At 40.3% G+C, this 60,948-nt stretch overlaps 2 protein-coding genes across 4 annotated transcripts; both read left to right on the top strand.

Annotated features, from left to right (window-relative positions):
- The first annotated feature begins 216 nt into the window (after positions 1-216).
- On the top strand, positions 217-3,033 carry Hspa2 (heat shock protein family A (Hsp70) member 2). The gene is made up of 2 exons (XM_046461823.2): positions 217-314; positions 654-3,033. Exon 2 carries the CDS (start codon positions 659-661, stop codon positions 2,561-2,563), a length of 1,905 nt encoding a protein of 634 aa, XP_046317779.1. The 5' UTR covers positions 217-314; positions 654-658; the 3' UTR covers positions 2,564-3,033.
- A 133-nt stretch (positions 3,034-3,166) lies between these two features.
- Positions 3,167-36,627, top strand: Ppp1r36 (protein phosphatase 1 regulatory subunit 36). 3 transcript variants are annotated; one of them, XM_046461904.2, is made up of 11 exons: positions 3,167-9,195; positions 9,822-9,886; positions 17,004-17,090; positions 17,916-18,013; positions 18,111-18,177; positions 20,332-20,430; positions 25,615-25,749; positions 34,959-35,001; positions 35,307-35,485; positions 35,567-35,714; positions 36,255-36,627. In XM_046461904.2, the coding sequence occupies exons 1-11, from the start codon at positions 8,878-8,880 to the stop codon at positions 36,312-36,314; spliced, it is 1,299 nt and encodes a 432-aa protein (XP_046317860.1). In that variant the 5' UTR covers positions 3,167-8,877; the 3' UTR covers positions 36,315-36,627. The 3 variants fall into 3 exon arrangements, with proteins under 3 accessions (XP_046317860.1, XP_046317859.1, XP_046317861.1); XM_046461903.2 differs by having other exon boundaries at positions 35,567-35,758; XM_046461905.2 differs by lacking the exons at positions 17,004-17,090; positions 17,916-18,013; positions 18,111-18,177 and having other exon boundaries at positions 35,567-35,758.
- The last annotated feature ends 24,321 nt before the right edge of the window (positions 36,628-60,948 follow it).

Here is a 60,948-nt window from a genome sequence, read left to right as displayed (position 1 = left end):
GAATTCCCCTTCTTCCTCGGGCTAGGTCAGTCTGGACACCTGGCACTAAAAGCACTTGCGGCCTCGGGACCAATAAATAATCCCCACACCCCGCTCCCCTTCCGCACCTCCTCCCGGCGCCACGCCTCAACCCTTCCTTCCCCGCCCTTACTGAGGAGTCCGCGCTGCTCACTGGCCGCGTGCCCTGCCAATCCTGTGCGCATCGACGAATCCCGCTTCTGGAAAGCCAAGACCGCGGAAAAAGCGCGTACACCTGGCGGGGGCGGGGGGCCGGGGGGCCAGGGCACGAGCCTAACGCCCCCAAGCAGCTGGAGGTACTGGGAGGAGCCTCATTTGCATAACGGCCGTCCTTGGGTCTTCTAGCGAGGGTCGGGGTCCCGCCCCTCACCCAACTAGACATCTGTTGGGCTTCGGGTCGGTCACTCCGACCCAGGCAAGCCTGTGGCTGGGCTGGAAGAGTTTGTGCGGGCGGTCCCGGGAGCGGATTGGCTCTGGGAGTTTCCAGAAGGCGGCTATAAGAGCGGGGAACCCGGAGGGGGGAGCAGGGAGGCTGGTTGCGCTCGCGGAGAAGCAGTGCGAGGTGACCGTTAGTTGACGCCGCGGACTGCCTCTCCCTGGTTTTCTCGTCCTAACATCGCTCGTTTATCTTTCAGTCAGGATGTCCGCCCGCGGCCCGGCTATCGGCATCGACCTGGGCACCACCTACTCATGCGTGGGGGTCTTCCAACACGGCAAAGTGGAAATCATCGCCAATGACCAGGGCAACCGCACCACCCCCAGCTACGTGGCCTTCACGGACACCGAGCGCCTCATCGGCGACGCCGCCAAAAACCAAGTGGCCATGAACCCCACTAACACCATCTTCGACGCCAAGAGGCTGATCGGTCGCAAGTTCGAGGACGCCACGGTGCAGTCGGACATGAAACACTGGCCGTTCCGGGTGGTGAGCGAGGGAGGGAAGCCCAAGGTGCAGGTGGAGTACAAGGGGGAGATGAAGACCTTCTTCCCCGAGGAGATCTCCTCCATGGTCCTCACTAAGATGAAGGAGATCGCAGAAGCCTACCTGGGGGGCAAGGTGCAGAGCGCGGTCATCACGGTCCCCGCCTATTTCAACGACTCGCAGCGCCAGGCCACTAAGGACGCGGGCACTATCACGGGCCTCAACGTGCTGCGCATCATCAACGAGCCCACGGCGGCTGCCATAGCTTACGGCCTGGACAAGAAAGGCTGCGCAGGTGGTGAGAAGAACGTGCTCATCTTTGACCTGGGCGGCGGCACCTTCGACGTGTCCATCCTGACCATCGAGGATGGCATTTTTGAGGTGAAGTCCACGGCCGGTGACACCCACCTGGGCGGCGAGGACTTCGACAACCGTATGGTCAGCCACCTGGCAGAAGAGTTCAAGCGCAAGCACAAGAAGGACATTGGGTCCAACAAGCGCGCGGTGCGGCGGCTGCGCACCGCCTGCGAGCGCGCCAAGCGCACGCTGAGCTCGTCCACACAGGCGAGCATCGAGATCGACTCGCTGTACGAGGGCGTGGATTTCTACACGTCCATCACCCGCGCCCGCTTCGAGGAGCTCAACGCGGACCTCTTCCGCGGGACCTTGGAGCCGGTAGAGAAGGCGCTGCGCGACGCCAAACTGGACAAGGGCCAGATCCAGGAGATTGTGCTGGTGGGTGGTTCTACCCGTATCCCCAAGATCCAGAAGCTGCTGCAAGATTTCTTCAATGGCAAAGAGTTGAACAAGAGCATCAACCCCGACGAGGCGGTGGCCTACGGCGCCGCAGTGCAGGCGGCCATCCTCATCGGAGACAAGTCGGAGAACGTGCAGGACCTGCTACTACTAGACGTGACTCCGTTGTCGCTGGGCATCGAGACGGCTGGCGGCGTCATGACCCCACTCATCAAAAGGAACACCACGATCCCCACCAAGCAGACGCAGACCTTCACCACCTACTCAGACAACCAGAGCAGCGTGCTGGTGCAAGTGTACGAAGGCGAACGGGCCATGACCAAGGACAACAACCTGCTAGGCAAGTTCGACCTGACTGGGATTCCCCCGGCACCCCGTGGGGTCCCCCAGATCGAGGTCACCTTCGACATTGATGCCAACGGCATCCTCAACGTCACCGCTGCTGACAAGAGCACTGGTAAGGAAAACAAAATCACCATTACTAACGACAAGGGTCGTCTGAGCAAGGATGACATTGACCGGATGGTTCAAGAGGCGGAGCGGTACAAGTCGGAAGATGAAGCTAATCGCGACCGGGTGGCAGCCAAAAATGCGGTGGAGTCCTATACCTACAACATCAAGCAGACGGTGGAAGACGAGAAACTGAGGGGCAAGATTAGCGAGCAGGACAAAAACAAGATCCTCGACAAGTGTCAGGAGGTGATCAACTGGCTTGACCGAAACCAGATGGCAGAAAAAGACGAGTATGAACACAAGCAGAAAGAGCTTGAAAGAGTATGCAACCCCATCATCAGCAAACTTTACCAAGGCGGTCCTGGCGGCGGTTCTGGAGCGTCCGGGGGACCTACTATTGAGGAAGTGGACTAAGGCTTGCACTTAAATCAGCGTAAATCTCTTTTCCTTTCTCTTTTTTCCCCCTTTTGTTTTGGTTTCTTTGAAATGTCCTTGTGCCAAGTATGAAATCTATTGTTGAAAGTCTTTAGCCTGGTGTATGCATATGAAAGGAAAGGTACAACAACTTAGTTTAACTATAAAAGGTTAGTTCTAAAGTTTAATTTTGAGGAAAAAAAGATTTGCGGTTTCTCTTTAATGCATTTGTGTCATTGCTGATTTGAGCATTTTTTGGTTTACTTTAGTTTGTGCATGGATATTTGTTTGAGATGGGAAACCTGGCCTTTGCACACCTGTCCTATGGAAGCTTAGTAACAAAATACATAAATGCTTAAAACTGTTTATTTTTATGTACTACTTTAAGACTAAGCATCACAGTGATCTTAAGGACAGGTATATTTTGCAAATAAATGCAAATTTCAAGTAAAGCTGAAATTGATCTCAAACTTATTGTCTTGGAGTTTTTCAATTTTACCTCCTTCCCATGTTTTATTCATGTTGGTTTTTAAAATGTTAGTGTGATGTGAAATTTATCTAATCCAATATTCTCTAATTCTCAGATGAAGTTCCCGCCTTGAATTATCAACAACTTAAGGGGAGAAGAATCTGGGTAAACTTTTCTTCTCCCTTTTTAACCTGACTGGGGTCTTCTAGTATACCCAGGCTCCTAAGACCTGGTTTAAGTGTTCTACTGAAAATCCACTTGACTATTCCAGGAAAATACAAGCTATATTTTGGGGTTAAGTATAAAAATGATTGATTTTTTTTAACCTAGTGGAGGCAGAAGTTATCTTCTCATTATAGTCAAAGGTAGTATAAAAAAAAGTTGTATTTTGTGACATACAGGTGCCTGTAAGTCACTTTAAAGCTTGCCTGCTTTAGAGTTTAAAAGTGACTTAACATTAAGTACAGATCAAGTCAAATTTGTTTTAACTTTAATTTTCTAGCAAAACAGCTCAACTTCTGAGTTTGTGGAAAATTCTATAAGAACATGTTTCCAGCAGTTGTAACTATTGGGAGATAGGGGAAGATGATCTATAGGCCCCTCTCCCATTTGAAGCTCATAATGTTTTTGCAGTACTTGCCTCACAAATCACTATAATAAACTTTTTTTTAATATTTATTTTTTAGTTATAGGTGGACACAATATATTTTATTTGTATGTGGTGCTGGGGATCAAACCCAGTGCCTCACACATGGTAAGCGAGCACTCTACCTCCAAGCCACAGCCTCAACACATAAACTTCTTTTTTAAAAGGCAAACTACAAGATAGTACTGTATATTGTTAATATACAACATGACCATTTATCTTTCTGATTTGAGATTGTTACAAATAGAATATTTCAAACCCTTTGGAAATCCACATCCTTGGGAGAAGGTGGTTTTTATTATTTTTTTAAATGGAATGACACTTCTGCTTTATTCTCATTTATTTCCTTTAAAGGGAATTTAGGAGAAATTCAGTAAACTTTATTGGAAAAAATTCATAGTTTTAACCCAATGTTTTCACTGTATAAATGTCCTTTTATCTCTTTCCAAGTGAAAAGATTTTCCTCATGTTGTTCAAAGATAATTGGATTATAAAATTATATAAATTATGAATTATAAAAACTTTATTTTCAATCTAGCAGCAGACCCTTTGGGGCCATAAAGAGACTAATTTTTGGAATAATAGTATGAGTAATAATTTAGGGCTTCTCACACAATAGTTGACCCTTACATACAGATAAGTTTTACTTTAGTCTCACTTGGGTCAGGGGAGAGAGAAGAAGATAAATAGGCAATTGTGAAATTACTTCAGAATACTTCTTAAGAAATTTAAAGGTGATTATTAGAAAAGCTGATGGTAACTTGGGTTTATTAGTGTTAGTGTTATAGTGGTGGAAAGTTTTTGGCAATGGGTGTTTCTTTGTCTACACATAGCATCACATAAATGTTTGACAAACTAGTACTGACAGAATCAGGTAAACAGTGGCTTTAAAGTGACTTTTTCTTTTTCTTTTTTTTTTTTTTTTTTTTTTTTGTGGTGTTGGGGATTGAATCCAGGACCTTGTGCATGCAAGGCAAGCATTCTACCAATTGAGCTATATCCCCAGCCCTAAAATGACTTTTTTACGTGAGTTTTACCAAGTTAATATTCATACTATTGCCCTTTTCCAGTTCTTTGCTGAAAGTGTTGATCTTTTGTTCTGACTTCAAAAAATAATATCTTTAAGTGCAATTTGGTATTAGTATGACTATTTTAAACCTCATCATAGAAATTAGTTTCTAAAGTCTTAAACTGACCTTTGGTAGTCCTTGATCATATGGCCTGGCCTCCTGCAACCAGCTATTGTCCTAACCTTAATGTATTAGATGCTTTATTTTCTGTTGTTTTAAAAAATAATTTATACACTTTTAGCTGCCTTGAGTGTTTTTAAATTTAATTCTTCTCAAATTTACCTGAATTCAAATATTACTAAGATAAAGGCACCAAAGTGGCCATTTAGTGTTTCCCAGGAGTTAGTTGAAACTGGTAACCCAAGAACTCTGGGAACTCCTTAGAAGATGTAAGGCCAGCCATAGTCAAATAACAGTGGAAAAAGTACTTGATGTTAGGATAGGGCTAAATTACAGTTTAAGGAATCATTAACATCACTTGAACTCAAAAGTAGTAAAACTGTGACTACTGATCACGATTAAAGCAAATGTACTATATATAGATGCTAAGAGATTGGAAAGATATATTTCTCCAGGCACTTACATTCTTATCTGAATGTATGATTAAAGGTTGTCCCTGTTTTAAGGTGATAAATCTAGACATCTATTACAATAAGACACGACAGATTATTTACAGAATTTGAGGTGTGTGACATTTCAAAAACAATCTCACTTTGTTTTGTACAGTAACTAGTCAATGGAAAGGCATTAAAACTTGTACATTAGGAGATACTAATGCTATTGACATCTTTAAACTTACATGCATAAATAGGATATTTAATACACCACCTGTTCAGTATGTCAGAGATTTTAAATGATAATTTAATTATTGGTATTATGTATTAACCAGGAATACAGTGGCTCTTTCTGGATAAAATCAAAGGTCTTTTTATGAAGCTAAATGGGGCCTATAAGACATTGCTACTTTAAATTGAATATAGTTTATAAACATTGTGTTGAGAGGTGGTCTTGGTGGCACATGCCTGTCATCCCATAATGACTGGGAGGCTGAGACGGGAGGATGGTAAGTTTAAAGCCAGCCTCAGCAAAAGGCAAGGCACAAAGCAATTCAGTGAGGACATGTCTCTAAATAACATACAAAATAGGGCTGGGGATGTGGTTCAGTGGTACTCAAGAGTACCCATGAGTTCAATCCCCAGTACAAAAAAAAATTTGTTGAGAGACATATTCCCTTGATTTTTGAATACTAGAATTTTTTTTTAAATCATATGCCACAAGACAATTGCTAAGAGAATTTATATATAGCTTACAATATGTGAGTAAACTGTTTTGAATTAATTACAGAATTAGAAATTAGAGGCAGAATTTTGTTCCTTGGAGAAAAATTATTGATCTTCAGAAAGAGTGCAGTTTTTTAAAAAATATTTTTAGTTGTACATGGACACAATATATTTTTTTTATGTAGTGCTAATAACTGAAACTAGTGCCTCACATGTGTTAGGCAAGTGCTCTACCACTGCACCATACAACCCCAGACCAGTTTTTATTTTTTTAAATATTTTTTTTTAGTTGTAGTTAACACAATATCTTTATTTTAACCTAAGGCCTTGAACGTGCTAGACAAGTACTCTACTGCTGAGCCACAGCCCCAGCCCCAGTTTTTATTTTTGATATGACTCTTGGAATGGAAATATTTTAGGGGTTTTGCATTTTTGAAATTGTATAGTGTGATACTTAATGTTATATTTCCCTTAGAACAAATCAAGAAGTCATAGGCCCTTTCCTTGACCCCTTTCATTGTAGATCAGGTTGTTTGTGAATTGATGAGTAGGGAAATAAGCAACCTATTCAGAATTTGATATTGCCATTTTCTTTTATGGAAAATTAATTTTTAAGGTAGAATTATAACTAAGTCTGCCCTTATGACTTTTTCATAGTATAAGCATACACTGTATTCAGTTAATATCTTGAGCCTAAAGTTTGAGACCAACAGCTTACTTCTGTGTTATATGCTCTTAGTTATACTTTGAGGAGTATAACTTTTTCCCTTAATTAGGCAAAAAAAAAAAAATGTCTTGTAGGGCACTTGGAATTATTAGCTATTTATAAGTCATCTTTATATTCCTACTTTAAAGGTCACAAATTGTTTTTCTTTAAATAAATACATTTCTAGGGTAGGTTGTAAATTTCTAGTGCTATTTTAAAAATAAAAACCTAAAAAGAATTCTTAAGTAAAGTGATAGAGAATTCTAAGATGGTCCATCAGAGTTACTGAAGTTTCTCTTTAAACATTGTTTTTCTAGAACATTCGAAATAACTTGTGTAGATATTTTGAGTTCTCAATAACTTATTTTTTAGCATTCAAATTATGCATAGATTTAAATGCCTTTTGTACTAGAAATAATTTTTCTTTTTTTATTAATTTATCTTAATTTGGTATATATGACAACAGAATGCATTTTGATTCATTGTACACAATTGCAGCACAACTTTTCATTTCTCTGGTTGTACATGATGTAGCATCACACCATATGTGCAGTCAAAATGTACCTAGGGTAATGACGACCATCTCATTGTACCCTCTTTCCTGCCCTCCCTCCCCTTTGCCCAATCAAAGTTCCTCCATTTTCCCCATGCCTCCCCCCTCCCCATTATGGATCACCATCCACTTATCATAGAGACCATTCTGTCTTTGTTTTGGGGGGATTGGCTTACTTTGCTTAGCATGATATTCTCCAACTCTACCCATTTACCTGAAAATACCATAATTTTATTCTCTGTCAATAACATTTTTTACCTTAGTTTTGTATATTACACTGCCTGAGTTACACTATGGTATGGTATATAAGATCTTTGGTTTTTCATTAAAACTTCATACATTTGGGGGAGCAATTTGAAGAGTTTAATGACCACACTCTGAGTATGATTGTGAAATGACTGAATTCCATCCAGATTCCATCCAGATTTCTTTCTCAGACTTTCCGGGGAGCTTTTCTTCATTTTTTTCTCCCTGTTTTCCCCACCTCAAGTTATGTACATTGTTTGAAAAAAAGACTTTTGGCATCTGGAATATTTCTCTTGTCCTTTCAAGGTAGTCATCTGGTAGTAAGCAAGCCTATCCTCAGTGTCAAAACAGCACTGCCAATGTATACATGGGTTTCCATATATCTGAGCCAACCTGAACAGCTACCAGAATGGATCTAGATGATTACGATTTTATAGTTTATCCTGATATAATCAGTAATTGTCACCAAGTAGTGAGATGGGAGGGTAGGGGTAGGAATCGGCAGGGTATCTCTAGCCACAATTTTAAAGTTTATGGGAGCATAAAAATCCTAACTACTGAGTATCTTTTATGCTATTTAAACTATAGCAAACTATTAGGTATTCCTAATCATGTTGCATTGCTTGCTTCTGTGTTGGAAGGGGAAAATATCAACCAAAATCTGCATACCAATTCAATTGCAAAAGGAAATTACAAGATATGTGATTTGAAAAGTGAAAAATATATGTAAAAATAGCAACTTAATTACACATTTACACCGAGCACGTTTTCTGAGTTGAGCAACACTAATTTTGAGTACTTAATTAAGGCTGGTGCTTTACACACACAACTATGAAAATCTTCATAACTCCTGATTTGGGTATTTTCAGAAGCAGGATGGGAGCTGTTTTACCCTAGGTTCCACAACTGGTGAAGAGGCAGAAATGTTCTGAAAATCTCTGGTGTCCCATTCACTAGGCCACACTACTTCTTCCCTCCCAACACCTCAAAATCAACGTAGGTCCAACCTACTTAATGTAGAAAGGTGGGAACAGACAGTTCTTCCCTATAGGAGGGAATTTAGTTGCTGCTTTGAAACAACGCAGAAGTGTACTATCACCGCGGGAATGCCCTCAAGTCCTGCGCAGCTTTACTACGGGGTCAGACAGTAAACCGATCCAGCGAAGATTGCGAGGTGCTAACGGAGCACCGGGTGGGGCTTTAGGGACCTGGAGAGAAGCGCGAGTCCCGCCGACACGCGGCGGAAGCAGCTCCCGACCCCGCCCCGCGTCCGGTGAGCCAGCGCCCGCGACGGGTAGCCTGGGCGACGCTGTGAGGCGGCCAGGGTGCGGCCAGGGTGCAGCCATGTACCGGCTGCCCGAGTCTAAGAGGAAGCGGTGGGACAAGCAGGCCCCTTCCCGGCAGGACGTACAAACCGCCTGTGTCCTCCCCTCTCCCGGGGCTGGTGAAGGCGGCCCTGCTCTCCCGGATCGGCAATCGGCGCCGCGGGCGACGGTGGCAGGCTCGGCGGGTGCCCGGGACAACAACCTACCGGCACCCGCACGCCCTCGTCCTTTGCTGCGCTCCGTGACCTCCTCCACAGGCGGGTCGCCGCCTTCCTCCGGGACCGGTAGTTCTCAAAAACATACCGGCATATTTGCCCACAAAAACAGACCTAGAGAGGTACATTGAGCAGTAGGTAGGAATTGAATTCTGGCTCCACACGCAGATGTTTAGATGCTCGTGAAAGCCCCCCTCACCACCTCTGATTGGAGGGTTGCAAAGTAGCCCAACAGCTGGGGAGCGTCGGGGGTGGGGGCAGAGAAGCAGCCCTGTTCTGGATAGGACCCGGGGCAAGGAGGGGCTGGTGGGTTGCTCTCTACCACTACCTGAAAGGGTTTTGGAGATTGCCTCGGAACGGAGGGCGAAGGGTTTTGAGCAGGCTGCTGTTTTGTGTCCAGCTCAGGTCAAAGGTTGTGGCCATGCTCGGCATCAATTTATTTTGTCCCAAATATTTTTGTCCGATGAATCTTGAGTTATGTGCAGTTTAAATTTTCTTTCTTCCTCCCTTTCCTTTCCTGAGCCGTCCCTTCTTTCCTCTTCCTACTTTCTTCCCTCCCTCCCTCCCTTCCTACTGAAACCAAACCAAAAAGCAATCAAAAACGATAAGTTAAAAATACACTTTTAAGATTCTACATCTTTATTGACTAGAGTTTAAAAAAGACGTGTGAGTTATTAAAGGTTTATGTAACATGTGGTTTGAAAATTGAACTTTTAATTATTTTTGCTTCAATCATTTCATTTTGCAGCAATCAGGATTACAGTTAGGGATGTGGTACTGGAAAGATGAAACCAAAACTCTTGAATTCAGAAGGTAAATTTTAATAAAACTTTATTAGCAGTTTTATAAAATTACATATGTGTGGGATAAAAAATAAGCAATGTAGAAAAGTATAGAGATTCTGGAAGCTAAGAAATACACAGGAATATATATCTTCCCTACTGCTAGAAAAATAAATATTTAACCAGTGTGTTCCCTTTATAGTATTATTTAGCATTATTCTACAAAAAGGATATTTTATATTACTAGTTGGAATTATTGCCTAATTCTATCTCATTCTTTTGACCACAATTTCAAATATGTAACATTACAATTTGTATTGAAAAAAAAGTATAGAGAATAAAATAAATATCTGGTGAAGTCCCACTATCTGGAGATTATCATTTTACTGAACAGCCTTGCAGACATCACTTTCTGTTAATTAACCCTTACCAGCTGCTTCCCATGTACCAGCCTTTCTACTAATCAGTCCACAAACCCTTTGAAACAGCTGCTATCCAGTTTACAGATAAAGAAACTGAGGTTTCAAAGGGCTAAGTGATTTGAAAATTAAGTAACTTGGTCCAATAGCATAGCTCATAAGTGACTAAGAAGATTTAAATGTATGCATGTTTGGCTCCAGAGTCCATATTCTTAATACTGTGTAAAATTGCCTTTGTAAGTTATAGAAATAGTTTTACATGAGTGGGATCATATTACACCTCCTGCAATGATGGTACATTTTATAAGGAAATATAATTAGATTAGAAAAACTAATCTAAAATCCTGAATCTAGCTGGGAGTGGTGGCACATATCTGTAATCCCAGTGGCTCAGGAAGCTCGGGTAGGAGGATCACGAGTTCAAAGCCAGCCTCAGCAATTTAACAAGGCACTAAGCAACTCAGTGAGACCCTGTCTCAAATTAAAATACAAAAAAGGTCTGGGGATGTTGCTCAGTGGTTAAGTACCCTGCTATCAATAGAAAAAATAAATACTGACTCTAAAACTATATAACTAAACTGATAATACTAGCCACTACTTGTGTATCTAGTGCATATTTTTCTAATTCTTATAAATAGCTATGTGAAGTGAGCATTAATATTCTCATTTTATGGGGGCTGGGTTGTGGCTCAGCAGTAGAGTGCTCGCCTAGCACATGAGAGACCCTGGGTTCCATCCTCAGCACCACATAAAAATAAATAAAGGTATTGTGTCCAAACAACTACAACTAAAAAATAAATATTTTTAAAAATTTTTAAAAATATTCTCATTTTATTGGTGAAGAAACAGAGGGTCAGTGAGATTAAGCAAAGTCATATAGACATTGAGTAGCACAACTGATAGTTTGAACCAAAATTAGTCTGATGCCAAAGCCCTTTCCACTTACAAGCTCTCTCCCTCTATTAGACTGTAAGCCCCTCAGCAGCAGAAAATGCCTTACTCATCTTCATGTCCCAGGAACTTTACAGAATGGGTGCTCAACAAATGTTTATTGAGATGTTCAGTTAACCAGCTGGATTCAAGTGGAGGAATACTAGAGGTAGGGGACCAATCAGAAGGCCATTGATTGCAGGATTAGAGATAGTTATAGTAAGTAGCAGAATTAACTCCATGCAGTTAAAAACAGAAGGGTGAAGGACAAAGAAATATTTAAGAGGTGGAATTGACAGAATGTTTGGATAAAATTGATAGAATATAAGTGGCTGGATATAAAAGGAGAGGGGAAGTAGGTGTCTTTATTGACTCCCAGGTGTCTGAGTGGAGAAAGTGAGTGGCTAGGCTTGCCCTTCACTCAAATACAGATTAAAAGACACAAATGTGTGTTTGAGTTTGCTCTGACATGTTCACATGAATATGACTCTTCAGCTGTTGGACAAATGGGGCTGGAGGCCAGGAAGAACTTTGCTAAGTATATATAGTTACATTATAAATATAATGACATGGAGGTCAAACAAATAATTAAAAGGCTTCACATTTTATTAGCATCAAAATTAAGTTTCATAGAATATATTTGTTCCAGGATTAAGGAATCTTTTATGTCCAAAGTAGTAATTTTAGTTTTGCTTTTTTTTCCCTCAGAAATGTCATAGAAGATTCTGTTTGGCAGCTTCTAAAGCATTACACTTGGTGACTGTGAGACAGACAGCTGTGGTATTAAATGAAAGACTAGTCACAGGAATCAAAATAGAATGTGGGTCTAAAATTTTCCTATATTTGCCTTCATCTACATATAGATACATACAGATATACATATCTATTCTTCATACCATATGTATATCACTATGTATCTATATGTAGATATAGACATATATAGGTGCTGGGGATCAAACCTAGCATGCTAGGCAGGTACTCTACACTGAACTACATCCCCAGCCCTCTTCATGTATATTTAAGGACTATCTTAGGTAGTGACATAGTGCTTCAGGAGGCTGAGGCAGGAAAATCCCAGATTTGAGGCCAGCCTGGGCAATTTAGCAAGAACTTGTCTCAAAATTTAAAAAATTATGTGGCCTACGCACATACATTCTGGGACAGTTTGAGGAGGTGTAGAAAGGAACATGATGAAGAATAGATAGGGACAGCCCTTTTGTAAGATGTAAATTACAAAAGAGCTGTAAGGAGATGTAACTCAGTGGTAGAGGGCTTGTCTAGCACATGTGAAGTCCTGGGTTTGATCTTCAATAATGAAAAATAAAATAAATATAAATAAAGGCCATCTTAGCCCTCTTTAATGAAAATTGTACCATACTTACTGAACTTCTGTATAAATGAAGTTAATTGGCAGTATTTTTAAAAAATATTTACTCTTTTTAGTTGTAGTTGGACATCATACCTTTATTTATTTATTATTAAGGGATGCTGAGGATCGAACCCAGGGCCTCACACATGCTAGGTGAGCACTCTACTGCTGAGCTACAATCCCAGCCCAGTTAGCAGTACTTTTCAAACTAATCTTCAGTGCTAATCCAGGTAGCACTATTTCATATTTGAGCCTACTAATAAACTTACAGATAATCAGTTTCATAGTTTTTCATATTTATAAATTATTCATATTCACAAGCTAAAGTTTCTTTTGTTACCAAATTGTTATTAAAATATGACTTGATTTGATTTCCCCTAGTTTTAGAGATGGTATGACTTAAAATATTGGTTGTAATTAATTGTCTATTTTAAAAAAGCTAGAGAGGTTTATAATTGTACCCAACACAAAGAAGTAATAATTGTTTAAGGTGATAGATACACCAGTTACCTTGATTTGATCATGATATTATATAAATGTATTGAAATATCACAGTGTACCCCAGTTACTATATGTTGATTAAATGTATTAAAAAATAATATCTAAGTCACATGGTATAATATTGTCCCAAAAAGGCTAGATACAAAGTGTAAATACTGCTGGGCACAGTGGAACATGCCTATAATCCCAGTGATTTGGGAGGCTGAGGCAGGAGCCTCAAGCGAGTTCTAGGCCGGCCTCACCATCTTAGTGAGACCCTGTCTCAAAATGAAAAAGGGCTGGGGATGCAACTCAGTAGTTAAATGCCCCTGGGTTCAATCCCCAGTACCAAAAATAAATAAATACCCCCCAAACACCAAAGCCCCCCAATGAAAAAGTAAATGGTTGAATGAATGGTTATATGTGTGTAAAACTTTTTAAAACAAAAGGAATTGCCATGATAGAAGTAAAAAAATAGCAGTTACCTTTAGGGGTATTATCAGCTGGCACATAGTGGGGGACAGTACAAGGGAACCTGCCCATGTACTGGAAATGGTTTTTATGTGTTGGTGGTAGTTACGTGGGTATATACATATTAAAAACTTGATCACGCTTTATACTTAGGATTTTTTAAAAATTTTTTATTGTTGGTTGTTCAAAACATTACATAGTTCTTGATATATCATATTTCACACTTTGATTCAAGTGGGTTATGAACTCCCATTTTTACCCCGTATACAAATTGCAGAATCACATCAGTTACACATCCATTGATTTACATATTGCCATACTAGTGTCTGTTGTATTCTGCTGCCTTTCCTATCCTCTACTATCCCCCCTCCCCTCCCCTCCCCTCTTCTCTCTCTACCCCCTCTACTGTCATTCATTTCTCCCCCTTGTATTATTTTCCCCTTTCCCCTCACTTCCTCTTGTATGAAATTTTGTATAACCCTGAGGATCTCCTTCCATTTCCATGCAATTTCCCTTCTCTCTCCCTTTCCCTCCCACCTCTCATCCCAGTTTAATGTTAATCTTGTTCTCATGCTCTTCGTCCCTACTCTGTTCTTAGTTACACTCCTTATATCAAAGAAGACATTTGGCATTTGTTTTTTAGGGATTGGCTAGCTTCACTTAGCATAATCTGCTCTAATGCCATCCATTTCCCTGCAAATTCTATGATTTTGTCATTTTTTAATGCAGAGTAATACTCCATTGTGTATAAATGCCACATTTTTTTTTATCCATTCATCTATTGAAGGGCATCTAGGTTGGTTCCACAGTCTTGCTATTGTGAATTGTGCTGCTATGAACATCGATGTAGCAGTATCCCTGTAGCATGCTCTTTTTAGGTCTTTAGGGAATAGACCTAGAAGGGGAATAGCTGGGTCAAATGGTGGTTCCATTCCCAGCTTACCAAGAAATCTCCATACTGCTTTCCAAATTGGCTGCACCAATTTGCAGTCCCACCAGCAATGTACAAGTGTACCCTTTTCCCCACATCCTCGCCAGCACTTGTTGTTTGACTTCATAATGGCTGCCAATCTTACTGGTATACTTAGGATTTATTTGCTTTAGTACTTATAAGTTACAACTCAATTTAAAACAAAAATTAAATACCCCAAGTAGAGATTATGTGGCCTACACACATACATTCTGGGACAGTTTGAGGATATGTAGAAAGGAATATGATGAAGAATAGATAGGGACAGCCCTTTTGTGGTGAAGCTGTTTCAAGTTTTAGTAACTCAGTTTGGCAAACCTTAGGTTACCTTAAGTGTCCTGCTATTAGGGACAGTAGTACTAAGGTGGAGGAAAATAGACCTTTGTATATTTTATGGCCAGAGTTAGTGTTTGGGTTCAGTGGAAATATAGGTGCTGATTTCTTATTAAAGTCTGAACATATCTGAGTGGGCAGTGGTTGGAGTAGAAGCTGCAGAGGTGGCAGGCTTGTCCAGGAACCCTTACTGAGTACATGGGCTGCATTTCTGCTCTAGAAAGCTCCTCCCATGGGAACACTGAGGAGCAAGATTCCAATTAGGTGGATAATCTTAGAGGGAGGGGGTAGGACCTAGATGAATTCTAACAGAATAGAGAGATTAGGACAGTAGGTGAGTCAGTAAGCATGTAGAGGGGTTGAAAGATTTAGTTATACAGGTAATAAATATACCTTCTTATTATTAAACTATTCAAATAATGCAGAAACATACAGATGTGGAAGACAGATTTCTTTACCACTATCTCGTCTCTGCCCCAGCCCTCCACCCCTCATTGGAATAGCCACCATTAACAATTGGTATTCTTAAACTTATTTATTTTTCTTGCCTTTCCCCCACCCTAATAACTCAGTACACCCTCCCCCATGATCCCAATCCTTGGAGACCAATGATAAGAGGAACATCAGAAAGAATAAAAAGCGTGGAAATCATCCATTGGCCAGCATGGTGCCAGTGTCTTCAAAAAGGAAAGGAAAAGAAAGGTGGAAAAATACAAGTAATCCATTCTCTTGAGGTGACATCATGTACTTACTTTTTGGAGCTGACATATGATACAACAGGACATTAGGAGGTTGGCCAAACTGCTGGGGAGGTATTCCTCCAAAATAATTCCTTGCTGAGATTTGATAAGGAGGCAATAAGGATCTATATGATTGATATTCATCTTTAGAGAATGACTAAAACTGGGGGAAAAGTACTTCCATTACTCTATCTACATTTCAGCTTAATAGAGGCACATACAACTTTGGGCAGAGATAAAGCTACTGGTTGGGTTATCAATGCCATATTGTTTCCAAGCAGAAAAGCAATTCATAACCCACACTGGGCCACCAAACCAATGTATGTAGCAAACACCACAGTTGTGGAAAATATATTCTCTCTAAGGTAGGAACCATATCCTACTGATCTTTGAAAGACTTCTATTTTCCTGTTAGCATTTGCTGATATTCTGAGAGCGTGCATTGGCTGTAATCAGATACCATCTCATGTTCACTGTCAGCAATTGCTGACAAAAGTCTCAGGGGCCTCAGTATAAATTTGTTGTTTTTTGAGGTCTCTTGTTAATTAGATCCATTACTGCCTAATAAGTCTTATACTGCCTGTAAGGAAACCCTGAGTCAAGTAAAGGGTTCTGAAAACTTCCTGGAGACAGGCAAGTTCTTGAGAGGGGTTCAAAATTACCAAGATGACTTCTTGGGGGCAGGATTGCCTGGTGGCTAAGCCCATAGCTCTGTGGCTAGAGAACCTGGGTGCCCATCCTGGCTTTGCCATTTATTATGTGATCTCAATCAAGTTACTTAATCTCTTTCTAAGCTTCAGTTTTTCCCAGATATAAAAATGGTGTTAATATTATTTTTCTCATAGAGTTGCTATGAGGATTAAATGAGATTGTGCTGCCTGGCATGGGCACATGCCTGTAATCCCAGCGACTAGGGAGGCTGTGGCAATAGGATCAAGTTCAAAGCCAGCCTCAGCAACTTAACAAGGTCCTAAGCAACTTAGCAAGACCTTGTCTCAAAATTAAAAATAAAAAGGACTGGGGATGTAGCTCAGTGGTAAAGTGCTACTGGGTTCAATCTCCAGTACCAAAAATAAATAAATAAATAAGATTGTTCCTAAAAGCATCTGGCCCATAACAAGTACTCGATAAATTTTTAAAATCCCTCCAAACTTAGTGAGGTTTCTGCTTCTTGAGAAGTTACTACAAGATTTTTAGATAGAAATTTTTGTGTATGGTAGTATTGTGGAGGCTGCTGAGGCTGAGAGCCTAATGTAAAATCTGAAGTTTTAATCATTCTGTGTATAAATACATAAACGGAACACTGTTGTGCCCAAAAATATTTGGCCTCTGCTCATAATATATGCCATCCTAAGGTTGTATGAGTTATGATCATGATGTGATTAGTTTTTCCCTGGGAAAACATCAAGTTACTAATCATCTCATTTCTATTGCAGTTTTATATCTTCAGTAGAACTCAAGGAAAAAGGAAAGAAAGGCAAAGCCGTTCACTTTGCTGAAATTGATGGCCCCGCTTCAGAAAGGTGGTTTCACTTCTCATCCATGTCAGTTCTGCCAATGGTGCCTCTCAGTGGAATCATTTAAGTCTTTACAAACTCTAAGTTCCATTATCTCAGGCTGAAATGCAGTACCAATAAAGGAAAAATGAGGCACTACCTCAGAATTATAGTGGGAGTTACAAATCATCCCTATAAATGTATCTGAAATAACTTGGCTGTTAGTACATTTCAATTTTTTAGTTTTCTTTTAATCTGAATATTGTAACTATCCAGAAATAGATGATTGAAATGATCTCTTTTGGATGGAATATATGTGTGTGTGTGTGTGTGTGTGTACCGTACATATGATATTAGGGGTTGAACAGGGCCTTGCACATGCTGGGCAACTAACTCTACCACTGCATCACATCCCCAGCCCTATGTGTACATTTCATATCAGACAGTGTATATTCCTTTTACATCTAGCATAATAAATATAATGTTTAATAAGACACATCCCCAAATGATATTTCATTAAATGAAACCCATGCATAACTCTGAGGATCTCCTTACTTTATAGTAAATGATTCACACACTGCAAGATAGAGTAGATACAACTAAAACCTTTTAAAACACTGGGGGCTGGGCATGGTGGTGCACACTTGTAATCCCAGTGGCTCAAGAGCTGAGGTAAGAGGATTGCAAGTTGAAGGCCAGCCTTAGCAACTTAGTGAGACCCTGTTTCAAAATAAAAAAGGCTGGGGATATGGCTAAGTGGTTAAATGCCCTTGGGTTCAATCCCTGGTACCAAAAAATAAACGAACAAACAACAACAAAAAAACACTACTACATGCTGTTGTTCCAAAACAGGTTGACAGATAAAAGGCTCTCTTCAAGAGAGGATAAGTCAGCGAAAGCCTTAGAGAAACGAGGTCAGCAGGGCAACGTTACACTGGATGATGTTAAGTGTGAGTAGCTGTTCCCTCCTTCTTACACACTACCTGGTATGAACCTCTAAGGCAGCACTTTGTCTCTCTTTCAATTACCCATCTTCTCTCCTTTCAGTTGTTGCTTTGCTTTTGCTACAAGATACTGAGATGCAGAAGATCTGTTCTTTTACAACGTTTATGAGGTGTGTAATGCTTGCAAGACATTGTCTTTTCCCCTTTACTTTGCAGTAATTTCATCTGATAAGTGCTGATAGATCTGATTTTTAGAGAAACAGCAGGAAGCAGTTTCTATGTAAACCATCAACTCATCACTCAGTCACAAAGACTGAAATCAAAAAGTCTGGCAGAGGAATCCAAAAGTCACAGGAGCCCACAGGAAACCCCAACAAAGTCCCAAGGCAAGGAGTACAGAGTGCATGTTGCCAGAGTTCCATGCAGACTGCACTATATTTATATACCATTCACAGAATGTACCCATTTACTGTAGAATGTTTCTTGATTTTTCTAAACATCAGTTCCCTTAGCTACAAAATTAAGAATAGTGTCTCCTTTCTATGGCTGTCTGTGCCTGGGCTTCTCTTGGCATCTGCACATATGACTGGTCTATTAGAGTCGGGCACCCAATGCTATAGGCACTTCTCCTACATCCCCTCAGATTTCCAGTGCAGGTTGCTTGTGATGAATACCTGAGACTCTTCCCTCAGGTCTTGCTCCACTTCAGGGGCCCACTTGGCCCGAGCACTGACCTTGGCAAGCAGGACAACTCCTTAGAGTTGTTTTCTATATGATATTTTCTATACAACCTCCCAGAGCCCCTGCAGAACTGAATTATACTAGTTCACGGTGATAACACCCCATTCACTGGCTTCCTTCCTTTTCCTATTTCATTTCCACTCTCCATAGGATGTTTCCTAAGATCACGTCCTGCATTATCTGCTTACTCTCAGTTCTTTGCTTCAGGATCTTTTTCTGGGGAAACCCAAAGTTAGATAAGTAGTTATTAATATCTTGACAAAAAAATCTGTAATAGTCACCTTCATCCTGCTCTAAAGGTGCAGTTAAAAGAAAGCATGTCAGAGTAAGAATGTCCTTTGGGGGCTAGAAAGAAGGTAGTAAAAGTCTGATAAAAATATAAAGAAAACAATACCTTCTAATTGAAAAATGAGATAGCATTGTAAATCTGTGCATTCTTTTTGGAGAGCAAAACATGAAAATTTAATATGCTTGTGTACTGTGTTCTAACAATTTCACTTCTGTCTATAATATTTTAAAAAGACATCAATATCCTTCAACAGAAGACTAGTTAAGTAATTTAAGAGAGAATATTCAGCTGTTTAAAAGAATAAGGGACATCTATACATAGCATCATTGAAAGAGGTCCACACTACACATGTAAGTGACAAAAGCAAGTGGCAATAAATCATGTCTATAGAAAAAAAACACTTTAAGGCATATATTTATACATATGTATACATATTGGTGGGGGAGGATGTTATATGTAAACACCTATGCTTTAGAAGGTTTAGGAAGAATTCATTCCAAAGACTTAATAGCGGTCACCACGAGGGAGTAGGATAGAAGAGAGAATATTTTACTTTATACATTTCTGTACATTTTAAAAAAATATTTTAGTTCCCCACTTGAATCAAATGTATGAAATATGATATGTCAAGAGCATTGTAATGTTTTGAACAATAATAAAAAATATTTTAGTTGTACTTGGACACAATATCTTTATTTATTTTTATGTGGTGCTGAGGATCGAACCCAGTGCCTCACTCGTGTGAGGCAGGCTCTCTACCACTGAGCTACAGCCTCAGCCCCAATTTCTGTACATTTTTTAAACAATGGATATATATTACTTGTATGGTAAGAACTTCTTAAAAATTTAATTAATAAGCACAACTGTAAGAATTTAGTAGTCAGGCACAATGGAGCCTGTAATCCCAGGGACTTGGGAGGTAGAGGCAGGAGGATTGCAAGTTTGAGGCCAGTGTCAGCAAATTAGTGAGACCTGTCTCAAAATAAAAAATAAAAAAAAGGACTGGGAATGTAGCTGAATGGAAGAGCATCCCTGGGTTCAATTCCCAGTACAAAAGAAACAAAAAGAATTTAGTGTCTGACTTTCCAAAAATAAATCTTTTTTTTTATATAAAAAGTGAATTTCTTAACTTTCAGTAGTGTAATAGAATCTTAAATGGTAAGTAAATTAGTTGTGTGATAGGCATGTTAACATGTATTTCTACTCATGTCCTATGCCCAGATTTTTTATGAAAAACCTCATATTTGAAATAGGTTAGTGTTGATTTCTTTCTGTTTTCTAAATTTCTTCATAGAAATAAGACTCTTGACAATTTCCTCATGGCATTATTGTACTATTTATCTCATTACTTGGAAAAAAACTCGCTGGAAAAGAAGCCCCAAAGCTATATGGTGTAAGTAAGTTCTGTAAGTGCTTTTTATCATAGCCAGTTTAAAAGTAACTTTTATCTAAGGTGAAGAGATAATGGAATTTTAAAAATCTTTTGGGTGTACATGGGAGAATTTTTCCTGTTTTTAAAGCTCATTGAATAATGGGTATTCCGTACAACAAAATATTCCAACTAATAAAGAATAACAGTACCCAATAATGAGATTTAATGAAAGCCACATTAGTAATTTAAAAAATTTTAGTAACCATATTTTTAAAAGATGCAGGTTAAATTAGTTTTAAAAGTTATTTTATTTAACCCTATGAATGGAAAATATTATAACAAGTAGTCAATACTAGGAAGTGATTAATGAGATATTTTACTTTTTTTATGAAATAAGTCTTTGAAGCCTGGTGTCTTTTATACTTACAATATATCTCAATTGAAACTAGCCACATTAAATGCTCAACAGCCACATGTAGTTAGTAGCTACCATATCCAGTAGTGCAGAAATAGATTTATTTTGTTATGCTTTATATGCTAACAAAAGTTCTTGCTAAAGGGTTTGTAAGCATCTAATAAAAAAGTTAAGATTTTTTTTTTTTTTAAATAACAGATTTGGCCAAAATGACATCACAGGAAAAAACCCCAAACTTTCTTAGGCTACTTGTAAAGAACTTAATTGCTTTACACAGAGGTGGCTTAGAGATATACACCCAGGAGCAAGCTCTGGGAACTTGGAGTCCACAGCAGAACAATGCCTTGCAGACTTGGCCATGACCTTTCACAAGCATGGAACTTTCCAAGTGCCCAGCTGCCCTCCTCGTACATGTGGAACCAACCCAGTGACTTAGCTGTTAGGAATGTTGAATAGAGCCATTAACTTGCTACAGAGTATTTTGAAATGCAAAACTCCTGTATATAATCAAGCAGTTTGAAAAACATTTTATGGATAGAGAAATAGTTTCTGGATAGCAGTTTTGTAAAGGATCAAATAAATAATTCAAACACTGCTGCTACCGTAAAGCTATCATAATGTGCAATGTGGGTGTTGTTTCAGGGCAACCTTTCACAGTAAGACAGCCAGAGCATGCAGTGTTTCTATGGTAGCAAGCAAAAGGGCTAAAGCAAGTGTGAGCTTCGAAGGTACAAGGATTCTTACTATTCCCAAGTAGAAACTTATTAGACTTTGGTGGTATTTTGGCTTATTTTGTATGGTCTTTTCTAATTTTGAGGCTTATTGCTAATCTAGCAAATAAATTTGTTTTATATCTTAATTAACAGGTAACAGAAAAGAAAGATTCCTTAGTTATTTTTAAAATGCATGAAAACTCTTTAGAACATGGAGGTGTAAGACTGTTTCTTAGAAGGAATCAATTACAGAAATGAGCAAAAGCAAAGCCTTAAAATGATTGATTCTGGGGTTTGATTCTAAAAAAGCATTATAACCTTTCATTTTCAGGCTTTCCAGTAGTCAGTCCATTTACTTATTATTTAGAATTAAACATAGATTGCAATGTGATATCAGCACAGAAAAAAAATTGATTTCAGTCCAACTAGCATAGGGATAATGATAGTGCCTAATTCACAGTGTTGCACAGAAATAAACGAGATAGTGTCTTCTCTTAACCCAGTGGTCACACTTGGGAAGAAAGCTTGCATCCTGTGAGAGGAGGGCAGAAAGAAATGGAGAAAGATGTCAAAGATGCATTGTGTGTGTGGGGGGGGATTAAATGAACTCTAGAGAGGGCAAAGGGGAAAAGGGGAGGGTGTGGAAGGGAGTGGGCAGAGGGGTAGGAAAGATGGTGGAATGCGATGGTCATCATTACCCTAAGTACATGTATGAAGACACGAAGATTGTGACTCTACTTTTGTGTACAACCAGAGATATGAAAAATTGTGCTGTATATGGGTAATATGAATTGTATGTCTTTGGTTGTCATATATAACAAATTAAAATTTAAAAAATTTTTTAAAAATACAGCAAAGTAAATTGTGTAGCCAAGGGCAGGGGGAGATGCATTTAGATGATACTAGATGGTTAAAAGCCCTAATTCCAGAAAAAGAAAGCTATTCCCCATTTAAAGATGAAAACATTAAGGCTCAGAGAGGTGAAGTAATTTGTTGAAATGACATACCTACTAAGTAGTAGAGATGAGGCTAGAACCCAGGTCTAACTCAAAAGCCTGTGCTTAACCACACCCAGCACCTTCTATTGATCAACTATGGGTCTGTTTCCAGAGTTCATCCATTCAGAATCAAGATTTATAGCTCTGAACAAGACACAATTTTGCCTGAGTTTATAAACACTGTACCATAAACATTTTTCAAGTTATGATCTCCTTTATGATTTTTAATGGTGGCACAACTTTCCATAAAGTAAATGACTTGACTTTAGCTATTACGGGGTAATTTATTACAGTGGTTAAGGTTGCATATTTTGGTGCCTGGGTTAAATCTCATAGGTTTAATATGATCATTTCTGTGGCTCTTTAAATTTTTTTTTTTTTTTTTTTTTTTTTTTTTTTTTTTTGGTATAGGGGATTGAACTCAGGGGCACTCGACCACTGAGCCACATCCCCAACCCTTTTTTATATTTTATTTAGAGAAGGGTCTCACTGAGTTGCTTGATGCCTCGCTTTTGCTGGCTTTGAACTCGCTATCCTCCTGCCTCAGCCTCCTGAGCCACTGGGATTACAGATGTACACCACCACACTCCAGTTGAAATTCTTTTCAGATGTTTATTTCACAGCATTATGCTGATTTTTCTCTTACTGAAGCATCAATTTCAGCAAAATTTTTCTCTTACTGAAGCATCAATTTCAGCAAAATTTGTCATTCTTGTCATTTACTTTTTTTTTTTTTTTTAATAGTTCTGGGAATGGAACCCAGGGCCATGCTAGTCAAATGCTCTACCATTAAGCTGCACCCTGGCATTTTTAAAGAATATACTTGTTATTTCAGGTGAACTATTAATTTAGTGTTTATGGCTGTTTAAGGCAGTGCTTCAGAATGAAGTAAAAAGGCTGAAACATTATAGGGAATGGTTTTTCAGATATAGAATTTTTCTTTTTCTTTTCTTTCTTTCTTTTCTTTTCTTTTTTTTTTTTTTTTTTTTTTTGTACCAGGGATTGAACCCACGAGCACTTACCCACTGAACCAAATCCCCAGCCTTTTATTTTGAGGCAGGGTCTCACAAGGTTGCCCACAGCCTTGCTAAATTGCTGAGAGTAGCTTTGAACCTGAGATCCTGCTGCCTAAGCTTCCCAAACTGCTGGGATTACAGCAAAATAAGGCTATTAGCTTCTGGCAGCTTTGACAAAGGAAGGTTGAAGGTGCAGGAAGCAGGGAGACAGGCACTGTGATGTGGCCATTGGGGCTCATGTGGAGGGGTGTGTTTGGGTTACATGGCATTTGGACACTTAATATTGGAGCCTACTGGAAAAAGATACATTCATACATTGCTGGTGGGAATGCAGATTGGTGCAAAAATTATGAAAAGCAATATGGAGATTCCTCAGAAAACTTGGAATGAACACCATTTGACCCAGCTATCCCACTTCTTGGTTTATACCCAAAGGACTTAAAATCAGCTTATATAGTGATGCAGCCACATCATGTTTATAGCAGCTCAATTCACAATAGCTAAACTATGGAACCACCCAGATGCCCTTCAACAGATGAATAGATTTAAAAAAATGGAATATTACTCATCCTTAATAAAGATTGAAATTATGGCATTTGCAGGTAAATGGATGGAGCTTAATTCTAAGCAAAATAAGCTAGTCCCAAAAAACCAAGAGCCAAATGCTTTCTCTGATATGTGGATGCTAATCCATGATGGGGAGCAGCTAGAGAAGAATATAGTTACTTTAGGTAAAGGGGAGTGAAGAGAGAGGAGCGGGTATGGGGTTAGAAAGGATAATAGAACAAATCAGGCATTATTACCCTATGTTTGTATATAACTATATGACCAGTGTGATTCTACATCATGTACAATCAGAAGAATGAGAAATTATACTCCATTATATATGATGTATCAAAGTGCATTCTACTGTCATATATAACTAATTAAAACAAATTAAAAATAAAATTTAGGGCTGGGGATGTGGCTTAAGTGATAACGCGCTCTCCTGGCATGCGCCGGGCGCTGGGTTCGATCCTCAGCACCACATAAAAATAAAAATAAAGATGTTGTATCCACCGAAAAACTGAAAAATAAATATTAAAAAATTCTCTCTCTCTCTTAAAAAATAAAATAAAATTTAAAAAGTTGGAGCCCACTTTATCTATTCAAGAAACTCATTTTATTCTAGTGATTTCCAAGCCTTTTATCATGTGTAATAATGTTTTGTGCTCTGAAACAGCCATATTATCCTTAAAGTCACCATTTCCCCTCACAGCATATATTCATCTAGTCATTGTAGTGGTTAACCTCAGAAGGGATAGTAATTTGTTTTTGTTTACTGTGCATTTCATTTGGTATCTAGTGATTAACAGTGCACTGGAATGTATTGTCAAGAATATAGTTCCCTATTGTGCTGCAAAAAAAATTTAAAATTAGGATTCAGACATGTTGCAACCTAAGAAAAGACTGTCTTTTACAAAGATCATTTGCAATTCAGTTGGAGCTGGGGCTGTGTTTTCACAGGGAAGCAATGTTATTATAATTGACACCCAAGTTCCCAGAATAGTAGACCACAAATGCCTCTTTAGCAACACACCTAAACTCAGAACTGAGAGTGGCCCAGTGCTGTACTTGAAGCCTCCAAGCTTAATAGAAACACCAGGAACGGGGAAAGCTGAGGTGACAAGGAGTCTCTACAGCAGCTTTGAGAACACAGTAGAAAGAAAGGCTGCCAGCTGCCTCAGCAACCAGTATGGGTCACTTGTTAGTTGAGCTGTTCTATAGATATTAGGACTAGCTGTATATAAAATTGAGGCTCCATAGATAGCAAAAAGAATCTATCTATAAACAAGTGAAAATTGACCATAAACTTTGAGTTGCTGATTCTAGTGATTAATAATGATTTAAGGGACTTTGAGGATTTTCCTATGTCATGGCTCAAATAAAACAAATGAATTGGTAAGTCAGGTGTGTTGACTCACTAGTATATCTTTCAAAAAAGTTTATAATTCAGACTTTAAAAATGCTAATTAATAGGCATTTACTCAAATTAATCCATATTGTCTTTTTCTTCCCTCTAGGGGCCTTGTAGAGAAAAAAGAGATGGAGCTGGTTTTAAGTAAGTTAGAAGCAGCACAGAAATATTTGGCTCAGAAGTACTGTGTCCTTGTGCTGGGGTTGGGCATGCCTTATAAGCATCACATGTGCTGTGGAAAGTAAGTGTGCACTCCAGATGCCATTAGATCGTGACATCCTTAGGACCCTTGCATTTGACTTCTGGTACTGGGGGGAAAAGCATTTCCTTTTTGTTGTCCAGAATAATTGGGCTCAGGTAAAATCTGCCCCAAGCACTGGGGGTTGTCTGCTTTGAGAGAGCCAAGTGAGTATGGAAGACATCCCAGAATCTCAGTTAATATCTATTTATTTAGGTACAGAATTGAACATAAGGGTGTTTTACCACTGAGTTGCATCCCCAGCCCTTTGTTTTTTATTTTGAGACAGGGTCTCGCTAAATTCCCGAAGGCTGGCCTCGATTTGCCATGCTTCTGCCTGAGGCTCCAGAGTTACTGAGATTATAGGTGTGTGCCATGACACCCGGCTCAGCTGATATTTAAAAATTCTCCCCTGCTTGTGATTAAATGACTTGATTTCTCAGTGGAATCTTGCTCTCAACCAGGAGGGATTCCTATGCTAGGCAGGGCTACTGGTGGCCTCTAGTATATACCGAGTGATAGACCAATGTTGGTGGGGGATGGAATGTCTGCTTGTTTTGCAACTGCCAGGAAGAGCTGCAGAGGTAGGGGTTATAAAATAACACTGTCTATGGAATACAATTTTTGTCTTAGGATGATAATGTTTGCATAATTGTAATTGAAATTTAAAAAGGGGTCTCATCACCAGAAAGTTGGAGATCACCGGAAGAAAAACTTTGATCCTTAACCCCAAATCTCCCCCTGAACAGTTTCATGACAAGCCCAAGAGCCATGCCATGGCCATAGCCAGAACTTAAAAAAAAAACCCTCAATAGGAAAAGAACACAATACATGATATACCTCTCTCTAAATCCCCCATGTTTTCAAAGATATCTTTGTCCATGAACATACTTACCCAGTTGTTCCTATGTATTTTTTGTGTTCTACATTTCCTGTGTGCTCTCCTCTCTTATTCTGCATACATAATTTCACTTATCACTTTCCATAGCAGCTGGAGTTATCCTGTTGTATACCCATTGCTTAACCATCCCTTTTGTAAACATTTACATGGTTTCAGTTTTTCTGTTTTATTGTAGTTTGTATTGCTTTACATAAATTATTTTGTTCATATGGACTATTTCCTTATGGCTTATTACCCAGAATGTATTTACCTATAGGGTACAAACAATTGTTAAAAAGCTCTTCATAATATATTGCCAGATTGTGCTCCAAAAAGGTTCATTCCAGAGGTAGTGGTATGTGCTGATAGTCCCAGCATTTGGGAGGCTGAGGCAGGAAGATCACTGGAGCCCAAGAGTTTGAGGCCAGTCTGGACAACATAGGGAGACCCCTTCACCAACCAACCAACCAAGACCAACCAACTGAAAAGAATCCAGAGCCCTCCACAGACCTCCTGCATGGGAGGCTGGGAAAAGTGATTTCAAAAAAATTAAAACCTTTTTTATTGCCCTCAGCAATAAGCATATTTGGTTGTGTTGTGTTTTATTATTTTAATATTTTTGATAGTTTAAAGGTATATTAAAAGCTTAAAGATGTTTTACATGAATGAATATTTTTCAGGCTTTTAGAGTCTCTGCTCTTTTTCTTTTTAAAATTATTCACTGCCTACTCATTTAGTTTCAACCATTTACCAAGGGGGAATTGGAAAAGTTTTTAATTTCTTTATTTACATCCTATACCAAGGATTGATCATTTGTATTTTTTAGTTTGTTGCTTTCTTTTGAATATTTATATGTTTAAACATTAGAAAAATGTTTTGTATTTATTCAAACATGTCCACCTTGTTTCTGATATTTGATAGTCATACAAGTTCTTGTGGTTCTTGAGTTAAACTTATTATCTTTCTTTTTAATTTTTTAAAATTAGCATTTTAAAGAAATGTGACTTTGCTCCATTTGAAATCTGTTACAACATATCAGATGAACTATGAATATAAGCTTTTTATTTTTTTAACTAATATCAAACTTTCTAGTAATATCTATTAATGATTTTTTTCTCCACAGTAACATGTCTTGTTAGATTTTGAATTTTTCTAACATTTTAACCCAATTTGGTAAATTCCTATTGATTTTTTCCCCCCAGTACTGGGAATTGAGTCAGGGCTACTCTATCTTTGAGTACATTCCCAGCCCTTTTATTTTTTTGATATAGTGTCTTATAGTTTATATAATCTTATATAGTTTCCCTGTCTGACTCTGAACTTTTGATCCTCTTGCCTCAGCCTTCCAAGTAGGTGGGATTATAGGCATGGACCAACACATCTGGCTTGCAGTCATTATTTCTTTCTGTATCTTTTAAAAGTATAGATAGTCCTTACACATTCGGCTTTCCACAGCCTGCTTTTCCTTATGGTAATGCTCCTAAACCAATTTGTTTTTAAAATTACAAGTCATAGCATATTGGTAGATCTTGAAATCAATGTAGTTGTGAAGAGAATAAAATAGTTTTAAAAAATAAGTATATCTGGTGTGAAAGTAATAAATAGAAATCCATAGTCCAGGGATACTTCAATAAACAACTGAAAAAAAAATAAGTATATCTGGGGCTGGAGTTGTGGCTCAGTGGTAGAGCACTTGCCTGGCATGTGTAAGGCCCTGGGTTCAATCCTTAGCACCACATATAAATAAATAAATAAAGTAAAAAAATCCATTGACAACTAAAAATTTTTTTTTAATTTTTTTTTAAAATCAAGTATATCATATGAAATAAAGATAAGTATTTTTTTCAGGATACTTTTGTGTCTATGTCTTAGTATGTTTTGAGTTGCTTTAACAAAATACTTGAGGCTGGGTTCTCTATTATTATTCTCTAAATAACAGAGGTTTAATGAGCTCATAGAACTGGTGTCCAAGAGCATGGTACCAAGCTTCACTTTTGGTAAGGACCTCATGGCAGATAGCATCAAAGGTGGGAAGTGGAGAGAGAGTGAAGATAGAGAAGACAGAGGAGTCAGATGTTGGGATTCAGTGTACAAGATAGATCATATGGTGGGAAAGGAAACAAGAAATCAGGGAGAAAGCAGGCTTGCTCTTTCCCCCCCCCCTAATACTAGAGATTGAACCCAGAGTGTTCTGCTACTGAATCACATCTCAGCCCTTTTTATTTTTTGAGACAGAATCTTGCCAATTTGCCAAGACTGGTCTCAAACTTGTGATCCTCTGGACTTAGCCTCCCAAGTCCCAGGTATTACATGCATGTGCCACTGTGCCTGGCCAGGCTGTCTCTTTAACAACCTGCTATGAAACTAATCCACTTCTATGAGACCCAACCCAACTCTCCATAATACCAGCATCAATCCCTTGTAGTGGTGACTGCCATCTTCCACTAGGTCTCACCTCTTAAAGGTCCCACTCCCTTTCAATACTGTCACCTTGGGTAAGTAAGCCTCAGCTTATATTTCAGCAAGGACAAACCAGATTCACACCATAGCAGTCAATGTGTGTATTCTAGGGACTCAATATTAAGTATGTTTCTTGCTGTGAGTTACAATTTAAAGAGTCTGAAAGCCACTGCGTTACAGCATCCTTTCTGTACCACAAGCACTCTTGTGTTTTCATAAGAATTTTGCTTTGCTCAGCCTTTCAAGCAATTATACCATAGTGTTGTTTGTCAGCTAATTGTTCAATTTAGACAGTTGTGTTAATTTGTTGGGCCATTTGAATACACTATTGAATTTCCCCTATATTTTAGAAAAAGATAAGTGGAACATTGGAAAATCAAGTACTGCTAATTCAAATCTAGAAACCATTGAGCATGTGGAGAATCTTTAGCTGCATTCAAATGCTCGAGACTAAAGTAGAACAAATGTGGGTTTGATTGCAAAAGACAAGACCTTGCACATGCTAGTCAAGTGCTCTACCACTGAATCATATCTTCAGCCCTTTTTTGTTTTTTATTTTGAGATAGGGTCTTGCTAAGATGACCAGATTGGCCTCGAACTTGGGATCTTCCTGCCTCAGCCTCTGAATACCTTGGATGACAAGTGTGTGCCACTGCTCCCAGCTACAATCTTTTCCATGTGTGTGTGTGTGTGTTTTTTTTTTTTTTTTTTTTTTTTTTGGTGCAGTAAAATTATATACAATAGTGGGTTCATTGTTACATATTTGTATATGCACCTGATATAACAATATAATTTGGTCATTATTGTCCTCCAATATTTCCCCTTTCCCCCTCCTCCTTTTTCCTTCTTACAATACAATTTTTAAAGGAAACTATGATGTTTGAAAGTAGGTGATTGCCTCTGGTTAGCACAAGGTCCTGGTCCCTTTTCCACCATCTGCAGTATCACTTGCTTTTCTTCTGCCCATTGGATGGCAGTTTGGAGAAGAACAGGCTTAGAGCTCACCATGCACCATTTATGTATCAAATTCCATACATGTCAAAGGACTGACATGTATGGAACAAAGGACTTAGAGGAAAGCAGATTGCAGGATAGTTCTGCCAGTGAGTTGTTAATGGCCATAATGGATGTTGATTATGTCCTTGATTCGTGGATTTATAGTATTCTTTTGGTGGGCTTGATTATGTCCTTGATTCATGGATTTATAGTATTCTTTTGGTGGGCTTTTTTTTTTTTTTTTTTGCACTGGGGATTGAACTCAGGGACACTTAACTATTGAACCACATCCCTAGCCCTTTTTTTTTTTTTTTTTTTGTATTTTATTTAGAGACAGAGTCTCACTGAGTTGCTTGGGACCTTGCAAAGTTGCTGAGGCTGGCTTTGAACTCACAATCCTCCTGCCTCAGCTTCCTGAGCCACTGGTATTATAGGCCTGTGCCACCGTGCCTGGCATTGGTGGGTTTTATGTAGAAAATGAGGACAGTGATTTTTTCAGTTATAAGTAATTAGCTGATTTTAACATGTCTTTATTTCACTTTAATTTGAATAAGCTAATATTTTCATGTGGGTTTTCTGATTTTTCCCTCTAACACATGCATGGCTAATATTGGACTAGAATACCTCATGCCATTTATCTCTGGAGTTAGAGTGAAGATTATAGTAGAACCAATAATTTGGGGCTGTTAATCTAGTGCTTTCATGTCACTTGAGAAGTAAGAGAAGATGCTTCTCTATACCAAACACATCTGTGAAAATCCAGTATCACATAAATCAGCAAAATTTTGATGAATGTGTTCAGTAAAATTTATCTGGGTGTTGGAAATACATGCAAAAGCCTCCTTTTTGGTGTAAACTATAGACTTAGATCTGTTCTTTGGTTGTAGCTAGTACAGGCTTCATCCTCACCCCCATCCTAGGATATGAACCTTCTTCCTACACTCTCAGTGTGGCTGTCTCCTCATGGTGGACCAAAGAGGCTGGTGGTGGAGGTAAAGATAGAGAGAAAAGTAGGCTCTTTGAAACGCAGGTGTAAACATCATCTTTTTAAAAATTTTTGAGGTGGTGGGTGTGACTATATTGCCCAAATTGGTCTTAAATTCCTGGGCTCAAATTATCCTCCTGCCTCAGCCTTCCAAATAGCTGGGAGGACAGATGCATGCCAGAACACACAGCTCTAAATCACTCTTAAACCTGCCTCCCAGCTCAGTCACATGCATTAAGGACTCTTTCCCCTCTCCACCAACACATCTTTGAAACTTCTTTTTCCTTGTATAGGGCAGAATTTGACCTTCATTTAGTTTAGATCTTGAATGTCTCTCAAAGACTCATGAGTTAAAGGCTTGGTCCCCAGGATGGGAAGTGGCAGAGGCTTGAAGAGGTGGAGCTTAATGAGAAATCCTTAGGTCATTATGGTTGTGCCCTTGAAAGGGATTGTGGGGCCCTGGCCCCTTCTTCCTCTGCTCTCTGGTTCATGAGGTGAGTGAGTGATTTTGCTACAACATGTGCTTTGGCCATGATGTGCTACCTTGTTGCAGAACCAAAGCAATAGACCAGCTGATGATGGACTGAAGCCTCCAACACTATGGACCAAACTGAACCTTCTCTCTCTCTCTCTCTTTTTTTTTTTTTTTTTTTTTGAGAGAGAGAAAACCTTTTTTTTTTTTTTGTAGAGGGACATAACAGAATGACTTTATTTTTATGTGGTACTGAGAATCAAACCCAGGTCCCGCGCACACTAGACGAGCGCTCTACTGCTGAGCCACAATCCCAGCCCCATGAACCTTTTCTCTTATAAGTTAACTCTCTTGGGAATTTTGTTATGGTGATGGAAACTTACCAACACACTTGATTTCACCTAAAGCCATAGTGGGCAAATGGGAAAACACAATTTTTTCTTTTCCCCAGCCTAGAGCCTAGGTTCAAACCTTGGCTCTAGGCTTTATATCCTTTCACAATAACTAATAATATACTTTCTTCATTTTGATTTAGAGCTAACAATCTAAAGTAGCAACAAGGAATAAGAAAGAATCTTAATAGGCCACTGCAAAAAAAAAAAATCTCTGGATTTACCATCAGGTCACCTTTCCCTTCTTTCCTTTGGATTGTGTCCTCAAAGGTGGATTATACAGTGCTCTTGCAGACCAGCATGGTAGCCACTTGCCATATGTGGTTACCGAGCATTTGAAATGTAGCTTCAAATTGAGAGATGCTATAAGTGTTAAATATATGCAGTATATAAAATATGTACAAAAAGCTTTAAGGTAAATAAAATACCTTATCAATTTAAAATATTGAGTATATATTGAAATGATATTCCAGGAATTTGGATAAAATAAGTATATTGTTAAAATTAACATCACCATTTTATTTATTTATTTTTTTATTTTGCAGTGCGGGGGATCAAACCTAGGGCTTTGTGCTTGCTAAGCAAGTGAGCTATACCCCCAGCTCCACCTGTTTGTTTGTTTGTTTTTTACCATGGCTGCTAGAAATTTTAAAATTATATTTATGGCTTACCTTATGTTACTATTGGATTGTGCTATTACAAACCTTGTTTAATTTTGCAGGTGATTTTGGCAGAGGAGGAGGTGTCTTACATTCTTTTAATCAAAAAATTTCTAAATGATTTTAGGTTCTATGTACTTAATATAGAAATTATAAAATACAAAAAAAAGAGAAAATGATCCACAGTTCACCAGCAACAGATGAATTTACAGAGATTTAACTGTGAGATCCCAAACAGTGCCCCTGCCGCACATCCATTTCCTGGACTCATTTCAGTTTCCCTCACAGAGATAAATCAGAATGGCAAGACCCAGTCTTCCATTCTTCATTTCCCAGGTGTGGGCCACATCAGTTTGCTTTAGGCTTTAAGAGAGATAAGAGTTCAGGTATTTATACCAATTTGAAGGACAGTGAAGGACGTTCATGTTACCTTTCCTTCTAAACTAAAAAATGAAAGAGAGAGAGAGTGGGAGAATGTGTGTTTCATGGACATCACTCTCTAATTTCAAAACCTTGCCAAGATGCTGTCTCTCTAAACTTTTCTCCCAGAACATAAGCTGACTCATTATTCCAAAAACAGTTTGTTTGGTTTTCTGCTTCAGCTTGGCAGGTCTGCATGGGCTCTAGTTTCAATCTGGTAGAGGTATGAAAGGGCAGAAATTCTTCAGGTGAGGCCTGAATAAACCAAAGAAACATGGAAGCTTTCTTTCCCTGAAAAGTTTCTGCTGGACTCTGTTGTTCAATATTTTTATCTGCAAACTATTCTAAAGAAAAAGCCATTTCCCAAGCATTCTGGTTATGAGGACAGATGTATATATCTTACAGACATGAATTTTAGCACAAGATCTGTCCCTACTTAAACATATATATTTGGTTTTTAGTCTCAACTTTAGTTTTTTTTTAGTTGTAAGTGGGAATAATAGTGCTGACTACTTCATATGGGTATTATGAAGACTAAATATGGTAATCAATATAAAGGTTTCAGCATGGTATCTGGCACATAGTCTGCACTTAATGTAATTATTGTTGCCTTAATTTTGTGTTGAAGACTTGTACATGAGGAATCCAATATACAAAGAAGCAGGTAGGACAAGAGCTGTAAAAGATGAGCCAGCTCTTTGGGCTCATGCCCCAGTGGAAGGCCGCTTTGGGCCAGTAAAAACCAAAGTCCCTGGAAGAAGGATGGAGATCCTGAGGATTGGAATTATCTTCCCTAGACTTTCCAGGATGGTTCTGGAAAGCCTGGTCCCAGGACCAATCCTAGAATCCTAGGAATCACAGTTACTCCAAGGAAGGCACAAGAAAAAGCAGAAGTGAAACCAACTTCAACCTTGGAGCACCCTGGGTCTGACCTCCTTCCCAATGACTGATGGAGTGACTGCAGGTACACAGCCCCCACAGTCAACTCTCAAGAACTCTTCAGGACATGCCTGCTTCCCTAAAGCTGAAAGTCAAAATCAAAACAACCCATGTAGGATGCAAGGTCAGGTTTACTAAGCATGCTCATCCCAGTACAATAGCCTTAACAATGAATTTGTGTTGCAAGGACTGCTGGGCAAATATCTGCCTTTAAGAGTAAGGCTCAGGTCTGGGTGTGTGGTTTAGCAAGAGAGAAAAAGCTCCAGGCTCCTTAATGTCAGATGTTACTCAGAAGAAGGAGGAGCACAATATAGTTCTTAGTCTGTTGATTGTGTGGTGTTGATTTTATTAATTTTGTTTCTGTTTCTTTTTTGTATCCAATAGCCAAAACCTTTGTTTTTCTTCATTCTATACTTACCCTCTAGTTCTGTGCAACCGCATCTATTTATCACTTCACATAACCTGTTTACCACCTTCCCACTCTCCTCATGTCCCCAACACATCACCAGAAGCACATCACCAGAAGCATTTGAAAATATACAATTTCTCTTTGGTTTGTTTATTTTGAATTTATGTTGGCTTTTTTTTTCCTTTTGGGTATTGGGGATTGAACCCAAGGGCACTTTACCACTGAATCACATTCCCAACTCTTTTTTATTTTGAGACAGGGTTTTGCTAAGTTGCTTAGGGCCTTGCTGAGTTGCTGAGGCTGGGTTTGAACTTGCCATCTTCCTGCTTCAGCCTCTGGAGCTACTGGTATTGAAGGCATGCACCACCGTGCCTGGTGATTTTGGTTAATTTTTGCCCAAACACTCCAGAGGTTTTGACCTGGGTCACCTAGGAAGTTGAATAGAAGGCATTTGTATTCTCTTTGCCTTTTGCTAGCATTCATGTAGCTAATTGTCTTGGAGCCACAGGTCATGAGCCTACATTTTGGGAAAGATAAGAGCTAGAATATTAAAGATTAAACTTCCCTCTCAGCCTATTGTTATAATGTGCTATGTTGCAGGGAGAAAATGTCAGACACACAAAAAGACTGGAAATTCTTCGAGGTGAGTCACATTTTAGGGATTTTCTTTGTGCTGTGATACATAGTGCATAGCAATGATGAATAGTCATTTCTTAGGCACTTATTTTGGTGAATATTCTTTCTTAAAAAAATGCTAACAAGCCACATAGTACACCTTAGGATTTTGGTCTGATTTTCCTCCCATGAAAGTGAGTACATGTCCAATTTTTCATGGCTTTCCAGGGATATTGAGAAATTGGGTCATCTACTTTGCAATGTTATATGAACAGTTGAGAGTTTTTCTTATCATTTCTGAAAGTCATGATTCTTATCTGTTTTTTGTCATAGTCCTTATTCACTTTCTGTACATACGTAGCATGGATTGTCTTCCAACGTCAACACTTGACAGAGATCGAGGAAGAAATAGGAAGGCTCTTCCGCTCCAATATGTTCAATATTCCTCGAAGGAAACGGGAGGATGAAGAATCAGGAGGGGAGAAGAAACGCATGACTTTTGTACAATTCAGGTTTGATCTCTTTTGTAAACTTGAGGCTGTTTCTAGACAGCTGGATAAGGTGATCTAAATGGCATCTTTCTTCTCCCACAGGCGAATGATGGCAAAACGCCCAGCCATTAAAAAAGCCATTAACATGCGTTCTCCAGTACTGTCTACTCTGCTGCCATCTCTCAGAGAAAAAGCTCAGAATATCGTTGAGAAAAAGTATCATCTAGTAGGCATCAAACTCCCAGGCCAGGTGCAAAAACACATGCAAAGTCTGGACTCTGTGCCCATGTCAGTGTAAGTGACTCAGGAGGGAGGCCAGATAGCCTGAGGGTTGGACCTGGAAAGGGCAGGGGCTCAGCACCATCCATGCCTCTGCCAGAGAATTGAATGAAGACAAGGCATCTGTGTTTCCATGAATCCCCTGCTCCTGGCTGTCTGTTTCCTGTCCAGAGCAATTCTAGTTATATCCATTGAGATTAGAAAAAAATCATTAGAAAGTTATGCTAGACTCCAAATAGTTCTAACTTGGAGAAGTAAGTAACAGATTCTTTAAGGCTGATGTTTATGTATTGTAAGAATCATCTTTGGAAAATTTAGGAAGGGTCAATACAAAATCTTGCTGTGGATTGAGTTTTGGATTCATATGTCAGACCACAGTGGTTATTCATGAAATAGAGACAACTTTCAAAAAAGTGTGTGTGTGTGTGTGTGTGTGTGTGTGTCTGTCTGTCTGTCTGTCTGTCTTAGTTTTAGTATACTACCTCAGCTATACCAACAATTCTTTTTACAGAGTTGGCATTTTGGGGGAGCCACGATGTCTGTTCAACCCTCATACCCTTCTCCCCCTTGAACCAAAAGAAAATGCAAAATCATCTAAAAGACTTCCATCCCTGGGAGAGAGAAATAACATCCAGATTCAGGACGCACTGGAGTCATGAAAACATTGTCTTCTTAAATATGCCCTAAATAATCTGGTATATTTCACTTCTGTAATCAAGTCCCAGCACTTGAGGTAAACTACTTCAGCTTAATTGCTTGACATAGGATCAATATGTGTGTTATTATTATTAAACTTTTTAAGTTATTCAAGTTAATTTTGTTTGTACAAGTTATTTTGTTAAAAGTTCAATAGACTATTAAATAATTCCAGAAATCTCTTGAAAGTTCATTTTCTTATTTTTATTAGTTTATTTTGTTACTTTCTTGCTTCCTCTACTTCAGTGTGACTCTTCAAGAGTATTAGGCCACTTAGCTAGTATTTTAGTTGACTGGTGAAGAAGCATTCATTTCTAAATCCAACTTTGCCTTATGAAAAAGCATCTTTGGTATGTGTGTAAATAAAATTTCAGAAACAAAAAAGGCAAATTAAAAATTTAACACTAAGCCAGGCATGATGGAGCACCCCCTCTAATCCCAGCAACTCTGGAGGCTGAGGCAGGAGGATTACAAGTTCAGTTCAAGGCCAGCCTGGGAAACTTAGCAAGACCCTGCCTCAAAATAAAAATCAAAAGGGTTGGGGATGTAGTTTAGAGGTAAAGTGCCCCTGAGTACTATCCCATACATGCACACCCCCCCCCCCCCAAAAAAAAAGTTTAACTAGTACCTAGGTGGCACCTGGTATTGTAGAGATGATTGACATGCTGTCTTCATTCAGGTTTCTCCCTGAGCAGGGCAAGGAAAAGAAGGCTAGAAGTCAGATATAAAGAGAAACAGTGTGACTCAGCTTAAAGGAGAGAGGTTTTCAAGTTGGGGATGGAGGGATGGATATGGAGATGGATCTTGAAGTTGTGTGGAGCCTGAACAGGCAGCTATGGGTGGAAGATACCAGGGCTCAGACCTGAAAACCTCATGGCCAGGCCTTGTTTAGTGGAGGTGAGCTATGGGGTTGGTGGGGGTAGTAAGCACTTAGGAAAGATGGAGCTATTTTATTGCTTAAGCTTTTGTCAGTGGCTGCAGAACTGTCTTCTAGTTTGGCCATCGTCTTAAGGCCACCTACTCCCTGGTTCTGCTTCTGATGCCTACCTGTGTCAACATTTCTGTCTTTGCATTTATTTTGGGCTTCAATTCCATCATAGATACAAACCATTCCTGTTTAGGACTTAACATGTGGCATTCTGATCTCCGCTAATCTCCATACCAAGAAAGAAAAGTAGATTTGACTCCTCCATTCATGGACCTCCCTCTAAACAAGTTTTAGGTTGCAAAAGAAAGTTTCTGGGGCTGAGAGCCCAGTGAACTCCCCCCTTGTTTTATTGACAGGCTGTTGTGCTTCCATCTCCAGAGCAGTCTGATTGGCAGTAGGTTCAAAAAGTTGTTCTGTGTCCAGAGTTTGCTACTAGCATGCTCTCTCTCTCTCTCTCTCTCTCTCTCTCTCTCTCTCTCTCTCTCTGGATAATGTCTAAGGCAGTCTAGGTGATCCATGCCAAAGGGCTTGGTATGGCAGATCACTTCTTTTGCAAATAATCTCCCTTTTCTTCTTTAGGCAAAGATTCATTCTCATTTCCTTTACTTCTCCTAACTCAAACCCAGAGGCCTAAGCAGAGCAAAAGAAAAATGCGCTGGGTCTTAGAACCTCAGTCAGGTCACTCTGAAACCCAGCATAATGGTGGGTGGCAACTCGAGACGAGGACCTTTGTAGAGGTGTTACCTCTCCCACCTCCACTGCCTAGTTTGAGAACATTGACACTATTTAGAATCAAATTCTTTCCAGAATCAAATTTTTTCCAGGCCTAGTGGTACACACATGTAATTCCAGTGATTCAGGAAGCTGAGACAGGGGGATCACCAGTTCAAGGTCAGCCTGAACAACTTAGCAAGACCTTGTCTCAAAATAAAATCTAATAAAGGACTATGAACATAGCTCAGTGGTAGAGCACCCTTGGGTAAAGTGCCCAGTAAAAAAATATTAAACAATTGGAAAAATAAACTAGATTATATGATTTCACTCTTTATCTATAGAATTTGCAAAGATTGAAAGAAATAATGACCAACAATGGCAAGTGGGTGGGTAAACAGGCACTCTCACACATGAATGAGGGAGTGGCAGTATGCTCTGATGTGACCCTTCTGAAGGAAATTTGGCAGTAACATATTTTACCTTTCAAGCATATTTGTGTATTCATTTAGGGCTAGTTCAAACATCTGGCTTGTTCATGTTGATCTCTGAAGATGTCCATTATTGATTTACCACTCATTGAGAGGTGGAAATGTATCATTCTATTCAGCCCAGTAACCAAATAAGCACTTTAAAAGTTCTTTTTAGAATGATTAGAACAATGATAAAGTAAATATTCTGTTACCTTATAAGAAGTAATTTATTGATAACCTACTCAGTGCTCAGTACCTTGCTAGGTTTATGAGACACTTAAGGAGTATAAGGTGGAGGGGTTGGGGTTGTGGCTCAGTGGTATAGCGCTCACTGAGCATGTGCAGGGTACTGGGTTCGATCCTCAGCACCACATAAAAATAAAATAAAGGTATTATGACCAACTACAACTAAAAAAACAAAACCAAAAAAAAAAAAGAAGAAGAAGAATAAGTATAAGGTGGGTGTGTTAGTCAGTTTTTCATTACTGTGACAAAACACCTTATAAAATCAACTTAAAGAAGGAAAGATTTATTTTGGCTCAAGATTTCAAAGGTTTTAGTCCATAGTCACTAGGCTCTATTGTTTCTGGACCTGTGGCGAAGCAGAACATCATGATGGGGAGCACATGGTATAGCAAAACTATACCTCATGGCTGATGGGAAGCAGAGAGGGGGAACAGGGACAGATCATACCCTTCAAAGGCACAGTCCTAGTGACTTACTCCATCTAGGTCCCACCTCCTACAGTTTCTACCACCTCCCAATAGCCCCTTAGCTCTCAGTCCATAAATGGATTAGTCCATTAACGAGGTTACAGCCCTTATGATCCAATGACCTCCCAAAGGTCACCTCTGAACCCATGCACTGGGGACCAAGCCTTCAACACATGAGCTTTTGCAGGACATTTCAGATCTAAACCATATCAAGAGGGTTCCAGCCTTCAGAGCTGAACTAGGAAGTCAAGAGCAAACCTCTGTGACAGAACGGGAGAGCAAGCGGGTAAGGCTAACTTGTGAAGTGGAGACTCGGACCAAGCAGCTGGCCAACTCGAAATCACCCCCTCAGAAATGATGAGGACACGAGAGGGGAATGCACATCTCTTTTCCATCAGTCATTCCCCCTCCTCCTGCACCAGTGCTTTGATAAAAACAGCACAGCTGTTCTTCTGAGCTTCTCTTTTCCTTGGCTCTTTCTACCCAACAAATGACAGGTAGTAATTTCCCTTTCCAGCTGTACAGTGCAACCCAAATAGTGGATGAGGGACAATTTTTCTCTGCAGAACTATTTCAGGAAATAAATTGAAAGGAAATGATAGGGCTGGGGTTGTGGCTTAGTGGTAGAGCACTTGCCTAGCATGTGTGAGGCATGAGGTTCCATCCTCAGCACCCCAAAAAATAGATAAATAAAATACATATTATATATATGTATATAAATAAAATACAGGTATTGTGTGTCCATCAACAACTAAAAAACATTAACAAAGGGATAGAGCTAGAATATTATCATCATTTTGTAAATCATAAATGGAATAATGGATCAGGCAATGATCGCCAGTAGCAGGTGACATCCTAAGAGACACCTGGGCATCATGTAGGGAGTCTACAACATTTCCTCTAAAGAAGTCCCTCCAAAAAATTAAAACTGCATAGAACAGAGTCTCTAAGCCTAATAGCCAGTCTAGGAAACCCAAGAAAGGAGGAAAATGCTACATAGCACTGCAGGCATGCAGTTGGAAAATTTTTAAAAGGGAGGAGTCTACAGAAAAAGTGGCCTGGTTTCCACAACAAATAATAAAGGGTGAATCTTTAAGTGAGAAAAGTAGACTTAAGGGATATATTAGTCAAATACATTGTGGACCTTGTTTGGATCCTAATTTGAACAAACTAATAATTGTTTTATGATATATATGTAATACATATCATATATAATGTATGTGATACAATCAGGGAAATTTAATACTGGGAGGATATTTGATATTAAGGAATTATTGGTAAATTTTTTAGGTATAATAATGTCATTGTGGTTTTCTAAGCTTTTGCTCTTTGTTAAAAAAAAAAATAGAGGCAAAGACTTAAATATTTACAGTTGCAGGGGGAGCAGAAGTGGAAAGGAGACTGGGAGATAAAAACGAGTAGGTATCAGCTCTCCATGAACTACCAGGATGTGATTGGTGAGAATTGCACCCTCCCCAGTTTTTTTTTCAAAATTTTTTTAGTTGTTGATGGACACAATACCTTTATTTTGTTTTTATTTTTATGTGCTGTCAGGAATCGAACCCAGTACCTCATGCATGCTAGGCAAGCGCTCTACTACTGAGCCACAACGCCAGCCCCCCCAATTATTCTTTTGCTTTGCAACAAGCACAGACCAAAGCATGCATGAAAAGTTTGAGGAAAAAAAAAGATTCCCTCAAAAAAAAGAAAATCACAAAATGCACAAATCCTATAGATGGGTAACTGCTCCAATCAACTTCAGCCCCTGCCAGCAGCTGGCTTGAGGCCCGGGTGGAAGTGCAGTGGATTTCCAGGTGTGCTCTTTTGTATTGCTTCTCCCAGCCTCTGACTGTACAAATGTGCTGTTGCTTCCCTTGGGGTAATTATCTCCTCCCCCACACTCACCATCTCTCTTCTCACACCTCCTTTAATATGTGCCGACAGTCACACACTGATGCAGACACAAAGGCAGCATCTGCTTGAGAATCCAAGAGTCTTGTGTCATTTCACACCAAGAATCAAGGGGGGAGGAGCGCTAAGTGTCATCCCAGGACTCCCGTGGTAACATGTTCCCATTAAAGGCCTATTGCTTGGATTTTTAGAACTAGACAATTCCCCCACCCCCATGACTTCTTACAGCAAACCAGGAAGAGTGCTGGTGATGGATGCTAACTTTTCAAATCAGAACTCTGAGGAACAGAGTTATCGCTACCAGTCTAGAATTACAAGTTTGTCTTACTAAATTATTGGTTTACTGATTCACAAAGAAATATTTATATAGTACACCTGCTATGCTATGACCTCCAAATTCTCCCATGATGAGGCAGATGTCGTCCGTGTCTTTCTGGATGAATGAGGAGCAGTTAGCAAGGTCCAGATGATTTGTGCTTTGTAAGTGGGTAGGGTGTTAGGATTCTATATTAACTGGGTTGGGGAGCAGATGGGGGTTTTAGGTAAAGTAGTGACGTGATTCGATTTATTTTCAAAATGATTCATCTGGCTACTGTGTGGAAAGTGGGCTGGAGGTTGAAGGCAGTGCGGAATGGAGAATGGAGACTGGGATCAGTGAGAGGCTACTGATTTGAGGGAGAGATCAGACCTGGAAATGTAGATTTGGAAGTAAGTGGCCATTGAGATTGGATACGATTGGCTAAGGAGAGATTTAATGCAAGTAGAGAAGACACTGGGTCCTTACCCAGCTGTAGAGCTTTCCACATGTTGGAAAGAGCAGAAGAGGAGCTGGAAAATGCAGTAAATCCCTTATGTGTTCCAGCAACATAGATCAACAATGTGCCAATAGCCTGTGAGGTAAGAGGAAAACCAAGAGCGAGGAATCGTGGAAGGAAAAAGCATGTCATGAAGTAGGGATCGGAAGCTGGGGAGAAATGCCACAGAAAGAACTAATAGGATGAGAACAGAGACGTGACCTTAGATCTGGGAATATGGAAGTCAGCTGTGCAGGCCTGGAGGTGTGGCGCCCTCTCGAAACAGGTTCTGTGGGGAAAGGCAGAGGGCGAAGTGGAGACCAGGACTACGAGAAGGAGAGATTTGCTGCGAAGCAAAGGAAAGGAATACAGTCAATAGGCAGCTCTGTGGGCCAAAGGGGTGGCATTATTTTGTTGTTGAATTGTTTTGGCTTTGGCTTTTCAGAGATACTGGAACACATGTGTGTGTGTTAATAGGCATGATCCAGTTTAGGTGAAAAACCAATGAGGCAGTGGGGGCCAGGGGATACTTGTAAGAGGTGAGACTTGAGGAGGCAAGAGGGTTGGGCTGGGGGCTGCCCTGGATGGGAAAGCTCAGGGTATAAATCTCTCCATGTTCTCTTGAGGCTCTTGAATGCCCAGTAGCTCCTCTGTGAGCATCACTTCAGCAACAACCAGGCCCTGAATTTTCAGAAATCCAGGTAGTAAAATTTCTTAGTCCAAAGAAGTTCATCCCAAATGGCGGGCTTTCAGACCGTGCATAGGAAAAGACAGTTGGGCATGATGTGTTTTTGTTTTGTTTTCCCCAAAGCCACTCCTTCTGGGTGTTCATCTGCTCCACATCTGTGTAGGACTCAGCCTGAAAATTGGGTTTCTTTTTTTCCCTAGGATCCCAAATAACCAAGTCATGGATTAATAATCATTAAGTTAAGCAGCACCTGAGTTTTCAGCTGGCTGAGCTCAGCGGGTTGTATTTTAAACTAAGTTAATTTCTCTTTTAGAATTGACTGCTAAACGGGGGGAAAAATCACCTCTCCTTGTGATTACTTTCATCAGAGAATGATAGTATTCAACCTATCATGTTTTCTTCTTTTCACTTTACTGCAAGAAAATACAGAAATTTAAAACTAATACTTAATCATCAGAGCTTAAGGTTGGTTGCTCAGATTTTTATTTCCCATTTTTATACATATTTCCCATTTTTATTTTTGTGCTGCTTATACCTTTTCTTGTTTGTTTCCTTCTTTAATTAAACATTTTATTTGGAGATAATTTTGAGATAATTCCAGATTCAAAGTGTAAAAAATAATACAGAGATCCTATGAAAACTTTACCTAGCTTGTCCCAATGGTAACATCTTGCAAAATTATAGTATAATTTCATAGTGGATATTGATCATAATATTGATCTAGCCCAGACACAGAACATTCCATCACCACAAGAATCCCTCCTGTCACTCTTTTATAGCCACACACACGTCTTATTTCAAGAATGTCATATACATGGGTTCATATAGTATGTAAGTTCTTGGGATTGACTTTCAGCATTTTCTAGAAATGTATCCAGTTCATTGCACATATCAAATACTTTGTTCCCCTTTATTACTGAGTAGTATTCCATGATGCAGATGGAACAGTTTAATTCATCCTTTGAAGGACATCTGGATTGATTTCAGATTTGCACTATTACAAATAAAGCTGCAAACATTCATGCACAGGTTGTGGTGTGAACATCAGTTTTTATTTCTCTGAGCTTTTGCCTTTTATAGTATATTGTATGAGGTGGATCATAAATGATCATGAATAAGCAAAAACAATCAACTTTCTTTGGATCATGATTGTTATTAGAGTGCCATTATCCTTCATTTTTAAAGAGCTTCCCAGTCTCTAACTTCCCTGTGGCCTAGAAAAAGCAGATGAAATCTGAGACTGTTACATAATTTGTGGGTGTGGTGCAGCCAGATTCTTACGTGTTCCTGACTTCTGGCTTATTATGAAAACTAATTCTGAATATATAGTTTATTTTTGCTTTATTGCTCCAGAATCCTGGTCATTATGAACCATGTTTGGTTTCAAGTTGCTTGTTTAAGGTATGTGTTTGGAATTCTTTGAAGGTATGGGTAATTAAAACAAAAAGCCCAGGGCTGGTGTGCAGCTCAGTTGTAGAGCACTTGCCCGGGGTGCACAGGCCCTGGGTTTCATCTCTAGGACTGCAAAGGTGGGGGGAAGGGAATCCCAATAGAGTTGGTAGTTTGGTTCATCAGAATCTACCATTTAAAATCAAGACAATCATTTTATGAAATCATGGTTTTATACAGATCTCTGCTAAAAACAATGCTTAATTCAGAGAAAATGACAAAGCTAGTCCACCGTGAAAGCCAAGCCACATGTTTTTGGTTGAAGTTACATCTGACAATTCATCAGTGGAGGAATGGAGAATGAGAAAGTGTGTGCATTTTTTTTGTTTTTGTTCTTGAGGTTCAGGAATGACACATCCAGTTATGTACAGCTCTCTCTGTTTCTGCCTATTATTAGTGTATCCAGAAAATTCTATTTGCTCATTTATTCCATTCAGCATTCTGCTTCCTCTGTGGCAAGAACTGTGGACCTGTGGAGTGTGTGTGTGGGGCGGGGAGGGCATGACACTAGAAATCCAAACATTAATAGGATCCCATTCCTGTGCTCAAGGGGCTCATAGTCCAGTGAGGGAGGGAGATGCACATCTCAATAGTGATAAGATAATACACTGGTATTCCAGGGTCTGCAAGGGGCAGTGGCAGCAGTGGGCTCATTGGACTGGCTCAGCAGAGGGGTCTTGCCTGTAGATAATGGCTGGTTATCCACCCTTCCTATACTCATGGCTATTTCCCAAATATTCCTGATGATTTTACCCAAATCATCTTTCTGCTTTAATTGCCAATGTTGATTGAGGATCATCCCAGACTTTTTTTTTTTTCTGCATATAAATTCAGGAATCCTCTATAGGATGTGAGCATGTTGAAATACTTCCACAGCAGTTGGTAAGCAGACACTTCCCCAGCCCTCCATGACCCATCTACTCTGGTCCCTCCCAGAGATCCTCTCTCCTGCAATCCATCACCTAAAGGGCTCACACCCCACAGGCACAGGTGATCCGCACTACACATGGCATTCTTTCTGATTGGTGCCTGTCATGACCTGGGGATGAGACTTCCAAATGGATACAGTGTATGTGTACCTAAGGTATAAGTCTATATACATTTCTTCAAATTCATATCAAATGAAAACTTACTATACCTTCTGTATAGCCAATGTGAGATCTTTCTAAATTAACATATTTAGATTTGTTTCTTTTTCTTTTTTGGATGCTAGGAGTTGAACCTAGAGTGTTTTACTACTGAGCTATATCCATAGCCCTTTTAATTTTTTTTTTTTTTATTTTGAGACAGGGTCTCACAAGTTGCTGAGGCTGGCCTCAAACCTTCAAACCTTCTCCTTCAGCCTCTGGATTCAGTGAGATTACAAGTGTGTGTCTCCACACCCAACAATTCACTTCATTTTAAAAATATCTGTTTTACATGGTTTATTACATGGATTTAAACATAATTAACATAAGCATTTAGGGGAGGTTTTGAAAAATGGAGATGTCCTGCCCTACCTCCAGTCAGTGGCACAACATTGGAGATTCAGGGAGTCTGGGGAGGGTCAACCATGTGCATTTTCCCAAGTTCTCCTGGTGGCCCTGATCATCTCAGCCAGGACTCAGATTTATTGGTATGAACAATGCCAGATTTCCCTAAAAATTTGAAAGAAAATAGAAAGACCCAGAACTTCTTTTTACAGTGCTGGGGACTGAACCCAGTCTTACACATGCTATGCAAACCATTCACCACTGAGCTACAGCCCCAGCCCAGGACTTCTTTTTCTTTTTCTTAAAAAGGCCCTGTCTTTACTTTTCTAAGAGACAAGATACAAAATAAATGCTATGGAAACTTGTGTTTAAAGATGCCCAGTACTTCAGTTTACAGTTGCCCTTTCTGACTAGCAAATCACAGTTTTGCTCTGCTAACAATAAGAAAAAAGAATGGTAGTCTGAAGAGTAGGTTCCAGATATCCAGGCCAAGCTTTGCTTCCAAAGCACATTCTCGTCTCTCCTGTATTTAGAATAAATTCAACTTTGGTTGTCCTCCAGGAACTGAGTAATAGCCAAACATCAGCATTTCTTCAGATTTGGAAATGAATCTTGATTGGTTTTTTTTTTTTTTTTTTTGTAAGAAGGCATACAGTTTAGATAATCAACTGCAGTTCTTGGAAAGGATTAAATTGTGAACTCAGCTCACCACTCCCAAGTTATCTGGAAGCCAGAAAAGTATATTTATGGGAAAAGAGGTTTATATAAATACTTTATTCAGTGACCCACATGATAGAGTTGAGAACAAGTATCTTATGTTTGGTGGATGATACCAAATTAGGTGGAGTTGCTAACATCACAGACGATGAGAACTCAGTTCAACCCTTTCAGATGGATCTTGACAAATTTAGAAAGAACAAGATCCATACCACAAATCCAAGATAAGAAGTGGCTTGAAGGAGCTAGCATCAAAAAGAAAAAATGTGGTCATGTTTCAAAGTTAGCAATTTTGTCACAAGTACAAAATTAGTCAGCAATAGAGAACCAGCAGGAGAGCAAAAGAACGTAATTCTGGAATGTTAATGAGAAAATATAAGCAAAAGTCCTGATTTCTTTTCCCACATATGGCATGGGTCAGGTCTTAACTGGAGAACACTCCTCTCCACTTTTAGACTTTATAATTTGAGAAGTCTACCTCCCAGAGTAAAGTATGCATGGAAAAATGTGGGTGGCTTAAGCTATAGGGAGGAGAGAATCTTAGAGACGCTTTTTTGTTTTGTTTTGTTTTGTGCTGGGATTGAACCTAGGGGTTCAGTTATACCGCTGAGATACAGCCCCAGCCCTTTTTCTAAATTATTATTATTATTATTATTATTATTATCTTTTTGGACTTGGTATTGAACTCAGGGGCGCTTACCACTGAACCACATCCCCAGCCCTATTTTGTATTTTATTTAGTGACAGGGTCTCACTGAGTTGCTTAAGGCCTCACTAAGTTGCTGAGGCTGGCTTTGAACTCGAGGTCCTCCTACCTCAGCCTCTCAAGGCACTGGGAATACAGGTGTGCACCACCGTGCCCGGCTTCTAAATTTCATTTTGAGACAAGTTCTCATCAAGTTGCCCAAGCTGTTCTCCTGCTTCAGCCTCCTTAGTCATTGGGATTCTAGGCATGTGCCACTGGGCCCACCTTTTTGGAGAAATTTTAAGCTAACTAGAATTATTCAAACAGAAGGAAAACTTACAAACTAAAAAGCTATCTTCAGGGGTTGATGGTGACATTATCAAGAGAGAGCTGAATATCATATTCTGTCATCTACAGAGGGTACAACTGAAAATAAAGAACTGAACCTGTGATACTAATTCAGGTTACACAAGATCCAAGGACGTGTTTGCCTGAGGTCCAGTTGAGTATTGCTGACTTAGTATACGTGCAGGTATATAGGATGTGGACTCCGGGGCTATTCTGCTTGAGTTCAGATCACAGCTTCTCCACTTACCACCTAAAAGGCCTCTGGTAGATTACTTCATTTCAAACTGCCTCAGTTTCCCCATAACAGAAGTGGAGCAATTAATAAAGTCTGCCTCCTAAGGGGAGATGGGTCTGAGACGATGTCTGGAAAGCTCTGAGGACAGGGTGATTATGGCTTGATCATCTATGATGGTAATAAAAATTGTAAAATGGGTGGCCGGGTGCAGTGGTGCACACCTGTAATCCCAGAGACTCCGGTGGCCAAATCAGGAGGATCACAAATTCAAAGCCAGCCTCGGCACTTAGCGAGGCCCTAACCAACTTAATGAGACCCTGCCTCGAAATAAAAAGGGCTGGGGAGGTGGCTTAGTGGTTAAGGGTTTGTGGGTTCAATCCCAGTACAGAAAACAAAAAAGTAAAATAGGCCCCTGGAAGGGATCCTTGAGTCCATTCTTGACACTTAAAAAAGACAATTTTAAACTCACAGTTAAATTCATAGTTCTTATTTGAGTCAACTCTGACAAAACGTGATGTTTATGTTAAACATCTCACTGACACAATATTCTAGTTATAATTTCAAAATTGCCTCATTCTATCCCATCATTTATATCCCAAAATTATAAACTGTGCACACGCAGCTATGGCTGTCCCATATACCATGTACCATCACGTGGATTTCAAATTGGATGTGGCTCTTGAGAATATTTATTCCTTTGCCTTTCAATATGTTATAGTTTAGATATTGGGTGTCCCCCAAATGTGAGACCATGCAAGAAGGTTTAGAGAAAGTGTTATGAGAGTCTTAACCCAATCAGCAAATTAATTTCCTGATGGGATTAACTGAGTGGTAATTGAAGATGGGTAGGGTGTGGCTGGAGGAGATGGGCTTTGGAGTATATATTTTGTATCTGGGGAGTGGAGTCTCTCACTCAGCTTCCTGATCATCATTTGAACTGCTTCCCTTCACCATACTCTTCCGCCATGATGTTTTGCCTCACCTTGAGCTCCAAGGAATGGAGTCAGCTGGCTATGGACACAGACCTCTGAACCACAGCCCCCAAATAAATTTTTTCTCCTCTAAAATTGTCTTGCCAGGTTTTTTAGCCAAGCAGTGAGAAAGCTGACTAAAAGAGATATTACAGAGGTATAAACAAATAGTCTCCATAACATGTCCTCGAATATATTCATGCTTGAATTCTGTGCTGGTAAGCCAGCTTGTTGTTTTGCAGGCTGGGGATGGGACTCAGGGCCACATGCATGCTAGGCAAGCGCTCTACCACTGAGCAACGTCCCAAGCCCTATTCAGTTCAACTAACCATGGTTGAGGACCTTTGGTAGGCCCTTAGAAAGACAAATAACTCTAGTTTCCTGCAGTTAGAGACCTCATTATCTAACAAGAAAAAGAAAGAGAAATAATTCATGTTAATATCATGTGCTAGATGCTCTATTTCAGGTGCAAATGGCTATGAAAGCAGAGAGCTTGACTGATGATTTTGCCTGGGGAAATCACCAAAGGCTGACAGAAGCCCAGACACATAAGTAAGCCTGGAAGAAAGCAGGTCAAGAGAGGAGAATTTCTTAAGGTGAAGCTGAGAGGACAGCCAGGAAGTGAGAGTTTCTGCCAGGTCCAGGAACTACGTAGTAGGGCTGGAGTCCAGGGAAGAGGAGACACACCAGGGGACAAGGACCAGGTATCCCAGGAGCTGACGGTGGTGAGCCATGTTTCCTGGCTCTGCTAGAGTTCTCCTAGGGTTGGTAGGTAATCTCTTAGAAGGATTTACAGTTCCTCTCCCACCTTCTGTGTCTGGAAATTATTCATGTAAATTATATGAGTAACTCCATCTTCCAACAGACAAAAACATACACAGTTAGTTCATAATTGTGGTATTGGATAGTAACCTGTCTCTTTATGTATCACAGGTAGTGGAATGAGGGCTGAATCAGGTTCCAGATCTGTGTTCAAATACCAGCTCCGCCTTAGTAGCAGCATCTTCCTGGGTAGGTTGCTCAAGTTTTCCAAACAGGGCTTGGAAACACCCAGCTCCGAGGATGTGATGAGGATGAAAACAGATTGTATGTCAAAGGAAAGCAGCTTGCGTTAAGGAGATGCTCTGTTCACGTTGGGAGGATTTTTGTTGTTATTATTTTGCCTAAGTAGTACTGGCATAGAGCTTTGACATTCCTGGATACACTTGAACATGAAGCAGTATTTGAGGCAATGAGAACTCAGAGGCCATGGATTTAAACTGTACCCCTCTCCCTGCCTTGCAGAAAGATTTCAGGATAAGGATCGTACGTGTGTGTATGTGTGTGTGTGTGTGTGTGTGTGCTTATAACCATTTTTCTACATTTGGAATAAGACCATTTTCTAAATAGTAAAACAGAAAATGCCAGAGCAAGCCGTCCCCTTGGTAGTAAATGAAAAAGAAGGAAACTCTTTCCTTGAACTTTGTTTCTAAAGGCTTTGGTAGTGTCACCCCAAATCACACAAATATACTATAAATAGACACTCATTTTTATTCAGCCAAAGAAGGATGAATTGTTTTTTTCAGGAAAATGGATGGAACTTGAGAATATTATGTTAATCAAAATAAGTCAAAGTCAGAAGGTCAAGGGTCATCTGTTTTCTTACATCTGTGGAAACTAGAGAGGAAAAGGGAAAATAAAAGTGTGTAGAGGGGTCTTTTAAAAAATTTTTTTTCTAGTCGTAGATGGAGACAATACCTTTATTTTACTTATTTATCTTTATGTGGTGCTGAGGATTGAACCAGGGCCTCACATGTGCTAGGCAAGTGCTCTACCGCTCTACCCCAGCCCCTACAGGGGTCTTATGAAAATTAAAGGGACACAGTAGAGGAAAGGGACCAGGAGGAAGGAAAGGAGAAGTACTAGCGAACGGTACTGGCCAAATTATATTGCTATATTGTGTGCAAGTGCGAGTATGTAACAATGAATATACCCTTACATATAATTATAATGCATCAATTAAAAATATGGGAAAAAATAAGTAGACACTCATTCCATTTAATCTATATTCCGAATTGGTGAAAAGTCATGAACACTCTTCAAGTAACATGGGAACGTTCAAGAAGTTCCAAGCCCCTAAATATTGTTACTGTTTTTCATTACTGAAAGAGGGAGAAAGCAGAGTAAGAGGAGGCTGGGGGAGGAAGAGCTCAGGCCGAGGGCACCCGGCGTCCCTGCGGATCCAGGCTGGCAGTGGAGAGGGGATTGCTTTTTAATTTCCTTCAGGCAACATATTTGTTCTCTCGTTATGATTTCCTAAGTGATAAGAAGTGAATTCTATTATAAATCAGCCTCTCCTGGGGTCACAAGGAGGCGGTGGTGGTGCCACTGACAAGATCAGTCCCAGCCCAGAGGGCTCAGGATCTGAGGGTACAAAGCTTCCCGATGTTCCTGGGCACCAGCAAGTCTCTGGAAGTGGAAAAAGCCCCAGCATCATTAACAGGAAGTCATTTTTTTCCAGAGCAGGGCTGGGGAGAGGCAGCTGAATGAAGAATGTTCAGTGCTTTCCCATGATACAAGGTCAGGGCTTTCATTCCAAGCAAAAGACAGATCCTCCTTTGTCCATCCATAGCAAATGATACCCAAGGCTCCATGAGGAATAGTTGGTACCTGTCACAAGACACCATGTCCTTGTCACATGCCTGAGCGTGGTTTTAAAAGGAGAATGTGATGAGACAGCCCTAAGGCTCTGCCCCTAACCTCTGGCCTGCTCCCCTTCTTCCAACCCCTTCCCTTCCTTGGTGTCTGGTTTCACAGATACAAAATAAAAACCTCATTGATTCAGCAATTGGGATCGTTGAGCTGAACAAACTGAAACTGAAGTTCTCCTTTGCAGTACCTTTTCAAGAAGGGTTTGGCACATACATGAACAAAGTAAAAAGTTTATTGGAGAAAGAAGGGATTTAACCCAGTTAAATAATAAATGCATTAAAAAGACTTTAAGTATGTTTTAGGTTTTCTTATGGTCAATCTACAACTGGCTGACAAAACATTGAGAAACAGTATGGCATTAATAAAAAGAAAAGAAGAAAGAATGGGAAAGGAAAAGAAATTATATCTGAGCTTATTTAGAAATAGCTCTGTGATTGATTAGCAATGTCTGCTCTAGGCTCAGGAAAGAAGGTACAGGATTGGTTAGCCAATATGCCAGGTGTGTGCCTCCTGGTAATGGCTCAAGTAGATTTAGAAAGAGAGCTGTATAGAAAGCAAACACATAGATAAAATAAAAGCAAATAACATTAAGTAAAATTATTTTTAATGTTTTGGACCTATGCTAGTACTTTAAATAAACATTTCATTTGATTCTCATGGTACTCTGAAAAGCAATATTGGTCATTTACTTGTACAAATGGATAAATTGAACTCTAAGGAGGTTAAACTGACAAAGGCTACATAACCAGTTTGTTGGAGAGTTTCAAATCAAAGTCAGGTTGGTTGACTCCAAAGTCCATACTCTTTTAATTAAAATAAAATGGAACTGTAGTTGGCCATACATTAAAAGGATCATTAATTTGGGTTCAGTAGGCAGGGAAACACTTTCAATTAAAACAATTAAAGTGGAGATAAAATAGAACAATTAGAATACTCATTTCAAAAGAAGACAGAAGAGAAAATTATGTGACACATGAAAAACAACTAGCAAGATGGTAACCTTAAATCCAACAGATCAATAATTGCATTAAATGTGAATAGTCTAAACTACCCCAATTCAAAGGTAGAATTTGTCAGATTGAATATTTAAAAAGCTAGACCCTACTATGACTGTCGATAAGAAACACACTTTAAATATAAAAAGGAACGGATTGAAAGTAAGAGGATGGAGAAGGGCTAAATCAGGCTGACACTAATTGAAAGAATACCAGAGTGGATTTTAAACAAGAACTATTACCTGAATAAACAGATACATTACTTAATGATAAAGTAATAGCTGTATCAAGAAGACATAACAATTCTAAATGTGTATATGTCTAACAACAGAGCTTCAAAATGCATATGAAAGATCGGAGCTGGGTCTGGTGGCCTGTGATCCCAGCAGCTCTGGAGGCTGAGGCAGGAGGATTACAAGTTCAAAGCCAGTCTCAGCAACTTATCGAGGCTCTAAGAAACTCAGGGAGACCCTGTCTCTAATAACATATTTAGAAAGGGCTAGGAATGTGGCTCAGTGGTTAAGTGCCTCTGGATTCAATCCCTGGTACCAAAACAAAACAAAACAAGATCAGGTAGAAATGAAAGAAGAAATAGGAGGATCCATAAATATAGATGGAGATTTCAATAAGTGGACAAAGTATATAGAAAAGGAGCACAGATAGACAAGATCCCCACATCACCACCCACAACTGTTCCATAACTGAATGTTATAAAACATTCTACTCCACTATAGTAGGTACCCATGCTTTTCAGATGCACATGGAAGAGCTCCCATTATAATTTGGGCCATAAACAAACATTCTCAAATATAAAGAACTGAAAACAAAGTATGTTCTCTCATTATTCAATTCCATTCATAATGAAATTAAATCAGACATCAATAAATGAAAGATATCAGAAAATCCCTTATTTGGAAATTAAACAACTCACTTCTAAATATCTCATGGGTTGAAGAAGAAATCATAAAGAGAAATTAGAAAACATTTTGAATTGAGTAAACTACTCTAAATTGCTAAAATTGTATAAAGTCCACCTGTTTTGAATTAATGTGGTTTGTCTGCTGGTTATAAAGCAGGGTACCACTGGAGAGATTTTATTAGAATACAGAAACAAGGACACTGCATTCTCATCAGTCTCTAAAATGAAGAGCAGATGGGCTGTGTCCACAGGACTCTCCCCTTCCTTTCTTCCTGCATCCCTTATTCGGTCCTGGTTTCAGAGGACAAGTGCGTTTTTGTGAATACACACAATAGAATCTCACTCCAGACTTGGTGGCAACTGATGCTGGGTGTTTCTTGCCCTTGACATAGTGACCTTGCAGTGAACCAAGAGCCAGGAAGTTCTCTCCTCAGTGAGTAGGAGTAACTCTCTCACCGGCCCCGAATTGAGACACTTTCAAAGAACAATACCAAGCATGTATCTGGCCTCTGTTGCAAACTTCTGAAGAGAGCCAGAGGCTGGTGTGACATGGCTGAAAGAGCAAGAAAACAGGAGAAGCTAGCTGGCATGTGGGGATGGCACATGTTACCAACGGTAATAATGACATTATGTACTGCTTTCTGGGTCCCAGGCATTCACTCTTTAATCCTTACTGTAACCCTATGAGGTCGGTAGATCCATTCTGCAGAGGAAGGACTGAGGCATCATAAGTTAAAGAAATGACCTGGGGTCCCACAGCCAGCAAGCGGCAGATCTAGGATTCCATGCAGGCAGTCTGCCCTAGCAGGTCAAATACTTGGTCTCAGCGAACCCTCACCAGGACCCTTATGATTGAATGGGAAAGTGGGTACAGAAGGTGTCACACAGAGCTAACAGAGGCCCAGAGAGGTCATGTGACTTGCCAGTGGATAATGGGCAGTTGAGGCAGACCTCAGGCCAGTGCCCTTTCTCAAGACGATGCTACCTCCTTCCCAGGGTGCCCCAGGAGAATCACTCACATTCTTTAAGTACACATTTTCCAAAGCACCAGTGTGATCAGCTAGGGAGGCAGGTCTGGATATTATAAGCAGAGCAGAGGTATCATTCCCAGAGCACTGTATTAGTACTGTTGTGGGAGCTGCTTGGCATTACTGGGGTATGTGGGTCCATATGTGGGTATGTGTGACCTCAAAGGAGTTACTTAATTCATCTACTTCAATTTCTCTACAATTGGGCTGATAATACCAATGACCTCGTAGGGTCACTGCAAATATTCAAGGGGTTGCTGTTCATAAAGCACCTGATCCTGTGTCTGACACATAGGAGGCATGACAACAACGTCATCTCACATTTCCAGGTGTTGCTGCTTGAGTCCTCCTGGGAAGTAGTTGTTCACTCCTACACTATAATCTCTGGACAAAAATAAAGCTGCGGTTTTCTCTTCCCTTCTTTGCCCTCCTGAGACTGGTGGTTTCTATCTTCACTAAGTACTCACCAGCCTGGAGCTTGGAGACTTTTGCCTGTTGGGGCTTGTCCTAACAAACCAGCTCCTTCCTTTTAACACACACCCAGCATTTAGAAAATTCCTCCCGGATCCAGAGAGGGTGTGTCTAGCAATGCATTTTTCCCCTAAATTCACAAATGGGAGGATTGCATCAGAATGCTCTTAAGAGTTTGCATATGTCTGTGTTTGCCAGAGGGAAGGTGGACAAGCAGGGGCTATCTTTGAGATTCTTATGGTTCTCTGGAGTCTTTCCTGAGGTCTGCAAGAGATTATCCTGAAGTTCTGACTCCTTCTATTGGTGAAGCAGCTGCCCACTGGACAGGTTGAAACACTAGAATTCTTCTTGGCTCACGGTGCTAGAAAGAAACCCTTGGTATCAAGAGCCCTAAAAAGATTCACGTTGCACTATGATTCCTCTCCTTTAAAAGGGGAGATGGCTTTAAACACACACATATACACGTCACATTTCAAGATGTAGTGTATCAAGCTGGGTACGGTGGCATGTGCCCTGTAATCCCAAGCAACTCAGAAGGCTGAGGCAGGAGGATTTCAAGTTCCAGGCCAGTCTAGGCAATTTAGTGAGAAAATAAAATAAAAAGGACTGAGAATGTAGCTCAGTAGTAGAGCACTTGCTTAGCATGTGTGAGGCTCTTAAACCCACTTTAATGGGTTTAAGTCCCATTACAGAAAAAAAAAATGCGGTTTATCAGTTTGTTGCAGTGAATAAGAATATAGACTCAAAAAAATGTTACTAGACAGCTAATTGGTTAGAAGGGCATATCCAAAAGTTAATGATTTTCTCTAGATGCTAAAATTATAGATTTTTTCTTTTTTCTTATCTATTGTTCTACCAAAAAAAAATGCCTATTCTGAAAAAGATGTTTTAACAGCATTATTTACAAAGAAGACTACAAACAACCTAAATGTTCACCAATAGGAAATTACTACGATGGTTCATCCATATAATGATACATACTGCATCTATTAAAAAGGACATTTACAAATACTATAAACATGCATGATCTAATAATAAATTTAAAAATGTAGAATTTAAAACTGTATGTAATGGAAAACCCAATAAAAGAGCTAAAATTAAAAGATGGATCATACTAAGTTTTGGTGATGATGTGGAGGAACTAGACCACTCGTACACAATGGGTAGAATGGTACAACGACTTTGAAAACACTTCACTTTTCATATGTAAAATATATAAATTTAAACACCATACCTTGTGATTCAGAAATTCCACTCCTAGGCCTTGACTCAAGAGAAATGAAGACACATCCCGGGCACCCTGGCACATGCCTGTAATTCCTGTGGCTCAAGAGGCTGAGACAGTAGGATTGCAAGTTCAAAGCCAGTCTCAGCAAAAGCGAGGCACTAAGCAACTCAGTCAGACCCTGTCTCTAAATGAAATACAAAATAGGGCTGGGGATGTGGCTCAGTGGTCAATTTTACTCCCTGGTACACACACACATACCCCAAAATAGAGAGAAATGAAAACATATGTTTGCACAAAAATCTGTTCATAACAGCTTTATGATTTCCCCAAACTGGAAACAACTCAAATGTTCATCAACAGGTGAATGGATACATTGTGGTATAGTCATCCAATGGAATGTTACCTAGCCATCAAGAGAAGTGAGGTTCTTACACTTGATGGGACATGCATGAGCCTCAAAAACATGCTGACTAAAAGAAGCCACACACAAAAGGAATGCATCCTGTGTGATCTCATTTATATGAACACTCAAAAAACAAATGTAATTTATAATGACAGAAAGCCAACCAGTGTTTGCCTAGAGCTGGAGATTGAGAGTATTGACTCAGAAAGGGCACAAGGGGATTTTTTTTTCTTAATGGAAATATTCCATGTCTTCAATATGATAGTGGTTCTATGAGTATATAAAGAAAAATTTGTTATTACTATTTGTAATGTGACAAAATAAAAACACGTGATACACATATTCATACACCACGGGTCTCAATTTTAAAAACAAAAAGATGGGGCAGAGAAAGAAGAGTGGAAGCATGTTTCCTGAAGGGTCCTTAGTTTGTGCAATTACAAATTATTTTAATAAATTGGTAGCTTTTTCCTTTCATTTTATCCCATGGACAAATATTCTTATGTTAGCAAGTACTATCTTAAAATAATTGTTTAAATTATTTAAGTTGTTTAAAAAGTTATTTTCCATCTTTAAAAAATTCAGGAACTATTTGGTGACTCAGCTCCATAGAAAGAGGAGAACAAGAGAGGCGCATTGTTCCCCAGCTAACTGGCATCTCTCTTTCCCAAGGCAGTGAAGTCCGTGCCAACCATCGCAATGTGAGAAGGAACTCCCACAGTGCTGAACCACACATCTCAGTAAGTGGGTGCCTCCTAAAAATGTGGAGGTTTAGATGAGGTGAGCACATTTTGTCCAAGCTTCCCACTGAGATCACCAAGCACTAGCTATCAACAGGGCCCTATTCCAGAACCTTCTGGGAAGTGAAGCTAAAGAGATTTGTGCGGGGGGGGGGGGGGGGGGGGTTCTTTGGGAAACTTGACCTCAAAGAAACTCTGTGAGGACCATCTCCTCCCCTGGGCTTAAGCAAGCCAGTCATGTGAGCAGAAGGAGACGGATGACCTGGGGGTAATGACTGGGAAGGACTCCTTTTCAAAGGGACAAACTGGCTAAACTGGCATACCAGTGGCCATCTCACCCTCTGAGCTCCAAACCCTGTGGACCATAGCTTCTTCCTCCTTGGTACCTCCCTGTCCCATAGGTCTACACATAAAGGTACCCAATGTCTAATTTTACTATATCTGGTGATTTTTGTTTATTTCTAGTACTAGGGATTGAACCCAGGGGTGCCCTACCACTGAGTTACACCCCAAGCCCTTTTTTATTGTTTATTTTGAGATAGGGTCTCTCTCCTTTACCCAGGCTGGCCTTGAACTTGCAATCTTCCTGTCTCCCCAGTGGCTGGGATTACAGGTGTGTGCTGCAGCACCCAGCCATTAGGTTGCTTCTATTCAGTCGATTTTGCAGGGTGGGCAAAGGAGCCCTCTCCCTTAATAGACTGCTAATGGCAGGGCCACAGGAGAGGGCCAGGGCCATGGGTTCAGAAATCCCTGGATGCTCCTGTGGAATCACTGGCCAGATCTGAGTAGGTGCTTCCTCACGCCCTGCCTGCCTTCAGTGCCTCTTTATCCAGGAGATCTGTTTTCACCTGCCCTGCTTCCATCATGGGAGAATGTTCTAGGGTTTGGCTAAATATCCATAAAAAAATAGAAACAGTGGCTGGGGTTGTGGCTCAGCGGTAGAGCGCTTGCCGAGCATGTGTGAGGCCCTGATTTCGATCCTTAGCACCAGATATAAATAAATAAAATAAAGATCCATTTACAACTAAAAAAAATATTTTTAAAAAACAGAAACAAGCAAACAAAAACTGGCCATTCTGGTTGCAGCCTGGCCTCCTGTGCTCGCAGCACCTTCCCAGTGGCTCACTTTGTGTTTGCAAACCTGACGCTTTGGCCATCCTCTAAACTCCCCACGCAGAGGAGACAGCTGAGGAAACTTGGCATCACTGCTCCTTGTAGCACTGCCGCCCACCACGGGAAATGGATGTGGCACCGAGAAACCGGCCCGGCCCTGCCCACAGCACATAATTACTGGTTTTCATATTTGGATGGTCCAACCTGGTGCCAGGTCTCTTGTACTTGAAGGAGCCAGGATATATTCCCCCCTCCTTTCTTTCAAAACAAACCTAGGAGCCTTTATTCTCTGGGCAGATTTCCTTTGATGAGGTTCCCCGAGCCTGAGGATGCCTCTGTTCACTCACCCTGGCCTCTGATGACCGCCCACACTGACTTCCATGTGCCGTGGTTTCCAGGCTGGGAATGAAAGTGTAACTGGATTTTTTATCATCACATTGGAACACAGGCCTAGAGAAGGAGAGCTTTCCCTGTAATTTCCACTCCTCTGGGGCTCTCTGTTCAACCTTGGGTTTTGCTGAGACAGCACATTTGGCAAAGAACAGACCAGATATGGGCCCCTTGCCCAAAGTGCCACCTACCTGCCTGCTATCAGGAAGGTGAATCAGATGACGGAGCAAGTTTCCATCTTTAATGATCCATCCATCAGCAAGCAAATGCCCCCCACCCCCACCCCTGAAGATGCCAAGAGGCCGTGGGAGGTTCCCAGAGGAACAGCCTGCCCCGGAGGTCACCACCTAGGCTGTGCACTGGGAATAGCTCAGCACACACCCACGTGCTGGTGACAAGCAGGTCAGTACTCAAGCCAGAAGGTACTCGGGTAGTGGGAATTTGATGTGTTGCGTGTTGGGTGACGCTCTAGAGGGACTCAGAGCAGCCTGAGGTGGCTGTAGACTGAGGGCTCAGGGGAGGAGAAAAAGAAGGGGGGCTGCTTGAACCGAATCTTCAAAATCAGAGGCGAATTATGTAGGTGGGATATCGAGGGGGACCATAAAGCTGCCTCATGGTGCATAAAAGTGAGGTGAGCCAAGGCCTCCCAGCCCTGACGCTGCGTCCCCTCCTTCACTTTGAAGTTCTTCTGGATTTTCCCCTTCATCTGGTTTAACCAAGAAAGAGAATCCTGTTGTGCCTCAAGTCTGCTCCTAAATCAAAATTCAATCCAGAATTCTGAGGGTGAAGGAGCCTCTGTCACAAGTAGCCCAGCACAAGTACATAATCCCTGAAGTAAGGGTAGCTAGCTGTGGGAGCTGGCGTGGCAGGGGTGGAGGGAGCAGAGGGAGACGTCACTGGGTGCCAAGCTGGTCAGGGGAGAAGGTGAGCGGTTGGGAGAAACCCCAGAAAGGACTGGTAAAGCATGCTGAAGATCAGTGCCCAGATTCGTGTGTGGTACGAGACAGTCTGACAAACAGATTGCTGTTTGCTAGAAGGGGTGAGCAGAGAGGTAACTGGAAGGACAGAATCAAGGGCTAATGTGACCCATGGTGTTATACTCAGCTCTTTGTTATTGTAAAAAGATACTTGAGATAACCAACTTAAAAAGAAAAAAAAAGTTTGTTTTGGCTCCTGGTTTTGGAGGTTTGGTCTGTGGTTGAATGGCCCATTGATGGCAGGAATGTGGCAGAGGAAGCCCTCACCTCATGGCCAGCTAGGGAAAAAAGGAAAAGATTGATGTTCCAGTCCCCTTCAAAGGAACATCCTCAACAACCTAAAACCTCATACTAGGCCCCACCTCTTAAAGGTTTTGACTACTAGTAGTGCCAAGCAATGTTTTAACATATGGTCTTTTGGAGACATTCGAGATCAAACTACAGTTCTGGGTTCACCCTCTGAGTTCTGTGTGGAGCCTTCATAATCTAATAGCAAGATTTTCTTTGAGGCAGCAAGATACACACCTCTCCACCCTTCTAGAATACAAGGGATTTCATAGTGAAAAATCTGTGCATGGAGGGAAAAGGACAGGAAGGACATGTGTCATGCATTCTGTGACCTTGGGCCCCTGGTCAGTGTCAGAACCTTGACCGCACTTGCTTGCACCTGACCTTGGGTGTTCCAGCTTCTGCCAACCCTGAGCCAGCTCTAGCCTCACCCTCCAGCTTTCCCACCCTGCAGACTTGGCTGCACTTGCCTCTTTGATCTCCAAGCTAACAGCAGCCCAGGCGAGATAGGAGTGTCACGGGGCCTGCCCAGGCTCTTGCCCTGGCTTGAGAAGCCAAGAGGAGGAGGAGGCCACAGCCGGGCACATGCAAAGGGTGAACACAGAGGAGGAAGCCAGGAGCCCTTCCTGACCTGCTCAGTGAGGGCCTCTGCCAGACACAAGGGCTGCTCACACTTGCAAGGTCACTGTGCACCTGAGACAGAGGCCCTGGGCTGTCAGCTGGCCTGGGTGCTGGAAGTTACTACATTTGGGCTGTAGTGTGGGAGTAGCCGTGCATCTATTCATCTGGAATATAACTCTTGAGAGGAGGTCTGTCCTATCTCCCCAGTGGGAGGCATCACAGTGGCACTGCCAGGGGGAGGGGCCCATGAAGCTTTCTTCAATGAAAGGGGGGTACACACTCCAAGAGGCAGGGGACTTTGCCACTTTGTTTATTGTGTAATCTTGGTGCTTGTCCCATTGTAGCCATGAGGGAAATATTTGATTGTCAGATTAATAAGGCATTTGCTAACCACCTGGTCAAGGCTAGAAGCCTCCTTAAAAAGTTGCAATCTGGGGAAAGCCATGGTAAAAGTTCTGCAGAGCCTAAATTCGAGATCACTCTGTCCATTTAACATTTATTAAGCACCCACGGTATGCCAGGCACAGGGATAGATGCTTGAGATACAGAA

Source organism: Marmota monax, unplaced genomic scaffold (assembly GCF_021218885.2).
Source record: "Marmota monax isolate L192 unplaced genomic scaffold, Marmota_monax_Labrador192_F-V1.1 WCK01_AAM20220418_F8-fsc00001, whole genome shotgun sequence".
Taxonomy (NCBI): Eukaryota; Metazoa; Chordata; class Mammalia; order Rodentia; family Sciuridae; genus Marmota; species Marmota monax.
The sequence above is the reverse complement of the archived record's forward strand: the minus strand, read 5'-3'. Positions and strand labels throughout refer to the sequence as shown.

Coding starts and splice junctions, on each gene's coding strand:
- Hspa2 (XM_046461823.2), top strand. CDS start 659: ATGTCCGCCCGCGGCCCGGCTATCGGCATCGACCTGGGCACCACCTAC.
- Ppp1r36 (XM_046461903.2), top strand. CDS start 8,878: ATGTACCGGCTGCCCGAGTCTAAGAGGAAGCGGTGGGACAAGCAGGCC. Junction 35,486..35,566: donor ATGACTTTTGTACAATTCAG/GTTTGATCTCTT, acceptor CTTCTCCCACAG/GCGAATGATGGCAAAACGCC. Junction 35,759..36,254: donor GACTCTGTGCCCATGTCAGT/GTAAGTGACTCA, acceptor TTCTTTTTACAG/AGTTGGCATTTTGGGGGAGC.